At 41.8% G+C, this 72,089-nt stretch overlaps 1 protein-coding gene across 1 annotated transcript; it reads right to left on the reverse strand.

Annotated features, from left to right (window-relative positions):
* Positions 1-8,203: 8,203 nt before the first annotated feature.
* Positions 8,204-50,705, reverse strand: MTAP (methylthioadenosine phosphorylase). Its single transcript, XM_065908004.1, has 8 exons — positions 50,558-50,705; positions 38,924-39,010; positions 37,717-37,775; positions 33,369-33,536; positions 20,915-21,017; positions 15,522-15,761; positions 11,684-11,806; positions 8,204-9,418 (listed from the first exon to the last, which is right to left on the reverse strand). Exons 1-8 carry the CDS (start codon positions 50,588-50,590, stop codon positions 9,380-9,382), a joined length of 852 nt encoding a protein of 283 aa, XP_065764076.1. The 5' UTR covers positions 50,591-50,705; the 3' UTR covers positions 8,204-9,379.
* Between the last annotated feature and the right edge of the window lie 21,384 nt (positions 50,706-72,089).

Consider the following 72,089-nt stretch of genomic DNA (forward strand, 5'->3'; position numbering starts at 1 on the left):
CTCTGGGAGATGGTGAAGGGCAAGGAATCTTGGCGTGCTGCAGTCCATGGGGTCGCAAAGAGTCGGACACAACTGATCAACTGAGTGGAACTGAATTGATGAGGTGATGGATGTTAACTAAACTTACTGCAGTAATGTTTGCAATAGATACATAGGCCATTGTGCTGTACACTTAAACTTACAGTTATCAAATGTAATTTTATCTCAAGAACACTGGAAAAGAAAATGAACTAAAGATGTTCAGGCAAAAGGTCTCTTGGGAGGACAGATAGACCACCATCAAATATTAGAACTGTGCTGTGTGGAAGAGATTATTAGATGATGCCCAAACAGTTCCAGAGAAGGATAAATGAGTTACAGGTAGGATAACTTCACAATTTAAGAGAAAGAATTTTTTCTAAGTATCCTCCGTCACCAGTGGAATGGGTTATGTTGGGAGCACCAGTGACAAGCTCAGTAGAGGCTGGAAGATACAAAGACAGAAAGGAGGACTGAGACACCAGTACTGAAATGTGTGTATAATTTCAAGACGGCTACAAACCCCAGATTACGATGTCCCAGACTGATGACTTTTAAAAAAGAAACTCTAGGGTGGGACCATGCAGTCTGTTTTAAGAAGCCCCCCAGGTGCTAAGAAGGGAGGAGAAAAGAGTTTGGGGAAGGGATAAGGGGGGTATGCCTGGAAGTTCTCTGCTGAGGCTTCAGTTTTGTCAGTGAAGAAGAACTGAAGTTACCTGCTGAAAGTTGACATGGAGGGGAAGGTGCGTAAAGAGCTGATGGTTTCATGTAGGAAAAATAAGATCAGATTTTCACTTACACAAATATAGATTGATCTTGTGATAGTAAGTTCAAGGAACAAAGGACCTCATAAATTAAAAGATGTTTTATGATTTTATGGAGGCTTACTCAATAGTGAGATAGATTAGTCTATAACTGTGGTCTATAAGGGATTTGATTTAGGTCATACCTGAATGGTCTAGTGGTTTTCCCTACTTTCTTCAGTTTCAGTCTGAATTTGGCAATAAGGAGTTCATGATGTGAGCCACAGTCAGCTCCCGGTCTTGTTTTTGCTGACTGTATAGAGCTTCTCCATCTTTGTCTGCAAAGAATATAATCAATCTGATTTCGGTGTTGACCACCTGGTGATGTCCATGTGTAGAGTCTTCTTTTGTGTCGTTGGAAGAGGGTGTTTGCCATGACCAGTACGTACTGTTGGCAAAACTCTATTAGCCTTTGCCCTGCTTCATTCCGTGCTCCAAGGCCAAATTTGCCTGTTACTCCAGGTGTTTCTTGACTTCCTACTTTTGCATTCCAGTCCCCCATAATGAAAAGGACATCTTTCTTGGGTGTTAGTTCTAAAAAGTCTTGTAGGTCTTCATACAACCGTTCAACTTCAGCTTCTTCAGTGTTACTGGTTGGGGCATAGGCTTGGATTACTGATATTGAATGGTTTGCCTTGGAAACGAACAGAGATCATTCTGTCGTTTTGAGATTGCATCTAAGTACTGCATTTTGGACTCTTGTTGACCATGATGGCTACTCCATTTCTTCTAAGGGATTCCTGCCCACAGTAGTAGATATAATGGTCATCTGAGTTAAAGTCACCCATTCCAGTCCATTTTAGTTTGCTGATTCCTAGAATGTCAACATTCACTCTTGCCATCTCCTGTTTGACCACTTCCAATTTGCCTTGATTCATGGACCTAACATTCAAGGTTCCTATGCAATATTGCTCTTTACAGCATCGCACCTTGCTTCTATCACCAGTCACATCCACAGCTGGGTACTGTTTTTGCTCTGCTCCATCCCTTCATTCTTTCTGGAGTTATTTCTCCACTGATCTCTAGCAGCATATTGGGCACCTACCGACCTGGGGAGTTCCTCTTTCAGTATCCTATCATTTTGCCTTTTCAAACTGTACATGGGGTTCTCAAGGCAAGAATACTGAAGTGGTTTGCCATTCCCTTCTCCAGTGGGCCACATTCTGTCAGATCTCTCCACCATGACCCCGTCCGTCTTGGGTGGCCCCCACGGCATGGCTTAGTTTCATTGAGTTAGACAAGACGGTTGTCCATGTGATCAGATTGGCTAGTTTTCTGTGATTGTGGTTTCAGTCCGTCTGCCCTCTGATGCCCTCTCACAACACCTACCACCTTACTTGGGTTTCTTTTCCCTTGGATGCGGGGTATCTCTTTACGGCTGCTTCAGTAAAGCACGTGACATTGTACAGGAGACAGGGATCAAGACCATCCCCATGGAAAGGAAATTCAAAAAGGCAAAATGGTTGTCTGAGGAGGCCTTACAAATAGCTGTGACAAGAAGAGAAGGGAAAAGCTAAGGAGAAAAGGAAAGATATACCCATTTGAATGCAGAGCTCCAAAGAATAGCAAGGAGAGATAAGAAAGCCCTCCTTAGAGATCAATGCAAAGAAATGGAGGAAAACAACAGAATGGGAATGACTAGAGATCTCTTCAAGAAAATTAGATACCAAGGGAACATTTCATGCAAAGATGGGTTCGATAAAAGACAGAAATGGTATGGACCTAACAGAAGCAGAAGATATTAAGAAGAGGTGGCAAGAATACACAGAAGAAGTGTACAAAAAATATCTTCATGACCCAGATAACCATGATGGTGTGATCACTCACCTAGAGCCAGACATCCTGGAATGTGAAGTCAAGTGGGCCTTAAGAAGCATGACTACGAACAAAGCTAGTGGAGGTGATGGAATTACAGTTGAGCTATTTCAAATCCTAAGAGATGATACTGTGAAATGCTGCACAGAATAATCCAGCAAATTTGGAAAACTCAGCAGTGGCCACAGGACTGGAAAAGGTCAATTTCCATTGTAATCCCAAGGAAAGGCAATGCCAAAGAATGCTGAAACTACCACACAATTGCACTGATCTCACACGCCAGGAAAGTAATGCTCAATATTCTCCAAGCCAGGCTCTAACAATACATGAACCATGAACTTCCAGATGTTCAAGCTGGTTTTAGAAAAGGCAGAGGAACCAGAGATCAAATTGCCAACATCCGCTGGATCATCAAAAAAGGAAGAGAGTTCCAGAAAAACATCTATTTCTGCTTTATTGACTATGCCAAAGCCTTTGACGGTGTGGATCACAATAAACTGTGGAGAACTCTTCAAGGATGGGCATATCAGACTACCTGACCGGCCTCTTGAGAAATCTATATGCAGGTCAGGAAGCAACAGTTAGAACTGGACATGGAGCAACAGAGTGGTTCCAAATAGGAAAAGGAGTGTGTCAAGGCTGTATATTGTCACCCTGCTTATTTAACTTATGTGCAGAGTACATCATGAGAAACGCTGGGCTGGAAGTACAAGCTAGAATCAAGATTGCCGGGAGAAATATCAATAAGGTCACATATGCAGATGACACCACCCTTATGGCAGAAAGTGAAGAGGAACTAAAAAGCCTCTTGATGAAAGTGAAAGAGGAGAGTGAAACAGTTGGCTTCAAGCTCAACATTCAGAAAACTAAGATCATGGCATGTGGTCCCATCACTTCATGGGAATTAGATGGGGAGACAGTGGAAACAGTGTCAGAGTTTATTTTTGGGGGCTCCAAAATCACTGCAGATGGTGATGGCAGCCATGAAATTAAAAGAGGCTTACTCATTGAAAGCAAAGTTATGACCAACCTAGATAGCATGTTAAAAAGCAGAGAAATTACTTTGCCAACAAAGGTCCGTCTAGTCAAGGCTATGGTTTGTCCATTGGTTATGTATGGATGTGAGAGTTGAACTATGAAGAAAGGTGAGTGCCGAAAAGTTGATGCTTTTGAAGTGTGGTGTTGGAGAAGACTCTTGAGAGTCTCTTGGACTGCAAGGAGATCCAACCAGTCCATCCTAAAGGAGATCAGTCCTGGGTGTTCAGTGCAAGGACTGATGCTGAAGCCGTAACCAATTCCTTGGCCTCCTCATGGGAAGAGTTGACTCACTGGAAAAGACCCTGATGCTGGGAGGGATTGGGGGCAGGAGGAGAAGGGGATGACAGAGGATGAGATGGCTGGATGGCATCATTGACTCGATGGACATGAGTTTGAGTAAACTCTGGGAGTGTGATGGACAGAGATGTCTGGCGTGCTGCGATTCATGGGGTCGCAAAGAGTCGGACATGACTGAGCGACTGAACTGACTGACTGATAGTCTGTAACTACAACTTTTAAATATTTGAAATGCTCACATAACATTTTATCTTAAACGGTTAGCACACTCAGTTCCTTCCGCCATTACGTATGTGGGCATTGTTTTCCCAGTTCCTCTACTCTCCTGTTGGTGCTTTTCGGTCAGAGTCCCCTGAGAGTGCTGTGCCCAGAACTGCACACACTGACCTGGACATGGCCTAACAGAAATCAACGTCAGGCTAAAGAGATTATTTTATATAAACTGCTACAAAGCAAGGTCTCTATTCTCCACTCCTCAAAACATACAAGCATCTTTAGTACATGCTTATGATAAAAAGTCCAAACAGTACAGAAAGGTGTGAGGTCTCTTGATTCACACCTCAGAGGTGGTCACTCAGCTTCTTTCCAGAAACTCTGGGCCATATAACATAAATATGCTCTTCACAAACACAAACTGCTTTACTTTACATAATTTTCTGATTTCCACTTTTGTCACAGACATTATTCTATACTGGTGTATGAAGACACTGATTTGAATTAATGCACCTTATTTAAACTTCCCCACACCACTGAGAATTTTAGCCGTTAAGTTTTGACCTGTCATGAACAAATCCAGGATGCACTGAGGCTAATCTGCAAAGTACTTTCAGTTCTCAAATGTAACCCTACTAGGCTTCAGCCTTTTCCACTCTTTGGTTAACACTCTGCCTATGAACTATTCTAGTTACCTATTTGTCAAAATCATGAAAAACAATGCAAAATAAAAATAAGCAGCTCACAATGCCAATAAAATATTTTTATGTAGATGCAGATGTACTAATTACTAATTCAGCACTCTTCTAAGGGACTGAGTTGCTAAGCTAGAACTTTTCTAATATGCCCATCATTCTCTGGGGAAACTCTGACATACTCAAAGCTCATCACAGTGTTCACTTATTGTTGTAGCTAAGAAAAGGTGTGTAAGAATCATGGAATTGAGAAGTATTCCAGGAAGAAATGGTCAGCAAAGTCCTCAAGGATGAGCTATGAGGAAAATTATATTGTTGGCTTTGCTTAAGGAGTGAATGATGGGCAACAAAACAAGTGAACTGTATACTCCATTTGAGAAGTTAAAAATGAGGTTGCAAGAAAACACTACTGAATCAAGAAAAGAACTTCTATAATTTGGAAAGCAAAAGTAGGAAGTCAAGAAATACCTGGAGTAACAGGCAAATTTGGCCTTGGAATACAGAATGAAGTAGGGCAAAGGTTAAGAGAGTTTTGCCAAGGGAATGCCCTGGTCATAGCAAACACCGTCTTCCAACAACACAAGAAGAAGACTCTACACATGGACATCACCAGGTGGTCAATACAAAAATCAGACTGATTATATTCTTTGCAGCCAAAGATGGAGAAGCTCTATACAGTCAGCAAAAACAAGACCAAGAGCTGACTGTGGCTCAGATCATGAACTCCTTATTGCCAAATACAGACTTAAATTGAAGAAAGTAGAGAAAACCACTAGGCCATTCAGGTATGACCTAAATCAAAACACTACAATTACACAGTGCAAGTGACAAATAGATTCAAGGGATTAGATCTGATAGAGTGCCTGAAGAACTATGGACAGAGGTTTGTAACTTTGGTCAAGAGGCGGTGATCAAGACCATCCCTAAGAAAAAGAAATGGAAAAAGGCAAAATGGTTGTCTGAGGAGGCCTTACAGATAGCTGAGAAAAGAGAGGCAAAAGGCAAAGGAGAAAAGGAAAGAAAGATATACCCATTCAAATGCAGAGTTCCAAAGAATAGCAAGGAGAGATAAGAAAGCCTTCCTCAGCGATCAATGCAAAGAAATAGAGGAAAACAACAAAATGGGAATGACTAGAGATCTCTTCAAGAAAATTAGAGATACCAAGGGAACATTTCATGTAAAGATGGGCACAATAAAGGACAGAAATGGTAGGGACCTAACAAAAGCAGAAGATATTAAGAAGAGGTGGCAAAAATACACAGAAGAATATACAAAAAAGATCTTCATGACCCAGATAACCATGATGGTGTGATCACTCACCTAGAGCCAGACATCCTGGAATGTGAAGTCAAGTGGGCCTTAGGAAGCATCACTTCGAACAAAGCTAGTGGAGGTGATGGAATTCCAGCTGAGCCATTTCAAATCCTAAAAGATGATGCCATCAAAGTGCTGCACTCAATATGCCAGCAAATTTGGAAAACTCAGCAGTGGCCACAGGACTGGAAAAGGTCAGTTTTCATTCCAATCCCAAAGAAAGGCAATGCCAAGGAATGCTCTAACTACACAATTGTACTCATCTCACACACTAGCCAAGTAATGCTGAAAATTCTCCAAGCCAGGCTTCAACAGTACATGAACCATGAACTTCCAGATGTTCAAGCTGGATTTAGAAAAGTCAGAGGAACCAGAAATCAAACTGCCAACATCCATTGGATCATCGAGAAAGCTAGAGTTCCAGAAATACATCTACTTCTGCTTTATTGACTATGCCAAAGCCCTTGACTGTGTGGATCACAATAAACTATTGAAAATTCTGAAAGAGATGGGAATACCAGACCACTTGATCTGCCTCCTGAGAAAACTGTATGCAGGTCAAGAAGCAAATTAGAACTGGACATGGAACAACAGACTGGTTCCAAATCAGGAAAGGAGTATGTCAAGGCTGTATATCATCACCCTGGTTATTTAACTCATATGCAGAGTACATCATGAGAAATGCTGGACTGCATGAAGCACAAGTTGGAGTCAAGGTTTCTGGGAGAAATATCAACAACCTCGCATATGCAGATGACACCACCCTAATGGCAGAAAGAAAAGAACTAAAGCGCCTCTTGATGAAAGTGAAAGAGGAGAGTGAAAAAGTGGGCTTAAAACTCAACATTCAGAAAACTAACATCATGGCATCCGGTCCTATCACTTCATGCAAATGATGGGGAAACAGTGGAAACAGTGGCTGACTTTATTATTTTGGGCTCCAAAATCACTGCAGATGGTGACTGCAGCCATGAAATTAAAAGATGCTTGCTCCTTTGAAAAAATGCTATCTATGACCAACCTAGACAGCATATTAAAAAGCAGAGACATTACTTTGCCAACAAAGGTCCGTCTGGTCAAGGCTATGGTTTTTCCAGTAGTCTTGTACAAATGTGAGAGTTGGACTATAAAGAAAGCTGACCGCCGAAGAATTGATGTTTTTGAACTGTGGTGTTGGACAAGACTCTTGAGAGTCCCTTGGGCAGCAAGAAGATCCAACCAGTCCATCCTAAAGGAAATCAGTCCTGAATATTCATTTGAAGGACTGATGCTGAAGCTGAAACTTCAGTCCTCTGGCCACGTGATGCAAAGAACTGACTCACTGGAAAAGACCCTGCCTGATGCTGGGAAAGATTTACGGTGGGAACAGAAGGGAATGACAGAGGATGAGATGGTTGGATGGTATCACTGACTCAATGGACATGAGTTTGAATAAACTCTGGGAGATGGTGACGGATAGAGAGGCCTGGTGTGCTGCAGTCCATGGAGTCGCAAAGAGTCGGACACAACTGAATGACTGAACTCAACTTGGAAACCGCTTTACTTTTGAAGGAACAAGAAAAATGCCTACATCTCGGCCTTGACATCCTCAGATGTCTACCAAGAAAGAAGGATAGTAAGGCATAGCATATACTACAGGGTAGTGAAAACAGTCATTGTGTACAGAGCCAAAGAACCGTGGGTTCAGATCCATCATGTCCTCTGTGACTGTCTCATGCACAGAGTTGAAACTCTACGTCAGAGTCCAAGAGCCATTGTTACATGTAACCCAAACAGCTCTGTATTAATGCTGAAGGGTAACTAGTTTATTATTTACAATTAGCAGCTCATTATCTTGAAGACAATTCCTTAGACACAAACACATTCATTCTATGTTCTCTTTAAACAGGACAGATATATACATTACTAAAGGACTAAGTAACAGACTACAGTGAGGAGTAATTCTAAGGGAAAAATTATCTCTATAAGAAAACAAACCACATTCCTATAAAATTGAGAATAAAAAACAGTAAGACGCTTCCATTCTTTTATTTTTAAAAAATCAACTCATGTAAAATAATTCATCAAATCATAAAAAGGTGTAGAAACAAAAAGTCAAATATCAGTTTTAAAAATATCTGACACACTATAATGTGTGTATATGGTCTCTTAAATAATTTAAGATTAGCTCCATATTAAACACTCAGCTTTTCTCACATTGTTGCAAACCCAGATATTGTTCTAACCAGAGTCATAAATGGTCTTTTTAACAATATAAAGATGGAATTCAAACAGAACTCCTCTTAGCAGTGCCATCTTAACTTCTGCTGCATTACCCAAAACAGTGGGTTTTCAAGAACTGGATCTTTCTAAGCCCATTTTTATTTCTAAAACTTCACTATTCGATTATATTCATTGTAGAAAAATGTGAAGAAATGGAAAAAGTAAAAATTATCCAGTATCCCTCTTCCCAAATACAATAACAGAAGAGTGCATATATTTCTTTCTATTCTTTGTACATAACTATGTAGAATTTTAAAACAAAATTAGTACTGTAAAATGCTTACATATCCTCATTCCATATTACATAGCAGCAATGTGTTTTGTACATTATGTGAAGCCATGATGTTCAGTCGGCTGCTTCAGTCTAATTAAGAGCTTGACCATGATTTACCTCCATCTGTTAGATATTCAGATTGTTTTGAATATTTGCTATGATAACTATGTTATACATCTTTCTTTATTCATAATTATTTATATGTATCTCTGATAATTCCTTAAAGGTAAATTCCCAGTTTAACCAGCACAAAGACTATTTTTTAAGCCTTTGATACATTTTAACCAAACTGCCCTCCAAAAAAATTATACCAACTTACAGTCACACCAGTGAATAGTCTAAGAGCTTTTCTTCAAATTCCTTGGCAGCATAGGAATATTACTACCTTTATTGTTACAGATTTAATAGGGGAATGGTGAAAGGTGTCCTCTTTTTTTTCTTTTCTCGAAGTGTAATTTGCTTTCCTTCTGTTATTTGAAGCAGTCCAAGTCTTTGAGAAGGCATCTCTGATGAATGCAATGTCTTATCACGTCTTCCTTGGGCAGCAAGGGCATGAAAGCTGCATATCTTTTCTATGTTTTCTCAAGCAGGAATTCACAAAAGGACTGGAATTTCAAAGCCTCCTGGTCTTCTGGGCAGCCATGTTATATTAATGTCTTGGTAACAAAACAGAACACTGGGCTGTTTTCTGAAAGGAAGTAGGCACAGATTATGATTAATCAAACAATTACTACAGGCAGGAATTCTCATGCTTGGGGGCATGATAATCACCTGAAGTGCTTATTACCACTTTGAATTTTATAGAGTGAGGCCTCATGGGATATATACTTGATAAACTCTCCAGAAAATTCTCATGTTCACTGAAAGTTTAATAATCATTAACCACATCTGGAGTTTTGAGCATAACTCTTTTTAAACTATTAGTTCCTCATTCTCCTTTCATGTAAAGTGAGGTTTAGAATGTTTATCTCAGAGGAGTGTTCTGATTCTCACTTATCTCTACCCCTGCCCCTTTACATCCACTAGGACATATTTTATACACCAACCCCTAGGGCTTTGTCTTATTCTGCTAAAAAATGCCACTGAAATTTTAATATGCAAGTATCTCCAAATAGACTAGGAGCTTCACCATAACAGCGTCTTACATATCTGTGTAAACCATAGCTTGACATACAGTTGGTGCTTGCTAAGTGATTCTGAAATGAATAAGGGATTATTAGTGTGATGTTCCTTATATGTTACAGAATGGAGGCCATGATTCTCAGTTTTGTCTAGAGTAGCAATTCTTCATTTTCTCTCTTCTACACATATTAACCCTTTTAAAAAATTCTGTTTTACACACACTTTCAGAAGCTTCACAGAAAGAATAGAGAACACCAATCTAGTATCCAAACATTTTTACTTAAAAATGAAGCTGAAATAATAAATTTATTCCTTGACAAATTATCTTTGAAAGTTCAAGGGACTATGGTCAAAATGGGGTCAGAAACCTTAAAAAAACAAAAAACCAAAAAAAAAAACCCTAACCCCAGACCTCACCATCCCATCCTGCAGGTAACAGCCTCAGCAGCACCAAAAGCATGAATCACATTTCCTGCCAGTCAACTGTGTTTGTTTAGATAAGCCAAAGTCATGCTGTTCTATTGCATTACACTCATTACATTTCACCAGATGTAACTGTTTCTAGTTTAAAGTGACATTCTCCAATTTCTAGAACTTATTTTCTGTTCCCCTTTTCTTCATCCATATAAAAAGCTGCCTATATTTCAATTATGATGAAATAATTCATGAGGGAAAGGACCTATCATTAAAGAACATTTATCTCCTAAGTAGATAGGCTGAAACCAACAGATGTGTTTCCTGCTCCTTATGGATTTAAAATCTAGTAGGGAAGACAGATTACAAAATGCCAGTATTGCTGACTTTGCCAGTCCTCAAGGCTGAGAGACATTTTATTACACTGGTTTTCTGGAGCCTGCTTATACCAGCTTGTAAAAACCCATTATTGTATATCACTTCCCAGCTTACTAGTGGCTTCGTGTTGGTAGCTTGAAATGGGCTGTGCAAGAGCATTTATACCACGGCAGTCAGCAAACTACAAATCATGGCTCCTCCATGCCCAGCAGTTGGCAGTCATTTACGACCACAGTATCATCATCACACTGAAACAGTGGCTGTCATTTCAGGGTTCCTCGGTGGTTGAGAGGGCTTTATCAACTTTTCAAATCCTCTCTCAACTGTAAGACCTAAAAGTAGAGATGTAATCTAGGAGACCTTTGGATATGCTGGCTACCCTCTTTGGATAGTAGGTGAATGTAACATCTGATCAATTTCAGCCAACCCCTTATCTAAGGTGGTTAATCAAGAGTCACAAGAGGTCCAGATAAAACCACACATCTGAGCTCAGCAATGAGTACAAATCATATTCTGGGAATTAATACTAGAGTTGAAAAGCTACCAATCTGCAACCCTCCACATGTTGATTACTATCTTAGTCTGTGTGACGCAACATTAGCTGTAAGTAGACAATCCCTGGCACCATTTTGGTATTGTATGCCAGTGTTTTGGTTTTAAAGGCTGCCAGTACTTAGCATGGATCTGCCAAAGAGAAAACAGCCTTGTCTACAGTGTAATACATGTACAGAGCAAACACTACCAATCTTCTGAAGTAAAATTTAGGGATACACTGCAAAGCAGGATAGTGTCAAGAACCTGATAGACTAGATAATAAAACTCCTTCACCTCAACTTTTAGTGCTCTTGTATTACCAGCCAGAATACATCTCTCTTCCATTTATGGTTAGTATGAGAGTAAATGACATGAAAACATGTAGAAAACATCTTATCTAGTATAAAATACATGAAGAGATGGACCAAGGGTCCAGTGGAAATTAGAGAAAAGGGCAGCTGAGAGTCTATGGAAGTGTCTGCTTCCAGATGGAGAGGATACTTACCTTCATGTTAAGGAGGGTTTCTGACCATTCCATGGATCCTATTAGAGGTATGGCAGTGAGAAGTAAGCTTTTGGCTTTATTGGCATTTTCTTTCAGGGTCTTTAAGACCCGGTCCACTGAAACCTAGAGAAACAACAGCACAGGACATTACCAGCAATTTAAAATTCCACTGCTTTCCACAGAACATTTTTTTCTGAGTTCCTACCCGATCTGTTGAAGTCAGTTTACTCCCAAGAACTTAAACCCAAGTTCTGCATTTATCAGGGGAGAGGTCACAGAGAAAATCCAATGACATCTCTGAAAAGCACAACTAGTTTTCAGCATGGTGTCTGAGAAAGCTTTCCAGTTGCATGATGTGTTGGCGCAGCCTAGAGAGCTTGTGGCTCTTCTTATGTGGAATGGATTCCAGTTTTAAAACTGTTGCTATATAAGATAAGAACATTTCCCTTTAGAGAAGTCTTTAAGCTAATAAAAACGATGGAATCAAAGTATCACCATTTTTATAGAATTAATGGATGGGCTGTTAACATCACAAAACCAGAAACCCAAACCAAACAGTCCACTTTCATGAGCTTCCTTGTGGATGATGATGTCAGAATTAGGTCAAATCTCTGGATCCTGCTGCCAATTTACAGAAAATATAGAACTGTGAAACTGGATAAACCATCCTAAGGAGATGATTTCAGCAATTCAGACTGTGGGAAACTCTATAGGACAAATGACCTGGTTTCTTTTAAGAATACCTGGAAGCAAAGAATCACTTATGCTATTTGAGATAACTAGAAAATTGAACCTTGCCTGGATATATTCAGGAATTATTGTTGGACTGTGATAACGGCAATGTGGTTATGTTAGATGTCTCCTAAAATGTTCACAGATAAGATCATGGATCAGCGTGTAGATGAAACATGGTTGGCTTAAAGTTGTTATGTTTATGACTGAAGTTGGATATCAGATTCACAGATGCTTACCCCGTTGCTTCTGTGTATGACTGAAATTGCTTCCTAAGGAAGCTGAAGGAAGTTGAGTATAAGACAGATGACCAGAAAGAGTACTTGTCATGCTTTTAACTATGCTTAGAAGAAACCCAAGATTCAGGAGCACCATGATTATACCTTCCTATTCCTTCCTAGACCCCTCCCACAATATAGAGATGTGTTTACAACAAAATGATAAGCACCGTAGCAGAGAGGAGTGTCACCACTGTGGAAGGGATCACAGGACAAGGTGGCGGCCAGCTGGGTGCCTGCCAGGTAGGAAACTTCAAATGCAGCATTGTGAAACAACCAAGAGATTTATTATATTCTACTCTTTTCCTCATACTTTGTGACTGCTATTTCTATATAGAGTCTGACCTCCTTTTCCTCTTTGTTTTTGCTGCTGCGCTCCACCCAGAATGTCCTTTCTGCTTTCTCACAAAGAATTTTAACTTGGTCAACATCCCACTTAAATCTCAAAAGTTTTCTTCAGAAACTACATCCCTCCGCCATTCCATCATACCTATCATCTGACTATGCCCCTCTTAGGAGCCAGTACTATACTGTGCGTGCTAAGTCACTTCAGTCGTGTCCAACTCTTTGCGACCCTATGGACTGTAGCCATGGGATTCTCCAGACAAGAATAATGGAGTGGATTGCCATGCCCTCCTCCAGGGGATCTTCCCGACCCAGGAATTGAACCTGTGTCTCTTATCTCCTGCATTGGCAGGCGGGTTCTTTACCACTAGTGCCACCTGGGAAGCCCTAGTCTATACTAGTGGCTCCTATTTGTGTTTAATTCTTCCAGTAATCCTACAAGGTCAGAAGTGTAATTAACAACCCCCACTCATGTGGAAGGGTTAAATAACTCGTACCCAATATTACAAGCAAAAAGAACAACGGGCATTTGAAGAAGGGGTTAGGCAACTCTAGAAGCATGGTAGGCTGCACATCTGGTTTAAAGCACAGTGACATGCATAGCCGACTGAGATGATGCCATCAGTCTATGCTTTCCTTGTGGCATTTAACATTACTTGCTTTCGTGCCTTACCCCTTACACAGAGCTTAGTTTTTTTGCTTTCAACTGAAGTAGCTCCAATTGACTGTTTTCCAAACCTCATGTGGCCTACTAAATGAAGCACCATTAGCTCTGCAAAGGAGACAAATGTTATGAGACCATGCAGAAAGCCACAGGCAGGAAGCAGTCTGCTCTTGGGGAGTGGCAGAGGCTGGAGCCTCCTATTAACTGGAAGCAGCTTCTCAGCATCATGAGGCCGAGCTGCCCCGGAGGTGACCAAAGCTGCCAAGTCAGAGACTACGCTGTGTCAGGATTTGCAAATCTCTTAAGTAACAAACATCCTCAAAGAATCTGTGTTCATCTCTGACCTAAATTCCATACCCATGGATGGAGAGGCAGCTAGAATAACTTAGCTCGTTTTACATGAAATTGGATGGTGAAACAAGCAGCTCTGAGGTGGTAGTACGGTCCCCCTAGAGAAGATGTCACCTCCCCTAAATGTGTCCAGAACAGCCACTGCCATACGTTCAGAATTTCTTGGCTGCAGTTTTGTCCTTTTCTCTTTTTAAAATGAGACAAATGATAAGACAGATAATCTGGTTTCTTCAAGTAAAATGAAAGGAATGAGTAGGGAGGAGGAGAATATTAGATTAAAGATTTAAGAGGCTTATCATTCAAATACAATGTGTGGATTATAAGGGATCCTGATTTGAACAGTTAAAAATTATGAGACAAGAGGGAAAATGTGACAAGTCTGGACATTTGATTATACTAAAGAATTAATATCACTAATTTTTTGTACAACAGTGGTGGTGTGGTTTTAAAAAATTATTTTTAAAAGGGAGGCGTTTTAGAAAAATTTACTTTAAAATCATGAGGGTAGGGGAAAGAAAACTGAGTAGGGGCATATAAATAAGTCAAGAGTTGCCACGGCTGATGATTGTGGGAAGGTTGGCGATGGGTAACTGGGGGGTTCATTATACTAAACTCTACTTTCGTAGAGGTTTTGAAGTTTTCTACAGAGGAAATATTTGTTTTGGAAGCCTGACCTCAGTGGCCCACTATCCTCAAATACCAGCTGGATCTTGCTGTTTTTTCCTGCTTCAAAACCCTCACCGACCTTCCATCTGAAATCCTTACATAGTCTACATGGCCCTGCCTCCCTCTTCCCCTCCTCACCTCTCCAGCATGGCCATCTTTCCCATCACACTTAGGCCAGGCTTCCTGGATGTCAAGTATCTGGTTGCGCCAATTCGATACATACTTCTGTGTCTTACCACACCATTTCTATATAACCCCGAGCCTTCTCACATTGGTTTGTTTGACCTCTACCCTGTTCCTTCAAAACCCCAGAATGTTGGTTCCCTATGGACTTGTGTGTCTGCTATTGTGTTTTTATACCAAGCACAGTACCCATCCATGGCAGGTTAGACATGAATACAAAATCCTCTTACCAGGAAGAGGTACATTAATAGGTTTCCCTGCTACATAATAACCAGGAGCATAAAGAACTTATAACCAAAAGTCTTTATCTGTAACGTAAGGGCCGAGTCTCAGTAAGATTCCCAACACACCTACATGTTTACAATGTACTCTTCCCTGTTGATCCTTGCATAAGTGTCCTTTCATTCTCTATGAAGATTTTGTTCTTCCAGTGGGAACTACAGAGAAAAAAATCTGGTAACACCTAATGACAATGTATAAAAAGTTGACTTTAAAACTTGGTATAAAGGCGCTTTCTGGAACTAATGTAATAGAAACAAAGAGTTAAGGCACTCTCTCACTGGCTCTCATGGCACATGGAAACCCAGGCCATACATGTACCAAAGAGAATTCCACTTACCGCTTCCTCATGCTCCTTCCAGCAATCATAATCTGTCGCCATGGCGATACTTGCATAGCAAATTCCAACCTCCTTAGCAAGAACCACCTCTGGAACTGTGGTCATGTTGATAACATCCGCCCCCCAGGTTTGGAACATGATGCTTTCTGCCCGGGAGCTGAAACGAGGTCCCTCGATGGTGATGACTGTCCCTTTTGAGTGGCACCTGAGTCCTAGCTTCTTAGCAGTCTCTATGAGGACCTGGAACAGAAAGAACCAAACTCAAGACACACAAACAGAAGGTGAGCTTTATTTTTTCTTCCCTGCTACTTTAAAAGATTCTTACTATACATACCCAGTACTTGCAGGCCCTCAAAGAGAACCTGGGCAATCACAGAAGGGCGTTTCCTAGCTCCTTATCTATTTACATAATGCTCTGTCCCACCCAGCCTCTGCTGCTAAGTCGCTTCAGTCGTGTCCGACCCCTGTGCGACCCCATAGACGGCAGCCCACCAGGCTCCACCATCCCTGGGATTCTCCAGGCAAGAACACTGGAGTGGGCTGCCATTTCCTTCTCCAATGCATGAAAGTGAAAAGTGAAAGTGAAGTCGCTCAGTCATGTCCGACTCTTCCTGACCTCATGGACTGCAGCCCATTAGGCTCCTCTGCCCATGGGATTTTCTAGGCAAGAGTACTGGAGTGGGGTGCCATTGCACAGCAGTAAGAGCAAATAGTGGGCTTTTTCTTTACACCAGGCATTTGTTTACATGCTTTAATCTCACTTTTTAGCTGCTTTAATAGATTATCATGGACTGTGAATGTGGGCTTGAGTCTGAGCTCTTAACCTTCAAGGCTACACAAGGCACCCTCCTCATCCATGTCTCAGAGATATGCAGAGTGAAGTTTCCAAGCTCCTGAGAAACTCATTCTCACTGCTCTTCTATACAAAACCTGAGGGCTTTTGTGAAAGCTTTTTGGTGGTAGAAAGTGCTTTCATAATCTCTTTGCCTGCTGCCTCTCTAAAGACACACAGGAGAAAACAGAACGGAGCTGTGCTGATTTCTTCTATCCAGAGATAAACTTATTTTGGCATCCCTTTAGAGGCAAGGCCATATGAGTTTAGAAACATGATTTAAAAGTTTGATCATTTTTTCTAGTGTCTAACAATGTATATCTAATTTAATTTCATTTTTCTCTTACTCTGTGCTTAAACATTCCTGTTTCACTGAAAAAAAGTTAGTCCTGTAAACTTAACTGTTAAAGTACTGCCAAGAATTCACTTAACCTATGTCTTAGTTTTTTCATCAGTGATATGGGAGTGATAATACAATTCAGAGATATTGTGAAGATTAAATGAGCTAAGGAGTATACTTCCACTTCTCTGGTGGCTCAGATAGTAAAGAATCTGCCTGAAATACAGCAGAAGCAGGTTCAATCCCTGGCTTGGGAAGATCCCCTGGAGAAGGAAATGGCAACCTACTCCAGTACTCTTGCCTGGAGAATCCCATGGACAGAGGAGCCTGGTGGGCTACAGTCTTTGGGATTGCAAAGAGCTCGACACAGCTGGGCAACACTTTCAAGGAATACACGGCAAGGAGTGCCCAACACAATATATAAATGCTTAACTGGTCTTCTAATTATCTTTTTTAATTAATCATTTTGGCTGCACTGGGTCTTGGTTGCTGTGCACAGGCTTCCTCTAGGTGCAGCGCCTGGGCTTCTCATCGCGGTGGGTTCTCCTGCTACGGCGCACATGCTCTAGGAAGTGCGGGCTTCAGTAGTTGCAGCTCACCGGCTCTAGAGCGCGGGCTCACTAATTGTGATGCAGAACCCTAGTTGCACCGTGACACGTGGAGTCCGCCCAGACCAGGGATCGAACCCATGTTCCCCGCATTGGCAGGGGGATTATTAACCACTGGACCACCATGGAGGTCCTCTTCAAATGATTAACACTGGCAGCTTCTACACATTTCCCAAGTAACTGGCCAAAGTTCCTAGGATACTATATACAAAATGGAGTGACTCAAAGTCAATAGAAGGCTCCAACCTAGGCCAAAGTCTTGCCTGCAGATGTTTGAACCACACAGGCAAATTAACCTATTTCCTTAAAAATAACATTAGGCTATGGCAATAGAAGAAAGAATTTTAATAAGAGCCGTGGAAACTCTAAATTTAGAACCATGACAAGCCCTAGCCAATGACTAGTTGATGCTCCATCATGTTTATTTATCCTGTACATGCTGAAAGTAAGACTATGCTAAATCAAAACAGTTTCCTAAGAAGCATAGGTTATAAATAATAAGCCTTATTCAATCACTCATTCCCCTGCTGTCCCCACCTGCTTTCAAAATTAAGGTATAACCAGCCCAGTCCTGTCTTCATTAAATGTCTTTAAAAGTCCCAAATAACTGAGCTGTATGTCTTGGCCAAACTTCAGAGTGCTTCTGAAGATGTGTGAAGGAAGATCACAATTCTTGCAAGCCAGTGGCATATGGCATGTAAGTCTTCACCATCCCCCTGGGGTGGGTGCCACGCTGGGGAGGAGGATTGGAGGCTTATAGGCATGGCCCAGCCAGTGGCAGACACTGAGGGCTTGCCATCCGAAGCAGCACTTTGCACTCCCACACAAACAGATAATGCCATTGTAAGGTGCCAGAAATACAACTCCAGCCTGAGAAGTCTCTTTAATGTATCAGGACTTTTTGAAGAAATTTGTTTTAGATTACCTTTTGACGAGAAGTGACACTTGTTTTCGGAATAGGTAATACTTGCACATGGTACAAAATGTAAACAGTACAAAGGTTCTTATTCTGTGACAAGTATTTCTTCTGCCTGTATACGAGGGATTCAGTTTCTCTGTGGGAAATCACTGTTACTAGTTCTTTGGTCAGCTTTCCAGAAACACTCTATTTACACATAAATATTTTCATATTTATCTCTTTTATATACACATGCATGAATGCTCAGATGCTCAGTCATGTCTGATTCTTTGTGACCCTATGAACTATAGCCTGCCAGGCTCCTCTGTCCATGACATTTCCCAGGCAAGAATACTGGATTGGGTTGCCATTTCCTCCTCCAGGGGATCTTCCTGACCCAGGGATTGAATCCATGTCTCCTGCATTGCAGGTGGATTCTTTACCGCTGAGCCACCAGGGAAGTCCCTTATATATACACACATATTTAACACAAATGATAAGATACAGTACAACCACTATATACCTTGCTTGCCAATGGACAATTCATCCTGACAATCTGTTGTCAGTACACAAAAGATCACAAGAATACTGAAAGTTTAAGTGATAATTACCAAGGGGCAACACCATCTACTCTTTACATTTTTGGATAGTATTTTTAAAATCCCTTTTAGGGTATATAAGAATAAAATAATATTCTGAAGGTCTCTCCCCGCCTCCCCATTTTCTTAAACTGCCTTCCCTAGCACTCTTTTAAAATCGTTAGGTGAAGGTCCTTAGCTTGGCTAGACTAATAATAGCTGAATTAATTCAGTCTCAAAGGAGGCCAAGCTGTATTACTGGAAACTGTCACTCAGCCACCACATTTACATGTACTCTGAATACCTCATTAGTACTTCCCTTATACACCTCTACCCCTAGTACCCAAATCACTGGGGCAGTACCTCAGATTTCCTACTAACATGCATATTCTCTCCCTAGTCTATTTCTTCCAAGCTTCCCCCAATTTGAAGTGGGCAAAAATGTTATTATGCACTTCGAACTTCTCTTGGAGAGCACATTTATTGTGTGGACAGATCTGTGTTTCAGAGATTAAGACTAACATCATTCTGATATATTCTGCTGATAATTACCCAGGAACATGTACAGTTGATCCTTGAACAACACAGGACTGAACTGTGTGGTCTACGCTTACATGGAGTTTTTTCACAATAGATTCATGCTACAGTGCTGTTCACTCTGTGGGTTGGCTGAATCCTTGGACGCAGAACCGCCAGATATGGAGGGCCAACTGTACATTTATACTCAGATTTTCAACTGCATGATGGGCCAGTGCCTCTAACCACACCCCACATTGTTCAAGGCTCAAATGTGTATCTAAACTCCTACTTAAAACTTAAAAAAATATGCTTTCACAGAAGTCACAAAGAATAAACATGCAGTGATATATCTGAAATGGCTCCCTCCAACGCCTGGCTTTGGACTCTAGATTTCTGAGACCAGAGTGAGGTTATTTAAGGCACTCTAGCTTTGCCTGTAAAGAAGCTAGTTTCACATGATTATGCAAGGTTGACATAAATCTGTGTTTCACATCAGGTGCTAAAATTATCTGAATGATTAACATGTTTAGGTATTTGTATTGTCTAAGTTAGTAGATTTTACTAGGCAGTTTGCTTCTGACAGTACTTCTGACCTACTAGGTGGCATCTGACTTTTAAATTTTGGGGTTATAAGAAAAGTATCATGGATGGACTTCTGAATTGTGGTAGCCATTTTTATTCTCTGAAAGCTAAGGCTGGGATTTCTCACTGTATACCACCACTGGCTTTTGTAAGGGTTGCCTCTACAGTCCTGAGATCTTACTATAATCCTGGAGAGGAGAGGAGGCTGGACAGGAAAAGTCAAACTCAGCTCAAAGGCAAATGATGCCAATCTGACTATTTATAGATTATTAATAATTTAATTCATAAAAGCAGTTACCAGTCACTAGATGTCTTATAACTGACAGGCATCACTCAAAGCACTTTATAAGTAAGTTACTCTTTTATCCTTCACAGTCCTGTAAGGTATCAATATGTTATCATTACTTTATTTTATAAATGAGGAAACCAGAGTCCAAGGTTCTGATCTAGAAACAAGCAACAATTAAGCTGAAGAATAAAGACCCGATCCTAAGAAGTCTGGTTCCAGAGTGTACACTCCATATTATGCTGTCTAAATTATTTTAAAAGGTATCAAGGTATCCTGACACTAAAATAAAAACTTCTTTTTTCTCCATTTATTTTTATTAGTTGGAGGCTAATTACTTTACAATATTGTAGTGGTTTTTGCCATACACTGACATGAGTCAGCCATGGATTTACATGTGTTCCCCATCCCGATCCCCCCTCCCTCCTCCCTGCCCACCCCATCCCTCTGGGTCTTCCCAGTGCACCAGCCCCGAGCACTTGTCTCATGCATCCAACCTGGGTAAAATAAAAACTTATTAAAAAAAAAAAAAAAAAAAGGCAGGTTGCAACTAGAGCGATTCAGTTTACAGATGACTGAGAGTAGTGGAGGGATTATTAACAAAGGGAAACAACTCTTCCTAAAACTTTGCATAAGCATCAAACTAGAGAGGGGAAGAGAGACCACATGCTTGGCCAACTAATCTGTCTGTAGATGCCACCCCAAGCCCTCGTGGTTTATTCTGGCGCACCTTCCAGAAAGACTACGAACCTCTCTTGTTTTAGGGCAGAATGGTTCAGCCATTGGAATATGGCACACTCCTCTGGCACAGGAATGATTTCCATCATAGAAGGTCTGAAGCCTTCTGGTAGTCCTACAAAATAAAGTAAAAAAAGTTATTTTTTTTAAAAATTACCTCTCCACCCTTCAGAGCTTGTAATCAGTTGTATCTAGGTTAGTATCTTGGTCCTCCCTCTAGAATCCGTAGTTCTGGATAAGCTGAAAGAAACTGTTTTAAAAAAGAGAGAGAGCTTCTTGATGGTACTTGACTTTTCTGGCTCTGGGTTGGCAGCAACCTACTCCCCAACAGGAGTTAAGTATCTGTGGTCTGGTGACTATGACAGGATAACCACATTGAACATCAAGTCAACTGTGGGCTCAAGAGGCCAGGTATGAGCATTTTCCGTCATCTCAGATCCAGAGGATTGTATAGTGAACCCCTTATATATATTTAGATTCAACAATTTCCTAAATTTCGCCAAACCTACTTCATTTATTGCAAATCCCAGACTTTGTCACTTTATCCCTACTTCAGATGGGCTAAAGTATACAGATGATTTTCCATGGCAATGTCATTATCACAGTTGATAAAAATGACAATTCCTAAGTATTGTCTAATATATAGACCATGTGTCAATTTCCCTGGTGTCCTCAAAAAATAAAAAATCTTTTTTCTTTTTTTAAAAAACTGTTGATTGGTTTTTTCATATTCCAAACAAGGTCCAAGGTTCAAATTTTGTTTGCACTTGACTGCCCTGTCACTAAACTGAGAGTAACTCCTGCCCTCCACCCTCAACCTTATTTTTTCATGCCTTTGATCCATTGAAGAAAGCAGCCATTCATCTGGCTCTGCATCTTGAAGCATCTGTCTCTGCTGTCTTGCTTAAAGTTGTGCGTCTGCCTGCCAGAATTAATTCTAAAGTCTCATGAAAGTTCTAAAGTTAACTTTCTGATAAAACATTTTTGAGTCCATAAGAGAGTCCAAAATGAACCCAGTGCCAAGTCACCCAGCAACTTCTCTCTCAAAGTTTTCAGAATAAAGCACTTTTTATATCCATTGCACTGTTCTAAACTTGAACTCATGAGTAATATAGGAAAGAGTCCTCATTTTCCTAGAGAGGGGAGAGCAGCGTAGCAACAGGGCATGGGAAAACCAACAGCTGAAGGTACATCACTTCATTTCTACTTCTACTGGGAGGGTAGAGAGCAGCATGGAGAAATATTCTGGTTCAGTTTACACAGCTGGCATATCCACCTCTCAAAGTTAGCCTGTTACTTCCTCTCCATCACACATTAAATGGTGATACCAGCTGGCATCAAAGCCACCTCTCTCAGAGATTAGGCCTCAGAACTTGGGAGGAATGAAAACAAAGTCCATGCTCCTCTCAACCCCCTTATCACATGAGTCTTAAGGGAAAGGCTAAGTTAACCCCAAGCAATTCCAGATGGGGTTGAAGAACAGGTCAAATGACTCTTCCAGCCTATATAAACAGAGGCTTTTTTCTTTTTGTAAAACTGACTAATAAAATGGAGCCACATAGTCCAGCTTTGGCTTGGTTTCAGCCTTCAGTGAGTCAAATATTAGCAATAATCCTATTTACAACCATGATTAAATGTGAAAACAGGGCCACGGAACACTTCAGGGGCTATACCCCAGTAGACACCTATGCAGTAACACCCATCTTATCTATTCTGTCCCTCTCTCTCTCCATCCCTTTTTTGCCTAATTACTCCTCTCTCTGTTCTAAACATTTACATTAAGACATCACTATTGGGCTTCCCAGATGGCTCAGTGGTAAAGAATCTTTCTGCCAATGAAGGAGATGCAAGAGATGCATCTGGCTTGGCAAGATCCCTTGGAGAAGTAAATGGCAACCCACTCCAGTATTCTTGCCTGGGAAATACCATGGACAGAGGAGCCTGGCAGGCTACAGTCCATGGGGTCGCAAATGAGTCAGACCTGACTTGGTGACTAAGCAACAATAATAATGTGTTAATTATCCTTTATGTTATGCTATAAACACGTGATATTAACTACCTACAGTTTTAATTCCCTCTCAGCTGGAACATTTTACATTTTTCTCTTTAAACAAAGTCCCCCAACTTCCACCTCTATGGTTTATAGCACAACCACCGTATCTTTTTGATTCTTCATTTTCCAGTTATAAAATGTGGTGTTCACCACCCATTTGTAAGAGTGCTATGGGGATTAAGTCAGCCCTGAGGCCCAGCTACCCCACGGCAGCTCAGAACTGAGGTCTGAGCTGGAGGCTGAATCAGGAGTCAGCACCAAGGAGAAGCTGTAGCTGGCCCTCAGCACACCCAGCCTTGCAGGAGGGGTAGCGCCAAGGAAGACCTGGGGACTTTAATGCCCATATGTCTAATAGTTTCAGGGTTGTACTCTTAAGATCTCAGCAAGGAAAATGCTGATGAGAAACATCTCTTCACGCAGCCTGCCCACCTAGTCATGGTGTTCTGCATAACTCAGATCGCAATACATTCAAGTAATGATCTGAATTTAAATCACTGTGAATACTCAGATACTGCATAAAATGAGGCATGATAATGCTGAGTGAAATTCAGATCAAGAACAATGAGGTATGCAACCACAAGTGAAGGGACTGGAGGGCACCACCCAAGGGAAATTCTAAAATGAAAATACAAGTAATTTTAAGATCTCTTATCCTCCCCCTGAGAACTTGAAATAGAAGTCACAGGTTCTCAAGTCTGAAAGAAGCAAGGGACGTTCCACACAGTGGGAAATGTTACCTGATTGAGCCTGTGTTGATGGGGACTCCTTCCTGTTCACTCCTAATCTCTAGTCAAAAAAAAGCTCTTCTGTAGACAGAATAGTGGCTCATCCTCAGTTCTGTACACGGATTTCAATCTTGTTACTGATTTTTCATGTGTCCTTGAGCAAATTACTTAACCTCTGTGAGTTCTTTCTTCATAAGGTGAGTATTAACAACATACACTTACACCCTTGTTTAAATATGAAAACAGAGTCACAGAAATCTCCAGATGCTACATTACAACAGGCAGATGCAATAACTCCTCCATTTTTTTTATGTCAAATGTGTGAGTTTGGGGATAAACAATAGTTGTTACAATGCACCACTACTATGAGGATTAGTGAGGGAACAAACCATCCGGCACACAGATTCACACAAGTCACATTACAGATGGATGCAGGTGCAGCAGAAGCAAGCATATGGAGCCCATCAATGGGAGACACCTGCAGATTTCCCTAGATCTGGAGCAGTGCCCAAGTGAGCATCTTTCCCTGATAAAAGGGGGCCTTAATGGGATATCTTTTTCCTTCCATCAAGAGATAGAACTGAAATACATTCCTGAGCCATAGGGAAAAAATTTGCCTTAGACAACGTCAGACTGGCTGGATTCGTTGGGAAGCAGTGTTCTAGACTGTGGGCGAGAGAAACAGGAAGGATCATCCAGTTGCTAGAAGCAACCTAGCCCAAGGATGATAGTTTGGGGGCAGTGGCTCCGTCCTACCAACCTGTAAAAGTGGCATGTGGTAGCAAGCAGAATAAGGCCTCCCACCATACCCCCGAATATCCATACCCTTAATGCCCAGAACATACATTGTCTTCCCTTGCAGATGGAAGGGGACCAGGAGCCAAGAATGCAGGTGACGAAGAACAAGCAAAGGGATTCTCCTGAGCTTCCAGAAAGGAATTCAGCCCTTGATTTCAGCCCACTGAGACCCATGTTATACTCCTACCCGACAGAATTAGCTAATAATATTATGTTGTTTAAGCCACTGCATTTGTGGTAATTTGTTACAGCAGCAAAAGGAAGCTAATACATGTGCTCATATGGTTTAACCTGGTTAACAGTGTAACTTCTCTGGTAATAAAGATCTGATGCCAGAGGTCTGCCTCCAACTCTTGCTTCAACTGGTGAACCCTCCTAGTGGGGCAAAGGGACTGCTAATTCTCACTCCCAACCCCACCATCATCCTGGGACACCCACTGGAAATACACTTCAGGGACTGATCAGCTGGCTGGCTTTACCACTCCCTGGCTGGCTGTGTGCCTGCAGGAAAGTCACCCTGACCTCTGTCTCCCCCCATCTCTTATCAGTCTTCTCATATTTAAAATGGGGACACGAAGGGGAAATAGAGTCAGCGTGAAGACAGAGAACACACGAACCAAGTGCTCAGCCCAAGTAATCCCTGCCGGTCAAAAATCTGCTTCTGAACTTCTCCTCTACCAGTCTCCAAGGGTGACTTGTACGTGGGCCTCAAGTCAAGGGTACCCCCCAAAAGGCGTATGTGATAAGAAAAGTGAGAAAACAAACAACAAACTGCCATGGAAGAGTGAAGGAGACAAAATTATAGTGTGTATAGGCAAGGGAAATGAGTTCAAGGCCATCAAGGAGAGAACATCGGGCACTTTCAGACACAGCAGGGAACAAAACGCAGAGAAAGACTGACTGGTAGGTTCTTTCAGGATCAAGACCCTTGAGTCTGCACACAAAGATTGTTATCTGTTAACAGTTTTCCTTTGAAGAAATGCTGAGTTGCAGACAAGTGAGAGAAAGCACTTGTCCCACAGCAGGAACACACACCTGCACACTCCAAGGCAGTTCTGGAGCACAGGACATGTCCATAAGCCTCAGCACACAGGGACACCAGGCAGTGAATTTACCAGCAAAGTAGTGCGAAGGGCTCCTTATGAGGAGCTTGGTTTCGGGGTAATGATTCCACCCACATCTCTTAAGGTCTGTCCAGTCTATCTCAGGAGAACCCCTAACTGAAAAATGCATCATTTGGTGCAGTTATTCTTAAGATTACAAATTGCAAAAGGGGAAGGCTGGTTGGAAAGGCATGCATATTTAAAACTTTAGTTATATGGCAGATTGCCTTTTATGATTCTAAGCATCTCTACCAGTAATACATATGTGATTGTTTATTACCCAGGACCTAACAGCATCTCATGGATGGGAAGAACTCAGTATTCCCCCCCTTCATAAATATCCAGAAATAACTTCATGTTCCAAAGACCAGAGATGACCAGATAATAAACATTAATACTTCACTGGGGAAAGGAAAATGAGCAGGGATGCAAAGTACAAAAGCAGTGAAGAAACTACCACAAAGGGGACAAGACAGTTTTAAGTTTACATCAAAGATCATTACCATTAATGACAAAGGAACAAGGCAAAATTACATCAAATTACAGTAACAGATTTCAGGGCAAGCCCTCCCAGAGGCAGCAGATGTTTGGGTTTGGTCTCCAGCTCTCTTGTGACTGTGTCTTTCTTTCTATTTCCAGGAGTAGTATGGAAACCAGGGAGTCAAGCTGAGAGAAGCAAAAATGTTAAGAAACATTAATGACCCAGATGAGGGCAGTGGTGACGGTCAGGGTGGATTCAGGGCACATACGGGTGCGACTTGGAGACCAAATGGATGTGGGGTGCTAGATCCTCAGCAGTGACCACGCGGCGGACGACAGGGCCATGGTATTACCAGCACAGCAACTTACCAAGTGCAGAAGAGGGAGCTTGGGATGGGGGGAGTTACGGGTTAGAAGACAACCAAGGGGGATACTTCAGTCTTTTTCAAAGCAGTTTTTTATTGGAGTATAGTTGGTTTACCATGTTGTGTTAAGTTTCTGCTGTACAGTGAAGTGCATGCATTATACAAACATCCCCTCTTTTTTGGACTTCCTTCCCATTCAGGTTGTCACAGAGGGCTGAGTTAAGAGCTACCAGTGGTGGACAGCAGGTTCTCACTAGTTACCTGGTTTGTGCAGAGCAGTGGATATATGTCAATCCCAACTTCCCAGTTCATCCCACTTCTTTCCCACCTTGGTATCCATACCTTTTTTCTCTATGTGCCTCTATTTCTGCTTTGCAAATAGGTTCATCTGTACCATATTTCTAGAGTCCATATGTGTATTAATATACAATATTATACACTTGAGCTGATAACATACACTTGAATTACAAAGTGTGAGATGTTTTTGGGACCTTGTCCTGTATCTGGCAGCCAGTGTGGATCTCAAGGGAGAGGACAGACCTGGGAAGTCCACAGATCAGGAGTGGCTGAGGTCATAGTCTTTGGAGATGAACCCAAATTCAGATCCCATAGGTTCCACTTATTAGCAAATGACCAGTAATTCTAAGCTTAAGTAATATCAATTTAAACTGAAGAAGTGATCCTTATATGCAGTGGTGGTGTAGTTGCTAAGTCGTGTCTGACTCTTGCGACCCCATGGACTGTAGCCCACCAGGCTTCTCTGTCCATGGGATTTTCCAGGCAAGAATACTGGAGTGGATTGCCATTTCCTTCTCCAAGGGATCTTCCTGACCCATGAATCAAACCCGGGTCTCCTGCATTGCAGGCAGATTCTTTACCGACTGAGCTATAAACAGGGTTAATTGATTTGTGGCACTTGGTAGGAACTCAAACACTGGGAGCTTATTAGCATTTTTAAACTAGAGTAAGGATAGAAGGTGAGAAGGCAGGCTGCAGAGCAAGGACAAGAGTTAACCTCACACAGGGAACTTCAAGGACAACATTATGATGACAAACAGGGATGCAAGTAACTAGTGAAACGGAGGGTGAAGGAAGACGATGTGTTTATGCCTAAGAACATCTGTTTTCTTGTAAAGAGGCAAAACTTTCAACCAAGAGTGAAGGATATGAGCAGGAAGCTGTGGGAGAACAGAAAGGTTTTAAAATAACTGCTGACAGGAATGGGAGAAAGAGCTGAGCAGAGGTTTCCTGTATTATAATTCTTTATCATAAACTTCCATTTCTAGTGGTGAGAACCCACCCCCTGCCCAGGAGGCCGAAGGACTAAGAATCTGACATTAGTACAATCTCAGCCTCCCCAGGCTGACCTCCCAAGGGTGGGGAAGAAGAACTTTGCACTATGACACGGTGGGGGAAGCCCACGCCAGGGCTGTGTCTTTAGGAGAGGGAAATAAACTGACATAATCCCTTACCACTGTTACAGCGGGACTTTCCTGATGAGTAAGCCTGCCATCACCAGCCAACGCTTATCCCAACCCCCAGCCTCTCCCGACGCTAGCGAGAAAAGAATTCTCTTAAGAGGGCGGACATCAGAACTCTTAGGAATCAATCCAGCACCCTCACTTAGCAGATGGGACACTAAGTGACACAGGAATTTGGGGGCAGAGCCAGGAAACAATCTTGGATGTCCTCACTGCCAAGCTAGGACTTCTACCGCATTCTTTTAGTAGAACCTAACCAGGGGCCGCAGGCCAGTGTGTTAACAGCGTTTTGCAGAAAACACCTGGCATTCGGAATTACTTCCTGCCTTTTTAAAATCTTAATATTTTGGTCATACTTTTCTCGTTGTTAAAACAAACAAACAAAAAACACCCCTTAAGAGGCCACTATTAAAAAGAAAGAATCTTATTCTTACTCTCATGGATGTTACCCAGCCTCACCTTGAGATATTTCTGGTAGAAATAGAAGCAATTTAAGAGATCCGACTAGTTTGCATTTTTTTAAAACCTAATATAATGTGGGCATCTTTCCAAACACTCTGCAGATCTAATTGTTCCTTTAATAAATGTGTAAGTTGAATTCCCTTCAATGATAATAATCAGGATTGACGGTGAAGAGGAGAAAGGTCATTTGTGGAAATTGCTAGAATCCCCTGCCCACATGCGTCTCCCATGGCGTGGACAGTTACTAGTTTGGGGTGAAAGGCCATATAATCAGCCCCCTCCCGACCCCAAAGACAAATGAATTTGTAGAAGTATCTAACTTGTCTACAATGGCAGGGATGGACAACAGAAGGAAAACAGGAAGAGACAACAAAATGCTTCATGCTTTGAAAAAAGGAGCTAATGGTGAAACAGTGTTGCTTGCTCTGTAATGGCAAAAATCTCATCAGAGGTCACCTCTACACTCCATTTATAATGTATCATTAAAGTCAGGCTTTAAAAGTGGGGTAGGATGTGAGGGATGGTTATGTCTTTACCTGCAAGGCTGAAAAGCAAAGATAAACAAAACCCAAGTAAACGCATAGTCGTGCCTCTAAATTTCTAAGTCTCGTCTCAGAATTTGGCTAGTCTTATGTGGAGCCATCACCAAACCTCAGCCAGGGAGGACCCAGCTCCATAGAACACCTATCACTGATCCTGCTGGGCTCAAAGGAGGGGAGTGCTTCTATCAGCGGGAAGGGAGGGAAGCAGAACCAATGAACAAACAAAGCCAGCTGACTGTCCCAACTGCGAGCTGAGTGGTGGCAAATAGGCACGGGAGAGCAGAAGACATAAGGAGGCAGAGAAACAATCTGAAAAGCCTAGTGAAAACCTGAGAGTAGCTGAGCTTTTAGACTGCTGTCTCAGCTTCCTGAGCAAAGCCAGATCCTGGGGAGGGGCATGGACTAGGATTTCCTGTGAGATCTCTTCTCTCCCTCGCTCAGAGAGTCCTGCTTCCCCAGCAGTGATGCTGTGAGAAGCAGGTGTGCCCTGCTCAGACACAGACTTGTACCACAGAAGTACCCCAGATTATGAATCTTGGGAGCGTCTCCCTTATAAGATCCTTCTAAAGTAGAAATAGCCTCACAGCGTTCTCTTAAGCCACATTCTCTCCACCGTTCATATGGACTGTTAAATGATGGTCAAGAAGCAGAACAAGCCCCAGGCTTAACCATGTTTGATCCTGAATTGCCAAATGACTCATGGCTCCGCTACTGGAGCCCTCCGCCAAGCAGAAGAAAGGGATTAACCAAACCAGCACATCAGGAGGCCCACAGCACTGGGGGTGAGCCTCTTACAGGTCCCTGGAATGAGTTAACTGTTTTTGGTTTGTGAAGAATATTGCCCATGTGAGCCAGGATGAGGGAAGAGTCACTGGGAAACCTGTCACTGTGTAACACACATGGAAAAATGACAAAAGGACTCCTCCTTTCAGCTTTAAGTGCTAGATCCACATCCATTTTTCCTTTACACAGTAGCGCTAATCACAAATGAATGATTAGTTTCACTTTGCGCATCAGCAAAGGTTATTTCCTTGCGTGTCTGAGAAACAGAAGGACTAAGAGGATACACCCCAAAATACTGGAACCACTCTCCCCATCTCTCTGTTGTTCTGATTTCTCAAGGTCAGCCACACCCAGGATTCCCCTCTTCTCATGCCCAGGCTTTCAAGTTTTCACAAGCTGGAATGTGGCATGAGCAATCCCAATGATTTTTAGAAGAGAAAGATCTTATTTTCTTAAAAGAACTTTCAGCCTGTCAGATACATTTTCATTTTTAGCTTATAAAAATCCAGTGATTTTAAAAAACCATAAAAATCAAAGATGCCTGTCACTCTTAAATCTTAATGACCTCTAAGGTATGCACGGCATAGGTGAGAGGCCAGGTTGATGTCTTTTTTCCCCTATGCTAAGCACCGAGGGCAGAGAAAGCAAGAGGTTCCAGTTCTGTCATCTATTAAAAAAGAATTGCCGCACTCTTCCCTTTTGATTCTTTATCATGAATGTATGTCAGAGATTAAAACAATCCTTCTAGCCTCTGAAGACACTTTAGGATGAGGACATTGTTTCTTAGATGATGTGCCGGCAAAGTTATAGCAGTAGGCAAATATGTGTTTCCAGATCAATCCCTGAAGAAGAACCCATGGATCGTTCAAGGAAAAGGAGCTTAAGTGACAGAATTCAACTTGTAATTCTGAAGAGAGGACCAAAGCCCACATGGGTGAAAGGATCTGCCTGAGGCCAAACAGAGCCAGGATGAATCCTTCTAGCTCACTGTGCAGCTTGGCAGGATGTTGCAAATCTCTTGAACATGTTGAGGCTGTGGTTACAGCTATGGGCACTCCGTCTATAAACAGCACAGCCTCCAGCTCACCATTCATCCCTGATGACAGGAGTAAGTGGAGGTGCCTGCCTCAACACACCAGGATTTACTATGTTAAAATAATAAAGTACTATCAGTACAACACACCTAGGCCATTTCTCACAAGGCAAAAAGTTCTGATTCTCCTATCCTATAAGACATTCTCAAGCCTGGTTAACAGGAACTACACAGCTCAGCCAGCAGCAGTAATACTTAGAAGATGCTCTCCAAGAGCAATATAATGAAAGTTAAATATATAATCAAAAAAGTATAAGAGAAATAGGTAAAATTAGCTTTATGTAACATAATATCTAAAAAATGTTACTGCTATATAATCAATATAAAATTTGAGATTGCATTCTTAGGGGACTCTCCCTTTAAACAGATCTTTTCTTCTGTCTTTACCAAGTGATGTTAACTAGTAGACATACTCCAGCCCAGAATCACAGTAAAGGCATTTATTGGGCAGGTAACATAAGCTAGATTCCATTAAAGGCACTCGCTAAGTCGAGAATAAGGAGGCAGGTTAATGGACATGGCACATAGGAGCAAACAGATACCAGAAGATTTTAAGGTCACACAGTTAAGTGCCAAGACAGGAAGAAACCAGATCTGATGGCAATACTCTTTCTATTCTCTTTGTGCCCCAAATGCTTTCTTGGGAGCCAGTATGTGAAACATCTACATTTACTACATGAGAAAAAGATCTGGGAAATAACAGTGTACAGTTACACCACTTAAGTAACAAACTAATCCCAGGCTTAGTAACCAAGCCAAACTTTTCTTTCCAGTATCATATACAATACTTTATAAATCCACATCATTCTAGAGTTTTGTGTATTGCATTATTAAAAAACCACATTACACCCATTCTCTTAAGTCATTACCCCAAACATACGTCTTTGACAGCCATAGAGATTTTGATCAAGATGTCCCCTAAACAGAGACTATAGCCTCAATCCCTCTCCCTTCGAACAATCATGTTCTCTCAATCACTCAAAAACTACTGACTGAACAACCACAGGCCAGGTAGTGTGGTGGGTGTTGGGGATAAAGTGGCAAAGAGGATATACGGGATCTGTAACCTTCACACAGTTTACATTCTAGAGGGGAAATAGTAAAACATGTAGTGTCAGATGCAGAAAAGTGACTGGAAAAAATTAAAGGGGCAGGTAATGATTTTAGTCTGTCTACATTATTAGATTGAACCACATGAAACTGCTGATATTCAACCATTTCTAACTTACAGAAAAAGCAGTTTCATTTGGTTCAAGCTGTTACTGCTGCTGCTAAGTCGCTTCAGTCGTGTCTGACTCTGTGCAACCCCATAGGCGGCAGCCCACCAGGCTCCTTGTCCCTGGGATTCTCCAGGCAAGAACACTGGAGTGGGTTGCCATTTCCTTCTCCAATGCATGAAAGTGAAAAGTGAAAGTGAAGTTAGTAGCTTCATTTGATCAGGAAACATTCGAGAATGTTCCCGATGGACTAGAGATCATTTTAAATTCGTGAAAACATTTCATGTCAATGTATGGCAAAAACCACTACAATATTGTAATTAGCCTCCAACTAATAAAGATAAAAGGAAAAAATAAAAATAAAAAATAAATCCGTGAAAACAGAAGACACAGAATAGGATTGAATAAACTTTTGTCCTGTAACAGATGCGGTAGGGGAGGCACTGGGTATAGCGAGCGCATAGCCAGCAGACTGGAAGAGCAGGATGGACTGAGGTGATGGTCTGAGTGACTGGATGGCAGACTCTGATAGGAGCTACTGAGTGGTTTACTCTCTGTGGTACTTCTCCCCATTCTCAGGTAGCAGAGTGCAGTTACCTGTCTCCATCGAGTGCATTCCAAGAGGCGGTTACTCCCAGCAGGAATGGGAGGTGAAGGCAGTGTGTGGATGGGATTCCTAGGACACCATCCACTCTCTCTCGTCCTTTCTTCACCTACTTCCAAATGCAAAGCCCAGGATCTTGGCAGTCCATTCTTGTTTAATATTTTAGTAAAGGAATATTATATATTCCTTGTGCAATTAAGTAACAAAAAATCCCTAGTCCATGAACAAACTATTGATCTTAACATCAGAAAAAGACAACCGACAATACGTGCCTCCTGATATGATGCAGAAAGATTCTTGCCACAAATTCGAACCTGGTTCTGATCAGGCCTCCCGAATTAAGCACTGTTTTACAAGGTAAATGCAGGGGACAGAGGAAGACACTAAATGACACTTGAGGATGCAATCAGTAAAATCTAGCATGTGGGGAAGACTATAGGAGAAAAGAAAAACAAAAACAGGCTTCTTTGGATCTTCATTTGAACAAATCAACTACAAAACGTTTGTGAGACAACAGGGAAAAAAATATTGCCTAGATACCTAATTCTAAAGAAATATGAAGTAATCTATTTTTTAAAGAATTCTTATCTTTTAAAGTTACAAACTGATAAATGTTGAAGCTGGGAATTAGGAACTTGAGAGTTCACGAGAATTATTCTGTTTCTGTAGGCCTGTGCCGCCTCTCCCCCAAGTCCCCACACTATCCACCGGGGCTGGGAATGATCTTACAGGAGCCTGAAGCATTTCGGTGACTGCTCACCTGTCAATGAACTGATCAATGATGATGATGTCGCCAGGCTGAATCTCTTCCTTCAAGGAACCGCAAGCTGTGGTCACTATGACATGGGTACAACCCTCCTCCTTCAGAGCCCAGATGTTCGCCTGATAGTTGACTTTCGAAGGCATGATGGTATGTTGCCTCCCATGCCTGAGGACAGAGGGTAAACATGTTAGAGGAGTGAGCAGGGCATTTGAACACTCATTATAGAGCATTTAAAACTCATTTAGAGCAATGCCTTCCAGCCCTTTCCACCAAAGGGCTTTCCTTGGCAGAGGAAGAACGCAAACAGGTCAGGCAATTACCGGCCTACTTGAAGTACAAACTATTTGGTTTCAAAGTGCAGACTCATTTTACTCTCCATATTGACTTTCCTATCGAGAGTAGGTAACAGCTAACTTAGAATTCACTCCCCGGGAAGACATGCCACGTCTATCCTGTGGGGCACCAATACCCCAGAATCCGAGGCATCTGGTCTCCCCTACACAGAAAACAAGAGTTGCTCAAGAAGAAACACACAGACAGAAATAGAAACTGAAGTTTCCAGTTTAATCTCTCTCTTCCTTTCTGCCCGATCACCCAAATGAAATTAAATTTTGAAACATTTAACATACTAGATTTCCCAGCTGCTTGACATCAGCAGGTATGGTCACCACTGTTAGGGGCTGAATCACGTCCCCTCCAAATTCTTAGGCTGAAGTCCTAACCCCCGGTACGTCAGAACATGACTGTATTTGGAGACAGGCTCTTTAATGAGGTAATTAAGTTACCCACCCATTAGGGTGGGTCCTAATCCAACACAAATGGTGTCCCTATAAAAGGAAATCTGGACAGACACACACAGAGAGGAACATGTGAAGATTCCGGGAGAAGACAGTCCTCTGCAAGCCAAAGAGAGGGCCCTGGAGCAGACCCCTCCCTCCTAAACTCAGAAGGAACCAACCCTACCGATCCCTCTGGTCTTGGACCTCTGGCCGCCAGGACTGTGAGGAAAGAAATTCCCGTGTCACTCAGCCCGTGGCTTCTTACCGTGGCAGCCCCAGCAAACTTCATACTGCCTCTAAAGATTTCCTGTCACACTTCACACAAAATCCAAACACCTTACCATGGCGCTCAGGTCATCTGGGCCCAGGCCGCAAGTGGCCGCTTCTGCCTGCTCCCGCCCGCCTCTCCCGGCCTGGCCGCGCGACTGCACTCACTCCTGTCAGGCTTGGCCCCCACCCACCTCCCCAGAGGCGCGCTTCCCGTGACCACGGCATCTACAGCACATCGCTGCCCCGACCTTATTTTTCTTCCTAGCTCCTACTGGCCACTCAGACTATGTATTTCCTTCTCAACACCCATCTTCATCAGTGCTGAGAGGGAGAGGCCCTTATCTGCCTTCTCTGCTGGCACCTAGAACTGGCCTTGCCATGTGAGTAGTTCATTCATTGGACAAAAAACTGAGTACTCACACATTCTTTCCCCCCACCCCCTCTCTCTCATCCACCCACACCCATCCACCCAGTGTGCCAGTAAACAGCCAGTGAAGGGAACCCAATTTCTAAAATTATTTTTAAAAAATTCACACATTAGAGAGTATGTTTACAAGCAGTATTTCAGAGTTAAAATTATCCTGAGCTGCTTGAAAAACTACAGACATCACGGGTCATGTTTGACTATAACAAGGCTAAGTGTCAGGAGACCAGTGGTCTTCACACATAATAATGCAATAAGCACGCTCCCAAGGAAGTAACTGACACAGAAAAATCTTACTTTGTACCATAATGATTTAAAGCTTGGGCTTTGAAGTAAACTGCCTGGGTATAAATCCTACCTCTGCCACTTACTAGCTATGTGACTTCAAAGTCACTCAGCTCTCTCTCTTTTTTTTTTGGGGGGGTGGAATTTGTTAAAATAGATAATAAAAACCAGGGTTGTTATGCAGTATCTCTTATGTCATTCCATATTTTATATTTTGAAATAACTTTATCTCTTCTGATCACTAACAACAGAATTAAGACTATCAAAAATATTTGTACATAACTGCAGATAAGCATAGCATATCAGGGTTTTTACCCCAAGGTCAAAAATGGCCTCTCAGAAGGTGGAAGTCCATGAATGCCCAGAAAGTACAGTAGCCTCTCCTTATCCACAGGAAATGCATTACAGGACCCCCTGTGGCTGCTGAAAATGCAGGTAATACTGACTTCCATATATGCAGTTTTTTCCTACAACAGGTGGATACTGTGGATAAAGGGTGATTCCTGGTCCAAGCAGACGGAGCAGGATGGCACAGAAATTAAAACTTATGAATTATTTCTAGATTTTCCATTTAATATTTTTGGACCACAGTTGACTGTGGGTAACTAAAATCTCCAATGAGAGTGGACTACATGCATTTTTCTAAGGCTGGTCTCCAAATCTCTGATTAGATTTTCAATAGAAATCCTGTTTTCTCAATAGAAAATTTTCTTGAAACATCAAAAGGAGTTATGAACCACTACATAGAGTGGTTCACAATCCAACACACTTCAGGTCAGCTGGTAGGAGTATAAAACCTTCACCATGGGGCTACCACACCAACCACCTTCTCTTAAGAGTCTGGAAGAAATGAAGTGTTTCTCCAGCAATGACCACAGATTAACAAGAAGGTTGCCTGAAGTCAACCCTGTGTGACCATCTAAAACTAAAGTTTAGCTTTACTGGTTTCATCAAAGCCACTTCTGTTTCAAAATTGCAGTGTGGCACAGACCTTAGGGCGCTCTTCATTTTCATACTCTGAATAATTCCTTCCTTCTCGACTGCGGGTGGACCCGAGATGCTTCTAACCAACAGAACACAGCACACAGGAGCTGGAGGTCACTCCCACGATCAGGCCCCTCCTTCCAGCATGCACTAGAGACCTCCCACTGGCTTTGCAGAAGCAAGTTGCTGTCTCCTGAAATGGCCATGGGGACAGCCACAACGCAGGGAACATGGCCAGCCTCTAGGAGTGACAGCCTCAGTCCTTCAACCCTGAGGAACTGAGTTCTGCTGATTACTATGGGAGCTTGAACATGGACCTGGAGCTCCAGATAAGAACAAGCACTTAAATATACCCATGTGACCTTGTGTAACCCTGAAGAGGAAATAAATGAGCTGTGGCCACACTCTGGTTACTTGGAAACTGTGGGATAAATGTATGCTGTTTTAGGCTGCTAAATCTGTGGTCATTTGTTATGCAGCAATAGAAGGCTAATATATGCAGTCTCACTCATTTCTAACTGTGAAAAATTAGTTGCACCTTTCTTTACGGAAGAGCATGAACCTTGTCAAGGGAACAAGGGTATAGACACCATAGAGAACTCAACTTCAGGGACCTGAAACCCCCTCCCCAAAATCCAGAACTATTATTAAACAAGGGGTCACGAATAAAACAGTTTTTCTTGATCTTGATAAAAGACAAAAAAGAACAGAAGAAAACATTTCCTCTTGCTGCTAGAACTGAAAGCAGAGCTTCAAGTTTAGTCAAATCATCGCCATCAGTCATTAGATTCTTCTAAGCATTTTCCCAACCTAAGTGGCTGACTTTATTTTTGGGGTTCCAAAATCACTGTGGATGGTGACTGCAGCCATGAAATTAAAAGACGCTTACTCCTTGGAAGGAAAGTTATGTCCAACCTAGATAGCATATTAAAAAGCAGAGACATTACTTTGCCAACAAAGGTCCGTCTGGTCAAGGCTATAGTTTTTCCAGTGGTCATGTAAGGATGTGAGAGTTGGACTGTGAAGAAAGCTGAACGCCGAAAAATTGATGCTTTTGAACTATGGTGTTGGAGAAGACTCTTGAGAGTCCCTTGGACTGCAAGGAGATCCAACCAGTCCATCCTAAAGGAGATCAGTCCTGAATATTCATTGGAAGGACTGATGCTGAAGCTGAAACTCCAATACTTTGGCCACCTCATGCGAAGAGTTGACTCACTGGAAAAGACCCTGATGCTGGGAGGGACTGGGGGCAGAAGGAGAAGGGGACGACAGAGGATGAGATGGCTGGATGGCATTACCGACTCGATGGACATGAGTTTGAGTGGACTCCGGGAGTTGGTGATGGACAGGGAGGCCTGGCGTGCTGCGATTGATGGGGTCGCAAAGAGTTGGACATGACTGAGCGACTGAACTGAAGGGGGCATGGGCAAGATCTTTAATCTCCAAAGTCAGTAAAACCTACCCCCAAACCATAAGCAATAAAGATGACTGATACTATGGTTCCACCAACACATTAAAAACTCATACCTGCATCAATACTCTTTTCAGAATTTAAGTTAAACTGTCCTTTAGTAGTAACACTCAAAAGATTGAAATACCTTACCTTGCAAGGAGGACGCAATCAACATTCTTTATCTTCCCCAAAACTAAGGCATCAGAAGGCTGCACATAATGAAAAATGGTTACAAGTCAGTGATTTGAATATACATAGAACAACCAAAAAAAGCTGCCATGTCAATTGCTCAACTACAGTAGGATTCATAGAAACCTGAGGTCTGAAGATATACTTTAAAGACGTAAGAGTCTAGATTTGATGGTTCAACTTAATCACTCAGTACTTACTGAGCTGTCTACCAGCACGGAGACATGTAAGACTGAGAAGGATGCGTGGGTAGGTAACACTTAGTAAGATCTATTCGTAGCAAGCACCGCCGGGGACTCTGATGCCAGACTGATCATACACAGATGTGTCAAGGGTATTTGGCAGGTTCAAGAACAGGTGTGAGAGTGAAATGCAAAAGGAGTAGGCAGCCACTCTCAGGGAGTTTATGAACTTAGTACTGGAATCATTCGCTGTGTTAACTAGGTCTCAGATAAAGGTCTGAGAACCTAGGACGTTAAGAAAACATGTCAGCGAGCTGACAGCAGGACTTGGGAGGATGAGAGATCAAATCTAAGGACCTGGCTGAAAAGGAGGATTTGGGTTGGGATTGCCAGATGCAGGGATCTTTGTAGGAGGATCAGAGGGACCAGATGTTTGGAAGTACCCCTATGGAATTAGGAGAAGACAGACAGACACCCTCCCCCTTGGCTGGATGACGCATGGTCTGGGAAAACTAAACCGCCTCCTCTTAATAGACAAGGAGGAATGCTTTACTTCCAATTCAGTTCTGCAGTTGTGTTCTCAGTCCCCTCGAAAGCCCCCCCTTGAGCCAGGGTTTACTAAGAAAAGACCATTTGATATTTCCTCCTGTTTGTTAAAGACTGTGGCATGACCGACAGGCCCCAAATTAGAAGCTGATTTGAATGCACGGATCTAGAGGGTACAGTTCCTGTGTGTGAAATGAGCATCTGGCTTCTAGGGATATAATTAAGAAATTATTTGTACGTATTTAAAAGCCATGTTCTCGGTAGTCAAGTACTAGGCATCCTTAGGGACACCTTCTCAGTTGGCAGAACTCCTGGCCCCTCTCCGCCTGGGGCAGGCAGCCCTGTGCTGCCAAGACAAAAGCAATTAAAATTCTGTTGTAACTTAAATCAAGCTAGCAAGGAAAAAGAAAAAAGCTAGTATGTCTCCACAAACTGGATACCTTGCCAAATGGAGTATCCACATATTTTTCAGTTCTTCCCTCTAAGATTTCTGGATCATCTAGGCCTGTTCCACCAATTACTCCAATCTAAAGGAGACAAGAAAAAGATACCACATTTGATCATTTTCAGTAGAAACAAATTCATTATTTTAAGCAAATTAATTTATCCATACTTATATGCTCTTCTCTATTCCTGCTAAGCCCTAAATTATTTTTAAAAATCTGAGCATTACTGAAAAGCCGTCATTTATTCAACAAATATTCGAAAGCCTTCTGTATTCGAGAAATAACTAAAGCATGAGTCACCTTTTTGGACTAAATCACATTTTTGCTGACTATCTGAATAACAAATTAGCATAGAAAAGTACTTTAACTAGTTTAAGTTATAAAACCAAACATAAAGATAAGTAAATATGGTTGGAGAAAGTAGTTTCTAACCAATTTTATTATCTTTATTGAGTGAGTAATGGAATAAATGTTCAAAAGACAACTAGGATAGAAAACAGTATTCCTATTTGGTAAGGATTTCTCATTACCCCACTTGTAAAGAAATGAGAGATTTTCTTTCCTATGCCACTAAAATCAGAGCTGTAAGGGATCACAGAGGAATATGGAAAAGCACTTAAAGTTAGCCTCATGTATATCTATGAAATCCAACTATCATTCTCTATATGGAAATATAAGTAATTCAAAGGCTGTAGTCCCAAATTACTTTTAAGTGTTATATTGCGTTTTCCAGAGATTAACTTTATTGTGCTTGTCCACAGCGATTAATTTGAATTAAAAAAACCTGATATTACCCTCTAGAGTTAATCTAATTTGATAATTAAGACACAAGAACAATAACAATTACAAAGATAACTGATTAACTGTAAACTAAAAATTAAATAGCTAAAATCATTAGCAAGGTTTCCCTGGGCTGATACTTCCTAAAGGAAAAATATTAAATCGTCAGCAATAAGCTACAGAGATGACTCATTGCTAGAAACCTAATGAAAAGTCACCTGAGCATTTTTTTTTCAATGAACAGCTTTAAATCTACTGCCACTTGAGTAAAATTTCTATTCAACGAAAGAAAGCTCCTTGAGAAAAAAATTTTCAAAGTTAAGAATTAACTGAATATCCAAATTAAATAACTTTCAGATAGGGTTACACAAGTTGATTTATACTAATATGTGGGAAAGCATTTACCCCACTAGCTCTATTTCCTAGAAAAAGACATCAGCACAGTAAGAAAAAGCAGAATTAAGATTTTTACAAAGAGCTTTAAAATTTTTACAAACTCAGATTATATGACAGCACTTTGAAAGCGCTCCCACATCAGGTGGCTGAACCAGTTTTTGAGGTTGCTGCCACCTTGTGGCACATTGTTGAAACCACAACAGGTTAAATATCGTGTAGCAATTCAACATTTTCTGCTGTGTTAATCATGGGTACAGATTAACCAGTACAGTATCGCAGTTTTCAAATCAATGGAAGTGTTCCTTCACTTAAGTCAGTAGGTTTAAATCATTCCAGTGCAGTAGAAAATTTTAAAATCACACTGTTTTATGAAATCCTAACCCTTCCTCCAGCTGGCATCTCCAGTTTATCATTTTATGTACTGCCAAAGCCTCACAGATCACAGCTCGGATGGGTAGGGGCTGTAATGAACTGTCCAGCCCATGTCATCACCTAGACCGCTAAATTCAGTTGATGACTCTGAAATCACTCTCAGCCTACTTTTGGGGATTCTGCTACGGATGGAAACTTCGTGGTTTTTCGGGTTTCTTTTTAATTTTTAAAAAAATACTACCACTTTGACTTGGCTGTTTCTTCGGGCCAAGGCATCTCCCATTCTGGATTTAACGATGGACTCACTCGTACAGACAAAACAAACCTGACTTGGCTGTGAAACCACTCTCTGTTTAGGCAAGCTAGCCCAGCACCATAGCGTTGAATAAGGCCAGGTGGGGTCTTTCTAAAGTTCAGTGCCCTGGAGCCCACCCTCAGCTGCTCCAAGCTTCAGCCCATACCACTCTGGCTGCATAGTGACCATGCACTAGGTAGCTATTAACTCAGCCCTGGTGAGCAAGATTTAGTTGTTCAATTGCGAAGTCGTGTCCAAATATTTCTAACACCATGAACTACACAGCACACCAGGTTCCTCTGTCCTCCACTGTCTCCTGGAGTTTGCTCAAATTCATGTCCATTGACTTGATGATGCCATCCAACCATCTAATCCTCTGCCATCCCTTTCTCCTCCTGCCCTCAATCTTTCCCAGCATCAGGGTGTTTTCCAACGAGTCAGCTCATCACATCAGGTGGCCAAAGTATTGGAGCGTCAGCGTCAGTCCTTCCAGTGAATATTTAGCGTTGATTTCCTTTAGGATTGATTGGTTTGATCTCCTTGCAGTCTAAGGGACTCTCAAGTCTTCTCCAGCATAATTTGAAAGCATCAGTTCTTTGAAGCTCAGTCTTTTATGGGCTGTCATATCTGTACATGACTACTGGAAAAGCTATAGCTTTGACTATACAGACCTTTGTCAGCAAAGTGATGTCTTTGCTTTTTAATACACTGTCTAGGTTGGTCACAGCTTTCCTTCCAAGGAGCAAACGTCTTTTAATTTCATTTATTTTAGTACTGGGTGTGAAAACAAGAGCTGTTACAACTCAGAAAGGCCAGGATATGGTCTCTAGTACTGGAATTATCTGTAGGAGAGCCTGTCCAGTCAAAATGGCTTCAGTGGTTTATGAAAACCCATTATCTTATAAGGGATACAGAACTGTAGCAACTGAGCCAAACCAGGGAATTCACTCACTCACCTTTCTCTTGCTGCATAGGGAGGCCCGCAGTGAAAAGATGTGGCAAAGTCGCCACCTGCTGGTTCCACGGTAAAGTACAACTAAGCGATGAAACTCCCAAGCACCAGTGGCATAATCCTGTCATTCCCCAGTTCAGTTCAGTCCAGTCATGTCCGCTCCGACTCTTTATGACCCCATGGACTGCAGCATGCCAGGCCTCTCTGTCCATCACCAACTCCCGGAGCATGCTCAGACTCATGTCCACTGAGTCAGTGATGCCATCCAACCATCTCATCCTCTGTCATCCCCTTCTCCTGCCTTCAACTTTTCCCAACATCAGGGTCTTTTCAAATCACATCAGGTGGCCAAAGTATTGGAGTGTCAGCTTAAGCATTAGTCCTTCCAATGAATATTCAGGACTGATTTCCTTTAGTATTGACTGGTTGGATATCCTTGCAGTTCAAAGGACTCTCAAGAGTCTTCTCCAACACCACAGTTCAAAAGCATCAATTCTTCTGCATTCAGCATTCTTTATAGTCCAACTCTGACATCCAAACATGACTACTGAAAAAACTATGGTTTTGACTAGATGGACCTTTGTTGGTAAATGTCTGTTTTTTAATATGCTGTCTAGGTTGGTCATAACTTCCCTTCCAAGGAGTATGCATCTTTTAATTTCATGGCTGCAGTCACCATCTGTAGTGATTTTGGAGCCCCAAAATTAAAGTCTGCCACTGTTTCCCCAGCTCTTTGCCATGAAGTGATGGGACCAGATACCACAATCTTAGTTTTCTGAATGTTGAGCTTGAAGCCAACTTTTTCACTCTCCTCTTTCACTTTCATCAAGAGGCTCTTTAGTTCTTCTTCGCTTTCTTCCATTAGGGTGGTGTCATCTGCGTATCTGAGGTTATTGATATTTCTCCCAGCAATCTTGATTCCAGCTTGTGCTTCATCCAGCCTAGCATTTCTCATGATGTACTCTGCTTATAAGTTAAATAAGCAGGGTGACGATATACAAACTTGACATACTCCCTTCCCGATTTGGAACCAGTCTGTTGTTCCATGTCCAGTTCTAACTGTTGCTTCTTGACGTGCATACAGATTTCTCAGGAGGAAGGTCAGCTGGTCTGGTATTCCTGTCTCTTTCAGAATTTTCCACAGTTTATTGTGATCCACACAGTCAAAGGCTTTGGCATTGTCAATAAAGCAAAAGTAGATGTTTTTCTGGAACTCTCTTGCTTTTTCAAAGACCCAGGGGATGTTGGCAATCTGATCTCTGGTTCCTCTGCCTTTTCTAAATCCAGCTTGAACATTTGGAAGTTCACAGTTCACATACTGTTGAAGCCTGTCTTGGACAGTTTTTAGTATTACTTTGCTAGCGTGTGAGATGAATGCAGTTGTGCAGTAGTTTGAGCATTCTTTGGCATTGCCTTTCTTTAGGATTGGAATAAAAACTGACCTCTTCCAGTCCTGTGGCCACTGCTGAGTTTTCCAAATTTGCTAGCATATTGGGTGCAACACTTTCACAGCATCATCTTTTAGTATTTGAAATAGCTCAACTGGAATTCCATCACCTCCACTAGCTTTGTTCATAGTGATGCTTCTTAAGGCCCAGTTGACTTCACATTCCAGGATGTCTGGCTCTAGGTGAGTGATCACACCATCATGATTCTCTGGGTCATGAAGATCTTTTTTGTATATTCTTCTGTGTATTCTTGCCACCTCTTCTTAATATCTTCTCCTTCTGTTAGGTCCATACCATTTCTGTCCTTTATTAAGCCCATCTTTGCATGAAATGTTCCCTTGGTATCTCATTTTCTTGAAGAAATCTCTATCTTTCCCATTCAATTGTTTTCCTCTATTTCTTTGTATTGATCCCTGAGGAAGGCTTTCTTATTTCTCCTTGCTATTCTTTGGAACTCTGCATTCAAATGGGTATATCTTTCCTTTTCTCCTTTGCCTTTCGCTTCTCTTCCTTTCACAGCTATTTGTAAGGCCTTCTCAGACAGCCATTTTGCCTTTTTGCATTTCATTCTCTTGGGGATGGTCTTGATTCCTGCCTCCTGTACAATGTCACAAGCCTCCATCCATAGTTCTTCAGGTACTCTGTCTATCAGATCTAATCCCTTGAATCTATTTGTCACTTCTGCTATATAATCGTAAGGGATTTGATTTAGGTCATACCTGAATATCTAGTGGTTTTCCCTACTTTCTTCAATTTCGGTCTGAATTTGGCAAGAAGGAGTTCATGATCTGAGCCACAGTCAGCTCCCCATCTTGTTTTTTGCTGACTGTATAGCGCTTCTCCATCTTTGGCTGCAAAGAATATAATCAATCTGATTTCAGTGTTGACCATCTGGTGGTCCATGTGTAGAGTCTTCTCTTGTGTTGTTGGGAGAGGGTGTTTGTCATTCCCCTCTAGTCTCTAAATTCAAATGGTCAATGCAGTATCTGCCTTGATAAAGGAACTGTGTCTTCTCATTTACACACCACAGGCACTGTGCTAAAGTGCTTCAGTGGCCTTTCTTCACTTACTTTCCACAGTCATCCTGTAAAATCGGCCCTATAATGTTAACACCCACTTTACAAAAGAGGAAAGATAAACACAAAAATTAGGAAATTTTTTCAAAGAGCAAATTGTAAACAGCAAAGCTGGACTAGGGACCCAGGTTTTCATACTTAACCACTATGATGTATTAGCTCCCAATATACCCTGGAATCCATAATAACACCCTACCCTATTAGAACTGATGCAATGAACATGAACTTGGGCAAACTCTGGGAGATGGTAAGGGACACGGAAGCCTGGTGTGCTGCAGTCCACGTGGTCGCAAAGAGGTGGACACGACTGCCACTGAACAACAGCAACAGTTAGAAACTTGTCTTCATTTTAGGAAGAAACTGATGCTCGGTTCAAGTTCTGGACCACAGTCACAGAACAAGCATGGAAATGCAACTCTGGGCGCCTAAGCGAACCACCTCAGAATGGAAGGGGCAGCCCATCCACGACCTCATGCATATTTATCAGGTCTTCAAGGTACTGCATGCATCCAAGCAACCTAGAATGCTCAGGAGAAGCGTTCAAAGTCTGAGATGGAATTTCTGGGCCAATTCTGCCCAGCCAGAACTTCTTCACTACACAAGATAAAGTTCAGAAATAAGAATCCCCTGGTCATTTAAGGCCACTGCTAGATTTTAACATTAAGTTGATTCTGCCCACAATTTTTTTCCACTTGCAGACCAAGTCAGACTCTTCAAAAAGAAGAGAGGGCTTGACTTCTTCTGAGACTGTGAAAGCATTCTATCTAAATGTTGGCTTACCTGGCAAGAATGGTTACTGCCGATGATGCCAGAAGGGTTCCTGCTAACCCCTACTCTCTGTGCACTTGCCCTGGTACCGGCAACTGATTTCACATACCTCACTTGGTTTCACAGAAAGGGCAATGGCGACCCACTCCAGTACTCGTGCCTGGAAAATCCCCTGGATGGAAGAGCCTGAAAGGCTGCAGTCCATGGGGTCGCTAAGAGTCAGACACGACTGAACAACTTCACTTTCACTTTTCACTTTCATGCATTGGAGAAGGAAATGGCAACCCACTCCAGTGTTCTTGCCTGGAGAATCCCAGGGACGGGGGAGCCTGGTGGGCTGCCATCTATGGGGTCGCACAGAGTCGGACACGACGTGACTTAGCAGCAGAAGGAGCACTTGGTTTCAACAACCACTCATCACCACTTTGAAGCCTGGAAATGTTACATGGAGGAAACTACAACTCCATGAAGGCACTCTCAAAAATACCATAACCCTAAGCAGGTAAGACTAGCCCCTGCCAGGGGGATGGGCTGCCTCTGAGTTCTTCAAGCTCACGATGAGGGAAGAGCCAAAGCTCCAGCTGGCGGCAGCCCCTGCTCTGAGCACTGCAGTCCTTCAGCTTTGGTCACCACTGACAGGTCTGAAAGTACAGCAGACAAAAGTCCTCCTTTTAATGAGCTGACCTCGCTAGGAGGTCTTCTAGCCAGAGTCTTGCAAAATCTTGGAAGGTCAGCTGTACGGGGAGCATGGCCAAATGTCTCAGTCTGGGAGCCTGTCCAGAACCTGCAACATGGTCCATGGTGAGAGCCAGCGGTTCCATCTCTGGCAGGAGGCCCTTCTCTGTAAGCCACCCTAGTAGGTGATGCTTATGAATGCCACTGTGTCTTACAAATCCATATGCTGAAGTTCTAACTCCTAATCCCTCAGAATTTGACTATTTAAAAATTTGTGAAGTACAGTTATTTTACAATATTAGTTTCAGGTGTATAGCATTGTTGTTGCCCAGTCGCTAAGTCATGCCTGACTCCTTGCGACCTCACGGACTCCAGCACTCCAGGCTTTCCTGTCCTTCACTATTGCCTGAAGTTTGCTCAGATTCATGTCCACTGAGTTGGTGATACTATCTAACCATCTCATCCTCTGCCGCCTTCCTCTCCTCTTGTGTTCAGTCTTTTCCAGCATCAGGGTCTTTTCCAATGAGTTGGCTGTTCACATCAGGTGACCAAAGTGTTGCAGTTCCAGCTAAGTGATTCAATTTTTGCAATGATACTCTATTCAAACTTATTACAAAATACTGGCTGTATTTTCCTGTGTTGTATATCTTTGTTGGTTTTAAAATTTTATACATAGCAGTCTGTATCTCTTAATTCTATACCCTTATCTTACCCCACCCCCTTCCTTCTCCCCACTGGTAACCACGAGCTTGTTCTCTGGGTCTGTTTTTCTGTTATAGACATTTGTTCATAGATTCCACATACAAGTGATAAAGAGTATTTGTCTTTCTCTGAGTGATTTCACTAAGCCTAATACTTTTTAGGTCCATCAGTACTGTTGCAAATGGCAGAATTTCATTCTTCTTCATGGCTAATATTCTACTGTGCATATATATACATATACACACACCCCTTCTTTATCCATTCATCTGTTGATGAGCACTTAGGTTGCTCCCATCAACATGTTATTTGTAGACCCTTTATTTATTTTTGGCTGTGTGAGTCTTCACTGATGCATGTGGGCTTTGCTCTAGTTGCAGTGAGCAGGGGCTACGACTTTTCCCTGTGGTCCACGGGCTTTCACTGCAGTAGCTTCTCTTGCTGGGGAGCATGGGCTCTAGGTATGAAGGCTCAGCAGTTGTCGTGCAGGCACTCAGCTGCTGCACATGTGGAATCTTCCCAAACCAGGGATCGAACCCATGTCCCCTGCACTGGCAGGTAGGTCCTTAACCACTGGGCCACCAGGGAAGTCCTGTCAAGTTTTTGATGATAGCCATCTTGACAGGTATGAAGTGATCTCATTGTGGTTTTGATTTGGATTTCTTTGATGATTAGTGACATTGAGCAGAATTTGACTGTTTTTGGAGAATGGGTCTTTGAACAAGTAATTTACATTAACTGAGGTCTCGGGGTGGGGTGCTAATCCAAAATAACTGCAGATTCAGAACAACACCGTTTTAATTTAATCCACCTCTGTTTGCAAACTCAAGGTATTGTTCTAATGGGTCAAAGTGTTAGTCACTCAGTCATGTCCAACTCTTTGTGACACCATGGACTATAGCCCACCATGCTCCTCTGTCCATGGAATTTTCCAGGCAAGGGTACTGGAGTGGGTTGCCATTCCCTTCTCCAGGGGATCTTCCCAACCCAGAGATCGAACCTGGGTCTCCTGCATTGCAGACAGATTCTTAGCCACCAGGTTAAGCCCAGTCGTTCCTTAATCCATACAACTATGAGAATCAAAGGAAATAATGCATTTATATCTGTCACTGTTTCTATACACCTTCTCACCTCCAGCAAAAGGAAAATAAAAAAAGCCTTCCTTAAAGCAACAACAACAAGCCCCTTATCTCTGTCTGTCTCTGCTACTCAGAACACAACCCTGGCGGTGTCATCTCCTCACCAGGCGGTCTCTGCCCCAGGGGTCCCCAACCAAGTATCGAGGCTCTCCTGGGAGGTGCCTGGGAACCCACGGGGACATTTCTGGCTGTCACCATGACTGGGGGGAGCGCTACCACATTTCGTGGGGAGAAGGGACCCAGATGTGTTTATGTCCAGCAGTGCTCAGGGCAGTTCTACTAAGGAAGGAACCGTCCTGTCCCTGGGTCTCTAGGCAAAAAACAAAGGCTCACTGTCATTTGGTTTCCAGTTGGGGTCTGTGAGTTGTCCACCAGTTTTTTAAGGACACTCAAGGACTTTCAGTGTGAAAGTCCAAGGTCAGCCAGCAAAAAGGAGAGCTTCAAAGGCCTGTTCTCCACAGTCCCTCCATAACTTGCCTATCATCCCCCTTAATACCATTTTGTTTACAGCCCACTACCCAACTATGATGGGACCACATCCCCTCCTTGTCACAGCAATCATGTAAACAAGATTGATTTTTAATCTCTCAGTAAAAGTTGGGCAAGCTGCCTAAGGGAGCCATGGCCCATTAAAGGAGCCTCTCAGAATGGCAAAGACTGGTTCAAACCCTCTGCGTGGTTAAGCGTGCCACCTGCCCATGCCTGGTGCTGTAGGATATGGTATCTCTGAGAACCTCTCAGACAATGGCTGCTATTAATTCCGTGGGAGAGTGTCCAGAGGCGCTTGGGAGGCTGCTTGCTTATGGACATACTTTATACCCCCTCTTCCTTAGAGCTGCATGACCTTTCTCAACAGAGTAAAACAGGGCACAGGGACCACACATGTCAGAGTTCAGAAATGGCTCACAGCATCTAACTGGTGGAATGTCTACGCCAGTTCAGTCACTGTCTAGGTCCAACTGTGTAATTCTGGACTCCTTAGGTGATCTTTCTGGGCTTCTGAAAAAAGAGGTATGTGTGGTTATATGATCTTAAGGAACACTCTAGCTCTACATTTGATGATCTGGGGCTAGGATACAGTTTTCATTAGCTTATTTTGCTCAGGACATTAGCATCTCTTGTTCTTTATACAGGATGGTGCCTCAACAGTCTGGCAGAAATGGTGTAGGAATGAAGGAATTGCAACAGCAAAGTTTTCACCTGTTCTGATATCAAAGAGAAAGCAGCAGGCAGGTCCAGCACTATTTGTACCTATTAATTTTATATTCAGCAGCTGGCTAAGAACAAATATACATCATTCAATATTTATATGGGAATTCTAATCACAGTGCCCATTCTGCACTTAAATGCACTGCACTAATTTTACAGGGAAACTGTGTGGTAGGGAGAATACCAAACGAGGTTAAAGTGAGACTGTTTTAAATATCACCCCTCTCTATTTTTAACATCACTCTAAGTGTATTCCTGTAAGAGAAAGACAATAGTTTCTTGCTTACCCACTGAAAGCTGCAACCTAATTTAATTTTTGGAAAAAAGATAATCAAAATTAACCTCAGCTCCCTCACTTGGAAGCGCTACCACTGAATAAGTTTCAGCCATGTGCTAAAAGACAATACAATTCTAATGTCCCAGCAAACCCAACAGTAAGGTTCCCATTTTACTGAAATGAAAAAGAGCATCATAAAAATTCTGCTTTGTTCTCTATGACTGATAAGGAAGAGGCAGTCTACAAATACTTGTTAATGCAAGATTCTTCTCAAAATGGAAAAAGGAATTTAGTATCTTAAGTGTGACTGCAACTCTGCCCACCCCACCCCCTTTTCATCTAGTGTCTGATAGCTGCAAGGGCCTACTAAGGTAATCACTCTGGCTGAGTACGCACTCCCCACAGATTTGCTTTCTCCAGGGGTAACTGAAAACCGATTCCACAAAACGTGGAATCATGGACCTTCCTATCTCATCAGCCAAGAATGTCTAAAGCCAGACAAGTTAACTGACCTCTTAGCTGGTCAGGCCTGAAAGCGATGTTAACTTTGATCATTAATTTACCTCTGTGGACTGTAATTCAACATTCTTTCCCCACCCAGGACCAACAGGAAGAAGTGCTTAAAAGCCCCTGGGAAACTCCTTGCAAACCTCAGAACTAGGGCCTTCCTCTGGTCAAAGCTCCCACAGCACAATGATCCCTTATACGGAGACCCCTGAGGACCGAGGGTACAAGGAAACTGATCTTCACCTTTCAAGGTTGCCCACAAAGCAGTTTGGGCTTCCTTGGTGGCGCAGTGGTGTAAGAATTCTCTGCCAAGCAGGAGTCAGGGGTTTGATCCCTGGGTCGGGAAGTTCCCATGGAGAAGGAAATGGCAACCCACTCCAGTATTCTTGCCTGGGAAATCCCACGGACGGAGGAGCCTGGTAGGCTATAGTCCTGGGGTCCCAAAGAGTCCCACACGACTTAGCGACTAAACAACAAAGCAGTTTAAAGCCAGAGGCCTCCAAAGAGGGAGCGGCCCGGTACTCCTAAGCTCCATCTCCGTGTTGTAAGAAACTCTCAAGAGTCCCCAAAGCAGAGAAGGCCTACGTTTAGAACACAAACAAAAAGCCGGAAGCTTGCAAAAGAGCAAGCAGGCAGTTTTCCCACGTGGGCCGCGGGCAGAGGGCCAAGTCCGAGCGGAAGCGGGCTCAGGGCTGGAGGAGACCCTCAGGGGGTGTACGTGCCCACCCACGTGGCACACCCAGCCCCATCTGACCCATCTGCCCAGAAAGGTACTTGCAGTACCGATTCGCGGCCCCTCTCCGCAGCGCATGCCTTCGCCCTGCGTGAGCAGCTGAGACCAAAGGCAGGGCAATGACAAACTCTGCAGTGGTTTCCGGTCCCTCGCTCGCCGCCCCGGGCTTAACAGCCGCAGACCCTCCCCGCCGCGGCGGGGGCGCACCAGCTAGGCGCTCGGCCCAGCGGCGCTGTCTCCCGGACGGGAGAGAGAGCGAACAGGTCAGGGAGGATCGCAGCGGCCAGGACGACCAATCTCACCTTCACGGCAGCGGGAGTGGCACATGAGGACATGTCTGGCGAGGAAGCAGCGGCGGCCACGCTCGGGATGGAGGCGGGGAAGAGAGGAGCGGCGCGGGTGCAGCGCGCGGCGCGGCACTGAGCAGGAGGTCCCGGGGTCGGCGGTGGCTCCTCCTCTTCCTCCCGGGGACAGCTGGATTGGCTGCTGGCGTGGGCTCTCCCCCTTCCTCCTCAACTCCAGATGCCCGCCTCCCGCCTCTTTTGCGGGCCTTTTCGGTTCTACGTGGATTTCCGCCCCCCACCCCCACCCCGAGTTGTAGCTAACGGGTTCACGATAGTGATAATAATGGGGACCGTTGATTGACAGCTTATGCTGTTCCAGACTTTGTGCTTTGCACTTTCATCGGCTCGGTTAACTTTCGCAAGAACCCGACAAGGAAAGCAGCGCTTCTGGCTCCGTCTCGTATCCGCGGCAAGCTCGGCCTCATCTGTAGAGCCAGGCCCATCTTGTTCCAGAAGTTCTCGGGGGGAGGGAGAATCGTGACGATGAAGGCACAGGCTCTTCGCTGAGGCTGCCTCCAGCTGCGAATGCGGGGCGGAGTGCGGTCGACTCGTCTCATCCCCGCGACGCAACCGGCCCAAGACTCTGGGATGACAGAAAGAAAATCAACAGAGTAACGTGCTGCTGGATAATGATAACCTTTCTGACCTACAGACTCTGGCTCTGGGGCAGGTTTTCCAGGGGATAAAGCATCCCTTAACTTCCAGCCTGGGTCCACAGGGCCAGGGCCAACTTCAACCCTAACCTCTCCGATCAAAGTCCGATTCAACTAGATTCGGAATCCGGATTTCTGTTTTCATCACTCAACACTAGTTGGGCACACCCCTCCCCACCCTTCCCCCGCCGCTCCCCGACCCCGCCACGTTGCACCAGCCCTCCATTGGGATAATCCAATTTAAACTCCCTGGATGGACTGAATTCTCTTCAACAAGATGCAGGGTGACAGTGATGTTCTGATAGACAGAAATGTTGCAAAGATTTTACTCTGGGGGTGGGAGAATGGCTGTGGAGGGGTGAACTTCCTTTTTTCCCTGCAGCAGTAAAACGCTGAAACCCCACACAAGTATAATCTCATTCAGACATCACTGGGTGCTTCCCATATCCTGTTTACTTAAAACAGTAAAAATTTTCACTCATTATTTGCTCAAGATTTAAATTTTCTTGCAATGTAAGGTTTTCTTCTGTTTCTTTTAAATTACAAAATGAAATGGCCAAGTGGAAGACTAGAGTGCTCCTTTGAAAGGGCAGGAGGCTGGGAATTCCTCCTGAATGTGGTTTCCTAGGAGCTTGTCTGCTGACTGTCCTGTTGATAGCTCACTATTCAGAGGGGAACCGTTGCAGGGACCCAGAGACCTTGGCTTATATGGTGCTTCACAGTTAGGGGATCTTGACCAACTTAGGTGCTTTGATGTTAAGAGAACTACCCCCAGAGTTTGAACCCTTATCAATAAGAAACAAAACACAGTTACAGCCCTTAGGTAAGAGGTCTGCAAACCTTGTGTGTGAAGTTAAAAAACACAGACAATATCTAATTGAATGAGCCTGGCTGTATTCCAGTACAACCTTATGGACACTTGAATTTGAATTTCATATACTTTTCACATGTGACAAAATATTCTTTAGATATTTTCCCAATCACTTAAGATTGTAAAAATTATCCTTAGTTTGAAGCTATGCAAAAACAGATGGAAAGCTGGTTCAGCTGTGGAGAACTTGTCCTGTTGCCGATAGCCCCCTACTCATAGGGGAAAAACATAGATAGTATCTAACTGAATGAACTTCTCCCCTCCCAGAAGTAGATGACCTTTGGGTTGACTTGTCAGACAGTTTTTTTGATAGGAGGGCATATAATAGTATGATAGTAATCTTTTTGGCTTATTTCCAAGTTTGGATAATTTTTTTTCTTAACAAGCCCCAGAATCAAGGTAGGGCAAAATTTCTGATGGTCAGTGGTCTCTCCCTTTATGATTGGTATAGAGAATCTGGAACAAGATAAGGTGTCTATAACCTTATAGACATATAACCTTATAATCTTGCCCTGCTGTTCTTGCCCTGTAAATTCCCTCTATTTATCTGTAACTTGTCTTTCTGAAAACAATTCTAAAAAAGTACCCAGGCCTCCTTACAACACTTCTGATTAAGGTACTATATATATATTTCAGTGGTTTAGTTGCTAAGTAGTATCTGACTCTTTTGCGACCACATGGACGGTAGCCCACCAGGCTTCTCTGTCCATAGGATTTCCCAGGCAAGATTATTGGAGAGTGTTGCCATTTCCTTCTCCAGGGGATTTTCCCTACTCAGGGGTTGATCTGAGTCTCCTGCATTGCGGGCAGATTCTTTTACTGCTGAGCCACTAGGGAAGCCCCAGCAATCCCATATTTAATAAAAATGGAGTGTCCAAAAAAAAAAAAAAAACAATAAAAATGGAGTGCAGCAATAACGTGTAATTTGTATCTTTGATTGAGGGAGGAATCACATGGTTTGAAATGAGATAATAAGGGTCAGTTTTGACCAGCTATTTTGAACTTGGTGTGCTCCAGATAGTTGGAGATCCCCCTATTTAATTGTCTTATTTCATCCAATCAATTTCTACTTCTTTAGTTTTTTCCATTACTTATTTCTACCATGAGTTCATTTCGCCCTAAAATACCTAGAAATAGCTTCCATTCAATCATCTTGTCTCTTCTTCCATGTTCACTTCAAGTTGTGTCTGTCCTTTTATTTCTGGAGATCCCACCAAAAGTGAATTGTTATGGATTATTTGGATTTATTGAAGGAAAATCTTGACCCCTCTCCCTAGAGCAATGCTGCACATGAGGAGTGTATTCTGGTTAACAGAATGGCTATCCATCCTGATTCCAAAATCCTCACATCCTCTGAGGTAGTTATTGTTGTTTCTATTGTAAGAAAAGGAATATCAAGATGAATCCCTAAAGCCTATTCACCTCCCCTGGTGAAGCAAAGAGTATTCAATCTTGTTATAAAGAGACAGGGAACAGACTTAGAGAATGAACTTATGGTTACCAGGGGGGAAGGGTGGGAGACAGTGGGAGTTTGGGATTGACAAGTGCACTCTACTGTACTTAAAATAGATAACTAAAAAGGACCTACTTTAAAAATAAATACATTTTAGACAAGATAAAAGTGACATTACATGAAAATGCTTGAAAATAAAAATATGTGCCATAGAGTATCTATGTAACTAAATTGTTCTCTGTATCTCCTTCTTATTGTGAAGCATAGGCATCACAAATTCTCAAAAAAAAAAAAAAAAGAAAGAAAGAAAAGAGAAAGAGACATGGGCATTTCTGTGCTCTAGAAGAAAAAGGACCAGGATGTTTTAAGTGCTCAACTATATTTTAACATACAGTTGCAATGTAATATGCTCTGTTCAGTAAGTCAGTATCTGAGCTATGACAAATGTTATGTGCTAAATGTTTGTGTCCTTCCAAAATTTGTATGTTGAAATCCTAACCCATCCCCATGTGATGGTATTAAGAGGTGAGACCTTTGGGAGATGATTAGGTCATGAGGGGGTATCTCATGAATGGAATTCATTCTCTTATAAAAGAGACCCCAGAGAGCTTCCTTACCTTTTCTGCCCCATAAGAGAACAGTCATCTATGAACTAGGAAGCAGACCCTTACTGGACACCAAATCTGTCAGAACTTTGACCTTAGACTTGCCAGCCTCCCGAACTGTGAAATTTGTTTGCGGTTTAAACCCCCCAGTATGTGGTATTTTTGTAATAGCAACCTGTGGCTGCTTCTCTTCATTCTGCTTTGAAAGCATGAGGCACCCCTGTGGGCAGTGGATAAAAATTAAAATATAGGAAAAAACTCATAATGTTTCCTTATTTCCCTGCTAAATCCATGTGCTGTCTGGAAATAATATAAAAAGTAAACTAAGAATGGGGTCATGTTTGTCTTCTGCGAATCTTTATGAACAACAATAAGAACAGCTAATATTTCTTGAAAACTACAAGTTCTTCATTTAATCCTTACAACCACCTTGGATGCTGTTATAATCCACATCTTAGAGATGAGGAGACTGAGAAAAGCTGACTCACCCTCACCCCTCTTTTCCCGCTTATTTAGCTTTTTCAAAAGCTTCCTTGTCTGTTTGGGCCTTCAGTCTTCTTTCTCCCACCCCCACCTGCCATCTAGAAGTCCATCAAATCTATCACTCCTTATAAATTTTAAATGTCCAGTTGCAGTTTTAAATGTTACCTTTCCTAGGGATCTGGGAATTTTACAGAGATTAAAACAAACTAAGATAATAAAATTCTAGGTGGAATGTGATGTTGGAGAAGGCACAAGGGTACATGTTATTATGCCAGTTATCACGTGAAGCTCAGTACATTTAAGAAGGCTTCTCAAATTTATATAACTAGGTAAGTGGGATTCAGTCCTCAATCTCACTGCAAAGTCTAAATTCTTAACGACTGTATTATCCTTCCCACCATGCGCTGGGCCTTAAGCTAAGAGCTGAAGAGAGAAAGATGTATGACTTTATCCCCTCTCAGCCCTTAAGGAACTGCCATCTGGTGAGAGGAGTCAGAAAGAGAAGTCAGATATTATAATTCTTTGTGGTGAGGGTGAGGGTAGAGTCTGCCACTGGCTACTGTGAAAGGACAGAGCGGAGCACATTTCCTGGTCTTCCTGGAGAAAGTGAAAACATTAGGCAGAAAACTTGTTCCAAAAGGAACATACTTGTGTTAAACTCATCTAGCTCCTTACTAAAACGTTTTATCCTTGTAATGGGCTAAAGAGGATGCAGCAAGTCGTCATGACTGGATTTCGTCATGTTCACGGTGCCTACCTACACTCTGCTTCTCCCTCTCGTGCTCCTCACCCGGCCTCCCCTTCCATTCTCTCTTTCTCGTCCTCATATTATCACTAAGCCCGAGCATCACAGATTTTGTACAACTGATCTGATGGGTTCTCAGTTCAGTTCAGTCGCTCAGTCGTGTCCGCCTCTTTGTGACCCCATGGACTGCAGCACGCGAGGCCTCCCTGTCCATCACCAACTCCTGGAGTCGACTCAGACTCGTGTCCAGCGAGTCGGTGATGCCATTCCAGCCACCTCATCCTCTGTCGTCCCCTTCTCCTCCTGCCTTCAGTCTCTGATGGGTTCTAGGGACGTGTAAAAACAGCTCATGTAATTTTGCCTTGAAATTCTTCTTTGTTCTCTCCTTGTCACGTTGGTCAGTTCTGTGTCTCAGTCGCCTGCAGACAGCATGGCTTGTAGGTGCGTAGGATGGCTTATGTTCTTTCATTTAATGAAAAGCTGAGTGAACGGCTATATGAGTGAACGAAGAGAGGAACGAATGCGTTAATTATGTTTGGTTTCAGCAAGAATCAAAGTTCAGAAACGCTGAAGAATTTTAACAGCAGGGGGCAGCAAGCATTAGCTTTTTTGTTGTCGCTTTTAACCCTGCAAGTCAACATTGTCGAACGCTTGAGTCATATTAGCTTCATGTGAGAAAGAGAGCGTGATAATTTAAAGATTAAACATCTGTCCTCAGCTTCCATTGCTTGTATAGAACAAGGCGCCTTTTTTTTTTTTCAGAGTTCTTTCCTCAAAAATCTCAAAACTGTTCATGTGGAGTTATATATATCCTTGGCCAGCAGATGGCAGCACTTCTCTTGGGTCAGGAATATCGAACAATATTTTCGGGGAAAAAAGGATACAGAGGGCATGAAAACTTTATTTTAAAGATTGCCAAAGTAAAAATACTAACTAGAGAATTAGACCTTCTATGTCACAAATATCTAGATTAAAGGAAGGTAGAATTTTAACCACGAGTACATTGTTCATTTTGAAGCAAGGTGATAACAAAAATGTTTTAAAATGTCAAGTTTGAGCCTTTCAAAAGGTGAGCTGTAATTGATGGCAATCATTTGGATTTTCCTGTGTACTTCAACAATGTTCCCTTATCAGATTTTTCAGAGATCGTGTCCCAGATGTTAGCCAAGAGAAAGACACTTGCACAGAGACACAATACTTTTAGATTACTGATTAATAGCACTAAATGGCTTCCTACGTTGTCCTTGGCTACATTATTTGAGTGTCAACAGAGTACCTCAAAGTCTCTTACATATTATCAGGTCTTCAGCTTTTCTAAACATTTAACTGCTTTAGTTGGACATTTATAATCAGATTAAAAACAGTAACAGCGTCTATAGTTTGAGTACTTGAGCTGCAAAGGAAAATGCAGACCTACTGGTTTTTGAGACTGACAGCTCTTACCCTGAAACTCACACAGGCCTGTGAAACTTCCATCTGGGTAAAAGAGCAGAGGCCAGTCTAGCGCTTAGTTTCTTTTTAGATTTTCCTCTCCTTAGCTGTGCAGAAAAATAATAACTGCTTGAATGGGAATACAAAGTATTTCATTGCGTTTCTGCGTATAATGAAAAGTCCCTTTCTCTGGCTCTTTGATTTCCCACATGAAACTCAACTTGGATTTTACTGTAATAACAAAGAGCACCAGAAAAAACAGAAGAGCATATTTGCTTAAATTGCTGTTTGCACCAAATGAAACTCCCTAATGGGGTTATCACTAGGTCAAGCTGCTCTCTGCTTTTCACCGAGGCTGAATCAAGGGCAAATGAATTCAGAAACTTGGGTAGGTTTAGATTCTTTAAACATGATTTTAGTGAAGTTTTGCCTTCTTGACAAAATAGTCTTTCAGCTTTTCTGTTTGACTAACAACTGAAAGATACATTAGAAAAGGATTAGAAGTACTAAAGAGTGATCCTGTATTAGAAAATGACTCTTAGATATAATTTTATTTCCAAAGAATAATGCTGCTCCAAATAGTCTAACGTGGTCTCACATCTAGACCATGCTTCTAGACACTAATCTTGAAGCATGGTCTCCAATTCCAGACTATTTGGTGTTGAATCTTCGTGCACTCTGTGCTTCAGTTTCCTCATCTGTCAAATGAGGAGGATATTACTAGTCTGGTGTGAAAGTTCAATTTAATACTTGCAAGGCATCAGGAACACAGTTAAATACTATATGTGCTAGTGATGATGGCGAGGTACCAGGCCCTGCATTGAGAGAGAAATTGATAAAATTCTGCTCCTGTCTTTGGGGAGTTTAGAGCCTCTTAGGAGGAGTCACATAAATAAAAAAGAGTAATAAATTACAGATGTAAGGGAGAAGATATATGGAGTTTGGAGAGAAGAGTACAAGGGTGTCTTGAGGAAAGGCCCTTGAGCTGAATCGTGAAATATGAGAGAAATATGACTTCTGTGCTCGCAGGCAAGAAGGGGCTTGTGAACATGGGACTGAAGGCAGGGCATTTACAGAGCTGCCTTTCTCAGCACGTGACCTGAGCACAGGGTATGGGCTTAAGGGGTGAGTGAAAGGTGAAGTCCTATAGGCAGCAGACGTCAGAGTCCAGCCTTGCAAAGAGGGCCCTGTGACCTGAATTTGAAATTAGATTGGTTTTGTTTGGCTCATTCAGTATTTTCCTTAAATCAGGGACATTTAAAATTTAGCATGTTTTACATGGGAAAATAGGGATTCCGGGCTTTCCAGAAAATCTAGAGGATCTGGTGACACTGTTGAAGTTCCAGGGCAGCGACATGGGTGACGTGTGTACCGCCCAGTCCGCTCCAGGCCTCTCCTCCTTCAGCATGATCATCAACCTCCTGTCCATCAGCATTTACGTCTTTGATCTTTGTATTATATACACTAAGAAGTTCTGACTCTCTTCTGTAGGGAGTGCAGAGCATTACAGTGTTTTAATTAGGAGATTCTGTGTGATCTAATTGCATTTTCACATGGAAGATAAAGCAAACGTTTTATCAGGAGAAGTGACTGGACACACAGCAGGGCCATGGAATATCATTGGCTTTTACTATATGATTTTATTAGTAAATCAATTCCATTCTGTGAAAACCATGACTTCTAATCTTGTTATGGAGGAGTGATCAATCTTCTAGTCCCCTATATGTTATTTTTATTTTTAAAGGTATGCTGCAAGTCCAGGATTTTAAGAGGAGAACTCAATCGAGTTTGACAGCTCCTTTAAGGATCAATAGATGGTCCCCTTAGAATTGATAGTGAGATAAAATCATATCTTAGGACATCTGGAAAGGGCTAAAGCGAATGCATACATTTCAGCAGGGGAGGGGGATGGTACAAAACAAGAGCTATGGAGAAGCAGCAAAGTATTTCTAGCAGAGGAGTTTCACTCTCTAAAAGGCACTCTTACTATAAAGACAACCTCTCATCTTCAAATAATCTGTGATTTTCCGGGGGAAAGGCACCTGACTTAAGTTGAGGTGATAGACACAAATAAACCAAGTGTTTTCCTGACTAACCATTGGAAGGTCAGCAGAGTGGAAGCAGCTGGGCTGGAATCAAAGTCCAGAGTGATGGAAACATTTATGAAGCATCTTGTGCGCACTTCTCTTTTGGGTCAGGGACGGGAGAGGGGAAGCTAATCATGGGGTGGTAGTATAGTCGCTAAGTCATGTCCAATCTTGCAACCCCATGGACTGTAGCCCACCAGGCTCCTCTGTCCATGGGATTTCCCAGGCAAGAATACTGGAGTGTATTGCCATTTTCTTTTCCAGGGGATCTTCCTGACCCAGAGAATGAACCCACATCTCCTGCAATGGCAGGTGCATTCTTTACCACTGAGCCACCAGGGTAATCATGAGAGGGGTGAACTGATCCTAGGCTCACACTCTCAGTTTCTGTAAAAGCATCAGTTGGTTTGTAGCAAGAGAGCTGTGCCAGGAGGCAGTAGGCTAGAGACCCAGGGTAGGTGGATGTTACAGGTGTGAGTCTGAAGACAGTCTGGAGGGAGAATTTCTTCTTCCTCTGTGGAACTCAGTTTTTCTCTCTAAGGCCATCAAATAATTGGATGAGGCCCATCCACGGTAGGGGCTTCCTGAGTGGCTCAGGAGTTAAGAATTCGCCTGCAATGCAGGAGATTTGGGTTCAATCCCTGGATTGGGAAGATCCCCTGGAGGAGGAAATGGCAACCCCCTCCCATGTTCTTGTCTGGAGAATCCCATGGAGAAAGGAGCTTGGCAGACTTTAGCCCTTGGGATCGCAAAAGAGTCAGACCCAACTTAATGCCTACACCACCAGCACCAGCACCACCATCCATTCAGTTCAGTCACTCAGTCGTGTCTGACTCTTTGCAACCCCATGGACTGCAGCACGCCAGACCTCCCTGTCTGTCACCAACTCCCGGAGCCTACTCAAACTCATGTCCATCACATCAGTGATGCCATCCAACCATCTTTTCCTCTGTCGCCCTCTTCTCCTCCTGCCTTCAATCTTTCCCAGCATCAGGTTCTTTTCCAATGAGTCAGTTCTTCGCATCAGGTGGCCAAAGTATAGGATAATCTGTTTTTTTTTTTTTAAGTCTATGCATCTGAATGTGGATCATGTGTGAAAAAAAATGCCTTTCCCTGAACATCTAGACTGGTATTGCACCAAACAACTGGGCTCCATAGCCCGGCTAAGTTTATACATAAAACTGACTACCACACAAGGGGAGAGGCTGGTCATGGTGTCCTGGGCCAGGGAGAGGACAGATACTCCGCCAATGAGCAACGCTCTTTTCTGAGAAACCAAGTTTCAACTTCTGAGTTACATCACTGAACAAACGTAGAGAATCTGTTCTGTGCAGGGTTCTCTGCTTTTCAATTCTTCTCTGCTTTTAGGGGGTCTGTTGCTATAAATACTTGGAGGAAGAGTACAGTTGAATGAATGAGACATAGATGTTTGCCTTCAAAGAGTGGGATCAGTGGAGTTGCAGTGAAGGACTTAACTTTCTTCGTCCAACATCATAGTCTATCCTGGGGAGGACACGGAGAGCCCTCTGTGCTCAGGTGCAGACTCTGTGCCTAGAAGTACATCTGCCTCCTCCCAAGTATCAGCCAAGTGCCAAAAATCACACCAGCCTTCAGCATGTACATCTGGTGGTGAATGTTTCCAGGGTCAACGAGTCCACACCAGTGGGGTGTGTGGGACTGGGGAAAGCTTCTGCAGGACTCAAGGCAGAGAGCAGTGGATTCTGAGGAAGGTCTACAAAGGTGACACCACTTCTTGTGGCCACCAGGGTTGTAGCTCCTACATGTTCCTATGAAGCTCTTTAATCTTAATGTTACTGTGAATCTTAGATGCTGCTGTGAGCCACCTCTGCAACATGGTCTAAAGACAGAGCCCAGCTTTTGCCCTAGTCTGGTAGATGAAGCTAATCTTTTTTTCAAATACCACGATCTCCGAGACTATGATCTGAATATGGCAGGAAAATGAGTACGTTAAGGCTGTATGTTGTCACTGTGCTTATTTAACTTATATGCAGAGTACATCATGAGAAACGATGGGCTGGATGAAGCACACGCTGGAATCAAGATTGCTGTGAGAAATATCAATAAATTCAGATATGCAGATGATACCACCCTTATGGCAGAAAGTGAAGAAGAACTAAAGAATCTCTTGATGAAAGTGAAAGAGGAGAGTGAAAAAGTTGGCTTAAAGCTCAACATTCAGAAAACTAAGATCATGGCATCAGGTCCCATCACTTCATGGCAAATAGATGGGGAAACAGTGGAAACAGTGGCAGACTTTATTTTGGGGGGGGGGGGGCTCCAAAATCACTGCAGATGGTGACTGTGGCCATGAAATAAAAAGACGCTTACTCCTTGGAAGAAAAGTTATGACCAACATAGACAGCATATTAAAAAGCAGAGACATTATTTTGCCAACAAAGGTCCATCTAGTCAAGGCTATGGTTTTTCCAGTAGTCATGTATGGATGTGAGAGTTGAACTATAAAGAGAGCTGAGGACTGAAAAATTGATACTTTTGAACTGTGGTGTTGGAGAAGACTCAAGAATCCCTTGGACTGCAAGGAGATCCAACCAGCCCATCCTAAAGGAAATCAGTCCTGAATGTTCGTTGGATGGACTGATGTTGAAGCTGAAACTCCAATACTTTGGCCACCTGATGCGAAGAGCTGACTCATTTGAAAAGACCTTGAGGCTGGGAAAGATTGAGGGCAGGAGGAGAAGGGGACGACAGAGGATGAGATGGTTGGATGGCATCACCGACTCAATGGACACGAGTTTGAGTAAACTCCAGGACTTGGAGATGGACAGGGAGGCTCGGCGTGCTGCAGTCCATGGGGTTGCAAAGAGCCGGACACGACTGAGTGAATGGTACTGAACTGAACTGATGAGCCCCTATGAGAAGCAATCTCAGACTCATTCTGTTTACAGGTTCCCCTCTTTCTTTCATTGAGAGATGCCCCTGGGGATAGTCTTTGAAATCTAACTGGACTGAAGATTGGTGAACGTATCTAGGTCCAAGGATATCTTTTCCCTTTTCAGGTCCTAATCAGCAGTCACACTGATTGCTGCTTAACAGGCCCAGTCTGTGGCAGACTGAATTTGTGATTCTGTGTGTTCTGGAAGCAGGAGGTGAAGGAGGAGGGTGAGCCTTCCAAAGTTGAAAAGAGTGGGGAGGTGAGGGGGCCATAAATGATGGTTAGCTGAGAGTACTAAGTGTTGTAACACAAATCTCTTAAGTATCAGTGGCTTAAATCAATAAGAAATGAAGTCATTTATTTCAAAGTGATCTGAGAGGGAGCTGGGAGGCCATTAAGAAAGTAGAGTTTACACGTGTCCACCCCTGACACAACAGGAACTTTGGAACCAGCCCTCTGGAGACCACCTAGATTTCTTTATTCCTTAGAGAACACAGCCTAGCAACCTATCTGCTGCCAGCAAGCGACTGAATGCCTGCCAGACCCAAACATAGCTCTGTAAAGATAACCTGAGTAATTTCTCTTTGTAGCCTTTTTAAGCTTCCATTGTTTTCTTCTCCCCCCCAGAGCACATTTGAGTTGCCATTCAAATTGGTGCCTCCTGTAATGCCATTTTTAGGACGGTAAAGAAACTCTTTTTCTTATTTGTAGATAAAAATACTGAACATTTGAAAAGAATATTGATTCTTAGGGGTGAGCTAGAGAAGAGGGCTAGTTTGGAGTGATGAATCAGTTTTCCGGGTCTGCTGAAAATGTTTCCACAACCCCGTAGTCTCGTGTTATGCCAGAGACACCAGTGGACTGTTCCTCTAAAATGAATCTAAACTGCATGTGTGTGCTGGATGACACTCAGATTACCTTTGTTTTTGAGGGAAAGCAAAAGAAGATTGCTATGACATTGGGCAAAAATACTCAAGGCGAGATTTCCTACAGGCTTTTATTTTTGAAAGAGGAAAAAAATTCAATCATTTTAATATAGCCTTTAAAAAAATTTTATTGAAGTATAGTTGATTTACAGTGCTGTATTAATTTCTTCTGTACAGCAAAATGACTCAGATATATATATATATACACACATATGAGATATATATATGCACACATATATATATAGTTTTTCATGTTCTTTTCCATTATGGTTTGTCACAGGATATTGAATATAGTCCCTGGTTCTATACAGTAGGACCTTGCTGTTTATCCATCCTATATGTAGGATGCATATAGCTTGCCTCTGCTAATCCAGAACTCGCATTCCTTCCCTCTTCTACCCTCCTCCACCACTGGCAACTCTTCTATCTGTGAGTCTGTTTCTGTTCCATAGATATGTTGATTTGTACCATATTTTAGATTCCACATGTGAGTGATATCATATGGTATTGTAACATCTTTTTTCCTAGCCTGTGCCTTTGCATTTCTTCATGTGCTTCCAGGAAGCATGATTTTCTATGATTTGATTGTAGTTTTTTCGACAGCTGAATGGTAACAGTATTCACCAGGTGGATGAGAACCTATAAGCGTTATCTTTATCTCAGTATGGAGACAGGGCTGATTGTCCCCTAGAGTTGACGGTATTAACTCTCCCTGAATTAGTTATAGTGGAGACTGGTTTATTAGGAATGGTAGCAGGAATGGAGAAACAAGGAATGCTCCTTGTTTTCCAAGTTCCTTTTAAATAAATAATTCTTAGGAGTTAGAGAAGTCCCCATGGCAAAGAATTAAAGAGATCTATTTTCCATACCTTTAGCTTTATCTGAGAATAGTTTGCATAAAAATCCTTCTTTGTTAATCATTTAAGCAATATCTCAACCATAGTATAAAGCAGCTTGAAAAAGAAAATAGTTCATTGTTATGTCATCATGAGGCCAAATTGGCAGGGGTTGAATTCTAACTCTTTGCCTTCTGACTGTAGCTGAGTGACCATGAAAAAAGTTATTAAACATTAAACCTCTTTGGACTCCCATCTCCTCATCTGTAAAATGGAGATATTAATAATACCTACTCAATTGGGTGGTTTGAAGATTACATTAGATAAAACATGTAGAGTACTTAGAGCAGTCCTTAGCCCAAGTAAGTGCTTAGTAAATATTAGCTACTACTATTATTCATTTTGAAATTGTTATATTAAAAATGTTAGTTCCTTTTCATCTTAATCCAAATTCCATGTATTTTATTGAGTGTAATCTCAGGGCATATATAAGTTTAAACTTCTCATTTTTTTGTTGATCTACAGAAGTATTTTTTCATGTGGCTAAATAGACTTTGTAAGCTTATTTCATTGTAATAATTATTAATTATTATAATTACTATAATTATAATATATACTATATAATATATATCAATAATAATATAACTCCATGACATAGTTCCATTGTCATGTACTACTGTAGTCCCTTATGTGGGGTGCAGTCCAACATTCTCACTGAATGCCTGAAGCCATTTACAGTACTGAACTCTACATATACTATGTGTATATATATATATACACACATATATATATATAGTATGATCAAATTTAGTTTATAAACTTGGCACAGTAAGAGATTAACAAAAACAATAATAAACTAGAACAATTATAACAATATACTGTAATGGAAGTTATGTTAATATGGTCTCTCTCTCTTAAAAATATCTTATAATATAAACTTAATGTCTTTTCCATCTTGTGGTGCATGCCTGCATGCTGAGTCGCATCTGACTCTGTGACCCCATGGGCTGTAGCCCGTCAGGCTCCTCTGTCCGTGGAATTTCCCAGGCAAGAATACTGGATCAAGTTGCCATTTTCTTCTCCAGAGGACCTTCCTGACCCAGGGATTAAACCCACATCTCCTATCTCCTGTGTCTCCTGCATTGGCAGGCAGATTCCTTACCTCTGAGTCACTAGCATTTTCTATCTTAACTAAGCATTTATCACACAATGTGACCATAACTTTTGTAATCTGAGGTACAACAGCCAAACCAGCATGAATTTCTTTTTCTTTCTTAAAATTTCAGAGAGAGATTAGTTCTGATTTAGATTTTAGCAAACTCTGCACATATTTTTTTTTCTCTTTCCTTAGTAAGTCAAGAACTTACTAATCCTAACCTTTTCACTTAAGGGAATCTTCCTACAGCTTCTCTTTGGCGTATGCAAATTGCCAGCATCACTACTCCTGTGCTTTGGTGTCATTATTAAGTAAAATAAGGGTGACTTAAGCATGAGCACTTGATCGTGTGATAGTTGGTCTGATAACTAAGACGGCTGCTAGGTGACTAAGAGGCAGGATAGCTGGACAAAGGGATGACTCACATCCTGGATGGGACAGTGAGTGGCGCAAGCTTTTATCTTGCTACTCAGAACGGTGTGCAATTTAAAAGCATGAATTATTTCTGAAATTTTCCATTTAATACTTTTGGACTATGGTTGACCGTAGGTAACTGAAAGTGAAACCGTAAATAAGAGCGGTTTTTCTATAGAGCAGTCTAAGGATTTCATGTAACTTTCATAGTATTCTAACTATAACTATCCCTTTGTTATAATTTGTATGGATTGTTCCTATTATGATTTTACAATTGAAAATAGTCAGTGGACATCTTGGAAAATTTTGTATCCACTCTATTGATTTCTTTTTTTAACCAAAGAGCTAGAATTATTAAATATAAAGGTAGGAATGTTAAAACAATTTAACACTTCAATATAAGTTTTTTAAATGGTTACCCTAAATTACAATATTACAAGTTTTGTGCAAATATTTTATACCACACTTTCACTAGCATTTGTATTTTTATTAATCTAGTTTGGCTCATTTGTTAAGTATAAACTAGTATTTTGATTCTTATCTTAAATTTATTTCCTTTACAATTTGTATCTCTTTGTGAAGTTCTCATTCATGTCTTTTGATTATTAACTATTGAGGTTATTTTTCTTATTAACCCTTTATCATATTTGATGAAAATATTTTTCCTTTCAATTGTTTTGTGATTTGCATATTTATGATTTTATAAATTTTTGTATATTTGAATATTTTCCTTTGTATTTTTTTTAAATTTTTTTTCCTTTGTATTTTTTTATTGCACTTGGGTTGCATAAATATAGGATGGTCTTGTTCTATTTTCCTTAATTTTTTATCTCATAATAAATCTTTATTTTAATGTATAGCATAAAAAGATTTTTAAAAAGTAATATACTAGCAAATCACTTATTAGATTAAATACTTGGTACCTGGATTTTTGAAATACATCATTATAAATGAGGAAGAAATACAACAGAGCTCTACCACAAGAGACTGCGATCAGATGGCAGATTTTTTGAGCAGAGATTCTCTCCTCTCTGCTTTTGCTTTGTGTTAGATTGCCCAGAGTCCAAACAACAAATTCCAAAGAAAGGGAAAACCTGTGCCCCAAATAGAACAAAAAGTTTACAACTAAAGCCTATGTTGAGGTTTCATTTTCTCCTTGGGTTAGCTGATCTAATTTATGTTTTTGTGAAATGAATCTTAAGCTCACACACTGTTCACGCGTCTAAATTAAGGGATGCTAATGTACTTAGTGCAAGCTAGAAATATTGATTTCTTAATGTAATACTTAACCACATATATTGTGGCACCAATTCCTGGCAGAAACTATTTTAATTTAATTATTTTAACAAGTGAAAAATAAAAGTGCTCTTTGTGGTTAGAAATGTAAGTGTACTTAGCAATAGGTCCAGCCTGGTAAGATTACTACCTAGAATTGCTAACAAAATATTGTGCCTCACTTGGTTACTTAACTCTAGATGCAATAAAACCTTGTCTTTAGCTTTTTAAGCAGCTCATTTCAGTACATTAAACATTTATTAAGCACTTGCTTTGTAGCCAGCACTGTGCTAGGTGCTGAGGGTAAAAGGTTAGTAAAAAAAAGATTCTGCTAGGGCAATTTAAAGCCTAGTCGTAAACAGACACATAAATAGATAATACAACAGGACTCATAAAGTTCTGAGATTCAGGCCATTTAACTGCTCGTGTCAAAGATTTTAAGGAAAGCTCATAGCTTACACTTGTGGGACTATTCTACAGCTTTTGACACGACTCTCGATCCAACTTCAGAGGGTTTGAGATTCACAGATTCCCACTCCATCTACCCAGTTCCTCCACTTGCTTCATCACCACATGCTGCCTAAACAACCTATCCCAAGAAGGAAGTGATCCTTAGAATTAATTTCCCACCTTTCCCTGAGAGACCATGGAACTAATCACTACAATTCAAGCCTCTCAGATTAACATAGGGACTCTCATCGATACATTTCTGAATATCCCTTTCCCTGACCTTCTCTCTCATTCCTTCCCAAACTGCAGTCCTTACCAGGGCAGCCTTTGGAACTCAGGGCTTGAACCTCTTTTACCTTCACACTCTTCTCTAAATTGTTTTTTCTGAATTCTTGTCTCAGACTATTCTCTGGATACTCACCTTCTAAGACCTGACTCTCCCAGTTATATCCAGCCTACCTGCTGCCCTTTTAAAGGATGGTTGTTTTTGCTTCCATGCCCAACGTTTCCAGATCAGAGGGAGGAATAGAAAGATGGTTATTCTCCTTGTTTCTCATCATTGCTTCTCTTTCAGAAACCCCAGTTCCCTTGAGATTATGTTAGAGTGCTTTCATTTCCTATCTACTCAATCATTCTGCTTCATGCATGAAAGATTTTAGCAGCTGGTTCACTGTGTTTCCCTTCACCACTACTCCTGAAATTGAGTTCCCTAAAACCAAGTTTCCCTGCCAAGTTTATGATTAACATCTCTATTGGAAACTTTATTCCCTTTCTTGTCTCACCCCTGTTCCCCTCCGGATTGAAGAGTATCAAAGAGAAGTGGAGGTTAAAACCAGGCAGGACCCTATGAAATTGTCTCAGGTAAAAAAATCCCCTCCATGTTCTCCATTTCTTGTTTGTAGAGAAAGGCACTACTCTTCTAGATTCTCCCTGAGGTTTCAAAGAACAGACTCAAGCAGTTACTAATTATGGAAGACAGGGATTGCAGAAAGGAAAAGCAGTCAAGCAAGAAAGGTAATGACAATGGTTCAGATAAAATATTCCTTCTCAAGGAGTATACGTAACAAACTGTCACGTATCCTTGAGTTGTTCAACTGAGACCTTCTGGGGAAGGATGCTGACTACATGCTGACCACAAGCAAGCAGACCCCAGACTGATTAGAACCAGAAGGCTGATGATTAAGATTCCTAAATCATCACCCTGTTACCTCACCATTAACCAGTCAGAAGAAGGTCCACAAGCTGCAACACTCACCCCCAAATGATGCCTTTAAAACCCTTCCCTGAAATCCACCGGGGAGTTTGGATCTTCTGAGCATGAACTACGCCGTTTTTGTTGCTTGGTATGCTGTAAATGACTGTACTTTCCTTTATTACAACCAGTGTCTGTAGATTAATTAGTCAAGATGGAATTCAAGTATTAGGGTTGTTTTTTTTTTTAACTCTCAGGTTGATCTGAATGAACAGAAATGATTCAGGACCACTTACTTGGGAGATCAATTCTAGTTCCTTGACTCCCTCACTCCAATATCTCTTCCTCTCTTCCACCCCCTCCCCGGACTGTGTTCACCTACTCCCACAGTCATAGCCTAGATTTTATGATTATCAGTAACCTCCAAATTCTTCTTTTCCATCATCCCACTTTTTGATATCCAGAGCATCTCTTCCTGTCTCCTCAAGAACCCTACCACTCCAATAATTCATGGGTCCACCCCATACCTCTTCTCTGTCCAGTTCTCCCCTTTGTCCTTCTTTAATTACCCATCTTAGATTCCATAGATGTCACCATAACTCCCTTTCATGTACTGTCAATTCTTTTGTTCTTCCCTGTCTCCATTGTGATTCTTTGGCAAAACCCAAACCCAAACTCTGCTTACCTGATGCTTTCATTTAAGCAGCTAAGTAAAATGAAAGAAAATCATATTTGCATTTTGTGTATTGCCACAGATCTCAAAACTGTAGGATAGATAATTTTGCTAGAATTCTCTCATTAGTTTCCTGTCCACTTTTTCAAATGAGTGCTTTATATCTTCTCATTTTTCAAAGCTCCAACATTCCCTCCCAGTCCTCACTCTCAGGTGATAACCTTGACTTTTAAAAATTTCACTAAGAAAATAAAAACAAGAACAAGAGAATTGCTTCCTTTCCCCTTTACCAAATCTACCAGACTCCTTGATCCTACCCTTATGCTCTTCCCTCTAGATACAAAGGATGAGTAGGTCCTGCTCTTCTGAAGGACAGTCCCTCCACTCTTGCTTACCCTGTGAACATCCATCCCCACCACCCCCAATATTGGATCATTCTCATCATCATACAAATAGACCTCCCATCTCAATAAAATAAAATGACCCTCCTAGACTTATTATCACACTCTGGTTCCAGAAGCTTTTCTGGGCTTTGCTTTATAACAAGACTTCTCAAGAGGTTTCTGTATTTGGCATACACATCAAGTTACATAATTACTGAGTTACACAATCAAATACCTGGTGTCATCCTTTATTTTCTCAAACATTACTTCTCTCCTGTCAACAAGTCTGGTCTGCTGTACCTTCAAACATACCTTGAATCTGACAATTCTCATCATATCCATCTGTCATGTTGGTCCAAGTTATTATTATAACTAACTGGCTGTGGCATCAATTAAATTCCTAGTTTGCCTTCCTACTTTTGTTACTGCATTCCTCCAATCAGTCCCCATAAAGCAGCAGATTATATTTTCAAAATATAAATATGTTCATTAAAATCCACTTAAAACTGTCTTGTGGCTTGCTATTACATTTTGAACACTTGCTGTTGTACTTTGAACAAATTAATCGTTATCAAGTATTACACGGCCCTCTGTAATCTGGCTCCTGAATCACCCTCCTGACTTCCCTTTGCTCAGTCTACTGAGTCAAGTAGGCTGTTTTGTTTTCTAGAATGCACCAGGCTTGTTCTCTTTCATGTCTTTGTCCTTGTTGCTCACTCTGCTGAGAATGCCTAGATCTTTACATGGCTCGTTCCTTCATTTAATGAAGGAACCTTTCCTATGAAAAGATATACTCGTATCTCTCTCCCTAAAATGAATCCAAGCCTACCCAGTCATATTCTATGCTCTTAATTTCCTCCTGAACTTAAATATTTGTTTACTTTTAAATTATTGTTTCTCTTGCTAGAATGCAAATCTCCTGAGGGTAGAAAACTTACATCTTGTTTACACTGGCATTCCCCATGCTTAGAAACAGAGCCTAGGATTGGGAGATTCTCAATGAAAGTTTGTTCAACGAATTTATGAAAGGTACAAATCGTCACTGAAACTGACTGAAGTATTCATGCAAAGAGGTTACCCTATTGATGTAATTTTATTATGCACTAAAACTAGACATATAACTACTCATGTGTTCCTGTACCACCTAAAACCATCTTGCCTACCTTTGAATACCATTGCCGTTACCACTCTTTGACTAGCACTATTTTCAACACTGTGAACATATGATCTCTGCTGACCTTGATTAGCTCAACCAGGGGTAAATACCTGGCTAAAGAATCACCACTCTATTGTTTGATAACTGACCAACAAGTTGTCCTGATTTGAAAATCTGGCCAAAAGGAGCATTACCACTTAGTTAGGTTGAAGCCTGCTTCTGAGTGGAACAGAATAGCTGGCAGCAGACAATAATTACTGTCTCATTTATAATATTATAAAATTTAAAATACCTTAATTGCCCAACATTAGAGGATTGACTGAATATGTAGTATAGAATGATACAATCATTAAAATGATGCAAATAAAGAACTTTGAAAGATATCCTTATTATATAGTATGTATTGTTGAGTGAAAGAAAGAGAGAGCAAAGCTGTTTACGCAGTATGACTTCAATTTTGTTAATCCTCCCCCAACCCATATGAGCTTCCCAGGTGGTGCTGATGGTAAGGAATCCTCTGCCCATGCAGAAGATGCAGGAGATGCGGGTTTGATCCCTGGGTCTGGAAGATCCCCTGGAGTGGGAAATGGCAACCCACTCCAGTATTCTTGCCTGGAAAATTCCATGGGCAGAGGACCCTGGTGGGCTATAGTCTATGGGGCCACAAAGAGCCAGACATGACTGAGTACATACACCCACCCACCCTACCCATACATATAGCCTCATAGTAAAAGAAAAAGAAATATACCAAAAATGTAATAGGAATATTTTTCCTGGATGGTGCCAATGAAGTGTATAGGAATATACCCATTATGTATATTATTTGTATTATAATTTTATACATTTTTTTCAAATTAATGTAATTAGAATAAAAAAATGTTACTTTGAAACCTTTTCACAAAAAGGACACTCTAAGAGTTAAGGCATTATTTGAAATTATACTTTTACATTATAGGTACATTATATATTAAACTATATGAATAAAATATTACCTATAATTACAATATTACCTATGATTACCTATAGTGGATTACAGTATATTGTATGTGTTATGTCTACACACATGTGTGTGCGCACACATACACACTCACATAACTTGATTGTTTAGTTGGTTCCTTAGCAGCTTTTGAATTGCTGCTTCAGTTCAAATTCTGGAATGCGATATTATGATAATCTCTTTAAATGATTGCCAAACATTTGCTTTTGATTCTAAAGCAGGTAAAATACAATAAATAACCCTAGGTGAAAGACTTCTTTTAATTCATGAGAATTAAAAAGTTAAAGTCCAGTTCTTTAAAGATCAAACTGTGGAATAATGAAAACTTCATTTTAGCATTATCCATTTTATAAATTCAAATATATCCCTGGTTAGATTATAATGACCTCCTCTTTAACCCCTAAATGCTGCATGCATGAGCTATTACACAGTAAATCTCAGAGCAATTTATTATACTTCAAATATTAGGGTCTAGGACTGATAGTTTGAAACAGCAGCTTCAAGTCAATAGAAGTGAGTAATAAAATGCATTTCGAGTTGAGAAATAAAAATAACAGGCTTAGTTTAGTTTGCATTTAATTAAAAGTTCTACAGTTTGTTTTGTTTCCCTTGTAGCTCAGTTGGTAAAGAATCTACCTGCAACGCAGGAGACCTGGGTTCGATTCCTGGGTCAGGAAGATCTTCTGCAGAAGGAAATGGCAACCCATTCCAGTATTCTTGCCTGGAGAATCCCATGGACAGAGGAGCCTGGCAGGCTATAGTCCATGGGGTCACAAGAGTCAGGCATGAC

This window comes from Muntiacus reevesi, chromosome 17, assembly GCF_963930625.1.
Source record: "Muntiacus reevesi chromosome 17, mMunRee1.1, whole genome shotgun sequence".
Taxonomy (NCBI): Eukaryota; Metazoa; Chordata; class Mammalia; order Artiodactyla; family Cervidae; genus Muntiacus; species Muntiacus reevesi.

Excerpts from the sequence above, each read along its gene's own strand:
- MTAP (XM_065908004.1), bottom strand. The coding sequence starts at position 50,590 with ATGTCCTCATGTGCCACTCCCGCTGCCGTGAAG. Across the intron at positions 33,537-37,716 it reads GATTGCGTCCTCCTTGCAAG|GCATGGGAGGCAACATACCA; the intron begins GTAAGGTATTTC and ends CTCTGTCCTCAG. Across the intron at positions 15,762-20,914 it reads TCTGCCCTAAAACAAGAGAG|GTCCTCATAGAGACTGCTAA; the intron begins GTTCGTAGTCTT and ends TTTCTGTTCCAG.